This window comes from Neofelis nebulosa, chromosome 14 (assembly GCF_028018385.1).
Source record: "Neofelis nebulosa isolate mNeoNeb1 chromosome 14, mNeoNeb1.pri, whole genome shotgun sequence".
Lineage (NCBI taxonomy): Eukaryota > Metazoa > Chordata > Mammalia > Carnivora > Felidae > Neofelis > Neofelis nebulosa.
In genome coordinates, this window is record NC_080795.1 from 46,344,363 (window position 1) to 46,416,451 (window position 72,089).

The window sequence follows — 72,089 nt, forward strand, 5'->3', positions numbered from 1 at the left end:
GTTTTCAACATATTTACCCTTTGGTGGTCAAAGTTTACATTTAACTAGACAATATGCTGTGGAAAGTCTTACATATTTACAAATTAACTCAATTTGCGGTGAAAATAATAGTGATGGACTGTGTAAATTTACCATACAAGCAGATTCAGTGCTCTGAGGCTGGGAATTTGTATATTTAAGAGAATCCCATTAAACTGGTGGTCTACATAACCAACAGTAGAGTAATGCCATTATAATCTTTGTATTCTTCTCTCTCACTACTCTGTGACTTTTCCCCTGTAGGCCTTAAAAAAAGCAAACTACAAACGGTCTTACAAAGATTTTGGTGAGTTAAGGCCTGCTTGAACCCTGGAGTATTCTCGTGTTCTCAGAGTTGAGCTCTAGGGGAATTTGGCTTGGTCCTAAATTAATCCAAGTGTGAAGGATCCGTGGGAGATGAAGGAACTTCTGAAACCAGTGGAAAGGTTTAGACCATTTTTTTCAAGTGAGACTGGGGCAGTACTTGTTGAGGGCACACCCAGAAGTGGAGTGAGGTACACTGAATGCACCGACCTCCTCTGTGGCACCACTTTTGCCGTATTCCTCCAAAACTCGTTTCACTTTCCATTTAATCTTCGGTCTTTTACAGAAATGTCAAGAAGGTGGGCAACATATGCATACATATTAGTTTCATTATTAACTATGTAACAGGAAATTTAAACAATTACCAATGCATTTTTTAGAGGCTACGAGGATGGAAAGCATTTGATTACAATTACTAGCTTAAATTTAAATGGCTCTAGTTTCATGGTCTTATGTGGCCAGAGAAAATCTTAGAATAGTCTTTTAAGATCTTTTTACTTTTCTGTTAAGATGAGGATTTATAATACGTATCTTTTCACATTTAATGATAGATCCCAATTCACTTTAAAAAATAAAATATGTTGATGAATAAAGCAGCTTCTTTCTAGAGGAAAGGCAAGTATCAGACATGAAGAAAGGACAGTTTCTAACATTGTTTGTTGAGAATTTCAGCAGATGCTTCCTTTTGGGCTGAGACTAGGATACAGAATCATCTCAATAGCTTGCAAGATCTATAAATACCTGCCATATAGCAAATAAGTATTCTTGTTCTTATAAAAACACTTGCAAACGAACCATAAGGCAGCAATACATTAGTATTTACATTTATTTAATGTATGCAGTTTACACACTCACTGTTGAACAAAATTGGAATGCAAACAAATATACAAATACCATAATAAGCATTATCAAATAAAATAACTGGCACTAGTGTTATAAGCATATTAATGGACCTGGTGAGAACAAGTGATGGAAGAAGACTGCAGCCCAGGGCATTTTTCTTTTTATCAAAAGAAAACGCTCAGTAGCACCATAATGGTAATACTTAACAGAAACACTTAAGATGGAACATTTCAACTGCTATCATTGAGGTTAACCTGTTTTATATAACAGTATAGGCAGTATTTTGGCCAACTTCTGTTTATGTCAGCTGACCACCCTCCATAAACAAAAGCAAAAGAAAGTAAAGCCAGCCATACACGGATCCCCTCCTCAGTACTTGGTACAAACTCTGCACCGTGCTTTGAGCTCATGATCAGAGAAGATACGCATGTGTTAAAAACTGAGGTTATGTAATCACTGAAGCCTGAGTGTGTCTTTGGTAGGCTAATACTTTTTCAGCGTTGTTATTATTAATCATGTTTATCTATCTTTTATTTGTCTACATAATCCAAAGTGGCTAGAGAGGACACTATGGAAAACAATATAGCAAAATCTTCAAACAACTAGGCCCTTAAAATCCAGTCTATTCCAAAGGCACCAAGAATCAATGGGGTGCAAATGTCCCCTTGGTAGAAGGTGACTTTTTTGTAATACTTATAAACTAATGGAATTGTGTTTTGTAGTTTTACAGACCTTATTTGGTGCTGTCAGTATACTTAATTACCTACTTTTACACTTTGCTTCTAAGATGGCAACAGCAAGATGCAAGATATAGAGAGAGTACCAGGTATTTCTATTTCAAAGTTGTGCAAAAACTGCCACAATCTTGCTCAAAGTGTCTAAGTATCCAAATGGTAGCAAATGGGCTGCATTAAGCTTTATATATCCACATTGCATATGAAGAAAAAAAATGAAATTTATACCCAGTTATGAACAGAAATGTTACAAAGAGGATCATATACTGAGAGTAACCTGGAAAGTTCTTTAAACAGTATCCTTTAGTGGTTTCAATAAAATGTCACTAACCACTTATCCCTAAGCCTCAAGTTTTCTTCATAAGAATGTTTCTAATTGCATTAGTACTTTATACTGATTATAAATTAAGCCAAATTTCTATCTAAATACACAGTATGTGCTTCAAGCATTGTTTTGTGGTGAACACACAAAACATACTTCTCTTAAGAATTATTGTCCTTACAATAATGCACTTTTTAAAGCCTTCATTTCATAGTTTGGTAATTAAGAGCCACATGAAACACAACGCTTTGCTGAACACAGAAAATGTATCTGCATTAGATTATGCAACCTGGCATTTGCTGGTAACTTGAAACTTAAAGTAGTCACATGTAGTTCAACCAGCTCCAAATAAGGTTGTTCAGTGGTAATTAATTTGCAGCATTTATAGGCCTAAATTTCAGTCTGAATTGCAACTTTTAATTCCATTGTCTGATGTGAGTGGTTATTATTTGTTTCTTTTAGTGCATCACCAAAATATAAATCAACATTGGGTTTTATTCCATTGTTACCATGTTCTTCAGCAATATGATTCAACTGTGGAACTTCTGAACACGAAGCAGTTTTGGTAAGCACAGAGATGCTACACTGATGTGGAGAATTTTCCAGACGGTCATTTTCGACCTCAGGAAGAATGTTAACAGTAGCAAAGCGGGCATGATAATCATTGGAACCATGACTACAAGAAGTTTTCATGCTTTCTAGGTCAGAACAACTAAATTCAGAAAAATGACTAGAGTGCGAATCCGCTACAGATGGCATACTGTCACTCAGGGATGGAGCCTCAAATTCACTTGAGTTCGTGCTTTGCTGCTCTAACAACTGTGCATCCATGTCCTCTCTGGTCTCGTTTATCTTCATGGTACTCTTTTTCCTCAATTTACCACTTTTTGCTTTCTTTCCTGCTGTTGCTTCTTTGGACCACTTGGTGGCACCGGATTTACCTTCAGGCAAACCACTGGATGAACCACCCGGATGACTCCGAGCGGCGCTGCCGTCCTCCACGCTACTACTTCCGCTGTTGTGCCTGAATTTAGATGGCTTTGATTCAATATCTACTTGCACCTCCAGACTGTTGCCTTCTCTGGAACACAAGAGTAACAAATATAAACAAATTTCTAACTTCCTTTTATTTTTATTCAGGTTAGCAGCAAAGGGGGAGGGATTCTGTGTGAAAAATTCAAAGACTACATAAAAGCTGTCAGAACAAATTCATGTAGGACAAGTTCTATTCAACAATTACTTGAGGGGCTCCTGGGTGGCTCAGTCGGTTAGGCATCCGACTTTGGCTCAGGTCACGATCTCATGGTCTGTGACGTCAAGCCCCGTGTCGGGCTCTGTGCTGACAGCTCAGAGCCTGGAGCCTGTTTCCGATTCTGTGTCTCCCTCTCTCTCTGATCCTCCCCCGTTCATGCTCTGTCTCTCTCTCAAAAATAAATTAAAAAAACATTAAAAAAAATAAAAAAAAATTACTTGAAATAATAGGACTATATTTACAATAATGCTTTAATCAAAAAAAAAAAACCAGAAATAGCTACATTTATTGCTTATGCTGGTCCAGGTACTTTTACGTTCTCCATTTTTTTTCAGAAGAGCTTTATTGAGATGTAATTTACATAACACAAAATTCCCTTGTTTAAAGCACACAATTCAATGTTCTCTAGTGTATTCACAGAGTTGTGCAACCATCACACCACCACCTAACTTCACAACACTTTCATCATTCCCACAAGCAACTCTGTATCCACTTCCACTGCCTGTCTTCCCACCCCGACAACACCTAATATACTTTCTGGCTCTATGGATTTGCCTACTTTGGACATCTCTTCATTTGCTTTTCCCAGAGAACCCAATAGTTGGTAACCATTATTTATGATAGTTTTGCCTAATGATAGGAATAATTCTTTTAAAATTAATTTAAAAAATACTTTAACTTTTGGGGCACCTGGGTGGCTCAAGTCAGTTGAGCATCTGACTTCGGCTCAGGTCATGATTTCATGATCAGGTCATGGGTTCGAGCCCCGTATCAGGCTTTGTGCTGACAGCTCAGAGCCTGCAGCCTGCTTTGGATTCTAGGTCTCCCTCTTTCTCTGCCCCTCCCCCACTTGTGCTCTGTCTCTCTCAAGAATAAACATTAAAAAATTAAAGAAAAAAAATCTTTAACTTTATAACAGTTCTTTCCTTACTTGTCCAACGGGATGTAGGAATTCAGAATAGATCCTGCCATTGCTTTGGTGCTGGCATTATCACTAACTGTTCCCAAGCTGACTGTGCCAGATTCTCCACTTAGACTGTACCGTTCTTTCTGTACATCTGCTTGTACTTCCAACCTTAAAAAGCAGGGAGGAGATAAAAAAAATTACATATAATATCAGACTACTATAATACATATCTTCAAATAATTGCATTAAGAATCGCTAGGAATTAAGAAACTATTTTAGAAACAACTACCAGCATTTTTTTTAGCCTCCTTTTATTTGATTATTTAAATTCTACTGCAGCACACGGAACAGTACCAGCCATCCAAATAAAATAGGAAAAATTAGCTGTCTGCCAAGTAAGATACTAACAGAATAACACAAAAAGGACATAAAGGATTTTAATTAAATATGCTGGCCATGTTTGAGTGTGAAACAAAATCTGAATACACTAAAAACCATTCTACTTGACAGAACAGTGAATCAAAAAATCATGAGGATCTATATATTAAAAATGATCCTATAAATTTAACCTGATTCTTTAAAAAAGACATAATAATAAACACCACTATAACTTAAGAGTTTGTATTTAAAAGCAACCTACCTAAAAATTAAGATAAATACAACCAATTTGACTTTTGGGGTGCCTGGGTGGCTCAGTTAACTATCTGACTCTTGATTCTGGCTCAGGTCATGATCCCACAGTTCACGAGCTCGAGCCCCGCATCGAGCTCTACGTTAATGGTGCAGAGCCTGCTGGGGATTCTCTCTCCCTCCCTCTCTGCCCCTCCCCCACTTGCTAGCTCTCTCTCAAAATAAATAAACTAAAAAAAAAAAGATCCTGGGGCACCTGGGTGGCTCAGTTGGTTAAGCATCTGACTTCAGCTCAGGTCATCATCTCATGGTTCATGAGTTTGGGCCCCACATCAAGCTCTCTGCTATCAGCATGGAGCCCACTTTGGATCCTCTGTGCCCTTCTCTCTCTGCCCCTCCCCTGCTAGTTTTCACTCTCTTGCACACAAAATAAATAAATAAGCTTTAAAAACATTTTTTAAAAAGATCCTATAAAATATCTGATTCTTTAAAAATGACATAATAATATAACTTAAGAATTGTGTTCAAAAGCAAGCTACCTAAAAATAAGATAAATATGACCAATTTATCTTTTAATTCATGTATACTTTCTTACATTAAAAAAGCTAATAAACAGAAGTAAAGAATACTGAATTAGAAAAGAAACAAAGGAAGATAAAAATGCTTTACATTTCTCCTACTTATCTGTATGGCTGTTGGTAAAAGACTTGGTGAGAATGAAATAAACATAAATATACAAAAGGATTCAGGTGGACTAGACTACCCTGGCCTCAGTTTACACACTCCCACATATCCTGATTCCTCCTGCTCCCCTAGGCCTTAACCCAATGTCTCTTTTTCTAACATCCAGCTGCTGCTGTCTTGAGAGGTAAGGTCCAGGCTTAAGTATTTCCTTTACTGTGCCTACCAAAGCAGCTCTAGCACGGATTCATAACATCAGATGTGACAAGTGCAGTGAAAAAACTGGCAGAATGTTATGCCATAGAGTTGGCTTTTACCATACCATGGGTATATACTATTATGACAGAAAATTCAAACAAGTAAAAACCTCCTGTTCACCACTAAGATTCATTTTTAATATTACCATTTTCAACTCTGACACAGCCCGGTTATATGTAATCATCATAATGATTACATAATGACATAATCATTCAAAATTCTTATTTAATGAATAATTTGTAGTTAACAGAAGGCAAACAGAAAACAAAGCACATTTCTCTTACCTGTTAAAACAGTTTACCATGGCACTTCCTGACAGACTCCCTGTTATACTGGCTCCAGCCAGAGCCATGGTACTGGCCGTTTCACTCAAGTTGTCTCGAATGGCTCCTATGCGATCCATGTGGCTTCCACTCGCGCTCAAACTGCCAGTCAGACCACCAACACTTCCCTCCCCTATGCTAGGGTTGTGTCTTGCTTCTGCTACTGAGGTTGTGTCTAAATGCAAATATTTCAAAGAAATTAAATAAGTGTGATTATTAGTTTTCCTCTTCTTAAATTCCTCTATGATTTCAGATAGGACGTTTTATTATAAAACATACACAGGAACAGAAAAGACATCTGGACTCAGGAACAAGTAACTATAGGGTAAAGGGAAAGAGAAGTATCTCAGAGTTTAAAAACAGATTAAGGACTAACTCTCAGTATTAAACTGTCACCACTTTTTGCCATAATAGAACTGTATGGGAACAGACGGTCGCTACACTTGTGGTGAGCATAGTATAATGCAGAAACTTGTTGAATCACCATGTTGCACACTTGAAATTAGTGTATTACTGTGTGTCAACTATACTCAAGAAAGAAAAAAAAAGAAATGAGGAATGAGAAGAAATGGGAGAGGAGAAACTGGTTTTCTCCTTTTTTTTTTTTTTTTTAGGATTAAAAACACTAGGATTTTTGTATGCTAATGGAAACAAATAAATATGGTGAAAGCAAGTACCTACTATGTTCTGGGTGCTAAAAATACAGTAACAAAGAAGACATATATAGCCCTCATCCTTAAGAAACCAAGTAAACAAAAAAGTTATTACAAATTGTGATAAGTGCTTTTAAGGAATCAAATTTTTCCCTTTAAGGCAAAATTGGCTTAAAATCCCACCCCTTCCCAAAAAAGTGGTCAGCACTTTTTAGAAAATCCAGATGGGGGCGCCTGGGTGGCACAGTCGGTTAAGCGTCCGACTTCAGCCAGGTCACGATCTCGCGGTCCGTGAGTTCGAGCCCCGCATCAGGCTCTGGGCTGATGGCTCGGAGCCTGGAGCCTGGAGCCTGTTTCCGATTCTGTGTCTCCCTCTCTCTCTGCCCCTCCCCCATTCATGCTCTGTCTCTCTCTGTCCCAAAAATAAATAAAAAACATTGAAAAAAAAATTAAAAAAAAAAAAAAAAAAGAAAATCCAGATGATTTAGGAATTCTGTAAAAAATGTGACGGTTGAAAAAGTTAGCTGACTTTGGAGGCAAATATGTGAGTTTCCAACAAGGTTCCATTTAAACCACTTATTATTCTCCAGGTCAAGAAAATGGGCCAGAAGCTGATTTCTAGATATGTCCTACAGATCCAACTGTCTGTAAGCTATTATAAGATCTGATACCAGGGGAGAAAACTATTCCAGGCAGAGAGAACTGCAAGTTTAAAAGTCTACAAGTAAAGGTGTACTTGGCATCCTCAAAAACACGAAGGAGGGATGGTATAAGATAGGAGAGTGACAAGAAAGAAGTTCAGAGATGCAGCCTAGGACAGATCATGTGGAGTGGAGCTGTACAGGCCACGGTAGGGATTGTGGATTTTTCCTCCAGCACAGTTGGAAGCACTAGCGGAGTTCTGAGCACAAGAAAGACATGATCTGATTTATGTTTCACAAGTTATCACTATGGCTACGCTGTGGAATAGTGAGTGGAAGATAAGATGATGGATGAGCTAAAGAAGCTATTACAATAGACCAAGAAGAGGATAGTAGCTTGGACTAATGGAATAGTGGTGGTGAGGGTAAGAAATGGTTGGATTATAGCTAAATATTGAAGGAAGCACCAGAATCTGCTGATGGATCTGATGTAGGGTAAGAAGGGAAAAGGAGGAGTCACTGTAAGTGAAGGTTTTTGGCCCAAGCAACAGCAAGAATGGAGAGGCTACTTAATGAGGTGAGGATGATGACTGAGAGAACACGTCTTAGAGTGAAGAGTTTGGTTGCAGACAAGTTAACCTTGAAATTCTTGTTAGATATTCAAGTGTAGATTAAAGAGGAGAGTTAGATGTACAAATGTGAAGTTCAAAGGAGAGTTCCAGCCTAGACACAAATTTATGAGTCGTCAGTCTACATATTATTTAATAGAGGAGATTATACATGCAGCGGGCGTAGATGAAGACTGACAAGAAGTAGCCAGGAGACATGATGAGATGAGAAAAGGTTTCCCGGAAGACAAGTGAAGAAAATATTTCAAGAAGGAGGGCATGGTCTACCATGTCAGGTGTACTGGTATATTAAGATAAAACCCAAAAGGTGACCATTATATCTGGTAACATGGAGGTCACTCATGACTCTGCTTTAGTGGAGTGGTAGAGATAAAACCCTAGAGTGGAAGGCTCCAAATACATTTGGAGTGAGTTCAAGACAGAATGGGAGGGAAGAAAGTGCATATTATCTTTGTACTTCTGCCTAATTATTTCCTGAAGACAAATTTCTATAAGAAGAATTGCTGGAATATAGAACATGCACATTTTTTAAGGTTTTACTCCTACTGGTAGTCTATGAGGGCCTTTTCATTCTCTAGTTAATTCATATTTCTTTGAATAACAGTGGGTTGAAGATATTCTCTATTCACTGGCCATCTGCATTTCTTCTTTTATGAACTACCTTTCTCTTCATATCCTATCTTTACTGACTTGTAATATTTTAAGCAAAATTGAAGACTGAAGTCTAGAACTTCTAAGACATTACATTTCCAGTGTAGGTTAGGTACCCAGAATCCTTCCACCTGTTTTCATCCATTCACCTTTCCTAGGCAGTATTTCAATGATATACTTCTGGATGAATGCTATTAGGCCTCTGGAAAAGAAGGCAATGGAAATTCTAATTTGCATGTTATCTATCCCCTAACAAACTATTAATAAGTACATTTTCTTCCTTTGCTTAAAGGACTTACCTACAGCTGTATTAGTTCCACCAACATTTATATCATTTTCATCATCAAATTCAATCCTGACTCCTTTTCCATTGCCTGCTGAGACTCCACAACCTCCGCTTCGACAGAGAGAAATTGGAACAACACCATAGACATAGGCTAACATAATAGGAACACCAATACCTAAAGAGGAATTAAATTAGTCATTAGAAGGCAAAAAATAAATCATAGAAACATGACTTTTTAGAAAGCCTTTTCAAGAGAAAATATACAGGAGAAAAGTGCTGTTGCTCTCCAACTCTTGCCCAAAGTGGATTTACCCAGCTGATAAGGGGAACAAACAAATTCAAAGCTCCGAATCTTTCAGCTGACACTCGTGAGGTGAAAAAAGATGTCAACCTTTTAAGTGCCAAGTCTTCAAACTGTATGGGGTGAAGGAGGGAATGAGCCACTAAGAATTTACCAATTATCCTAATGCTAGGCTCTTGAGTCTATAATACTTTTAACCAATACAACTACTCAATGAGAGGTTTTCTGTAGGCTCAGTTTAAATTGTCCTTAAATACAAAAGTAATTATCGTTGGGATTAGCACTGGGTGTTGTATGGAAACCAATTTGACAGTAAATTATATTTAAAAAAAATACAATGCTTTCAATCCTTCCACAAAACTTAAAACTTGAGATTATTGTATTTTTAAGCATTTTCTTACCTACAGTTACTGCAGCTACAACTGGAGATACTATTACAGACAATGTTACACCACCTGTTATGGCCAAATTCCGTTTGTGCTTTGAAACGTCCTTGCCTTCGTATCGGTTGTGAATCTTGAATTAAAAATAAAAACGAGGTGAAGATTTAAAAACACATTACATATTTAATTTAAATGAAAGTCCAGACATACATTTGATAGTAATTTAAAGTGATTTCTTTTATAACTTCATTCACTTAAGTGTCCTAATTGAAGACAAATGTTTTAATGTTCTTAAACCACATTCTTAGACAGTTTACTCCTTATTAATAATTTGCTTCAAAAAGACAGTGATTTAATAGATTTTACTTTGTGTTTACTTTTAAATAGTCTTGAGTAAATGTATAATCTTATTCAAGAATAGTTAAAATCATGTTTTGAGCAAAGAAGAAATTAAGAATATTATTTTCAACACAGTTATGAATTGGGTATTTACTAATAGGATTACTCCTAAGAAATTTAGCATTTCACAGGTTTCTAAATAAACATCCCTAAATGGTAAAAGTTGGCTTCTAGGGGAGATTTCTACAACTTTTTTTTTTTTAATGTTTATTTATTTTGAGAGAGAGAGAGAGAGAGAGAGAGAGAATGAACGTGAGCCGAGGAGGGACACAGAGACAGACAGAATCCAAAGCAGGCTCCAGGCTCTGAGGTGTCAGCACATAGCCCGATGCGGGGCTCAAACCCATGAACCGTGAGATCATGACCTGAGCCGATGTCAGACGCTTAACCGACTGAGCCAGCCAGGCAGCTCCCCCTGCCCCATTTTTTAAAAAAATTAACCTTTAACAAGCAGTACTAATAAGCAAACACCACTAAATAAGTCACTTAGATTCCTTTTTATAAAGAAAAATATTATCGGGGCGCCTGGGCGGCTCAGTCGGTTAAGCGTCTGACTTCAGCTCAGGTCACGATATCACAGTCCGTGAGTTTGAGCCCCGCGTCGGGCTCTGGGCTGATGGCTCAGAGCCTGGAGCCTGCTTCCAATTCTGTGTCTCCCTCTCTCTCTGCCCCTCCCCCGTTCATGCTCTCTCTCTGTCTCAAAAATAAATAAAAAAAATTAAAAAAAAAAAAAAAAAAGAAAAATATTATCAAATGACTCAGAATCCTGGGGTCCCATTTATAGCTCAAAGTAAAAAGGTGAAAGAGGGAAAAAAGAGAATGCTGCTGCCAGGGGACAGAAGTTAGATCTACTTAGCATCTTTGTATACAATATAAGTAGTAATAAATAGAATTTAATATCACATTGAAAGTGGCTTGGGAGATATATGAACTTCAAGAAACAGCTCAGTATCTGGGACACATGAGTGGCTCAGTTGGTTAAGTGTCCGACCTCAGCTCCGGTCATGATCTCACAGTTTGTGAGTTCAAGCCCCATGTGGGGTTCTGAGCTTACAGCTCAGAGCCTGGAGCCTGCTTCTGATTCTGTGTCTCCCTCTCTCTGCCACTCCCCTGCTCATGCTGTGTGTGTGTCTCTCTCAAAAACGAATAAACATTAAAAAACAAAACAAAAAACAGCTCAGTATCTTTGGTCTCGTGATTTGCAAGGGCTAAAGCTAATAAGTACATTTCTCCTGTTTCAATAGAGATTCACAACAGCCTTCAAAAGTGTGCAAGTAGTCTCTAACATAAGATACTTGACTTATGAACAATATTACAAGTGAGGTTTAATAAAATAACCTATTATTATTATATGGTTATTTTGAAGGCTATAAAGTACAATGAGTCTTGTGAAATATATTAAACAGTGAGAAAGCTGGGGTGGGGAGGTGGGAGAAGCATGCGTGGGACAAGAAATATTCCTATTTCCTAGTCAGAATCTTGTTTCCCAGCATTGACTATATGTTCCTACGGAATGGGCCTCTATAATTGCCTCAACAGTCCCTGCAGGTAGCGATGGCAGCCCCTCCCAAGGTATCTTTCATTATCCTTCAGTACTGCAGCTAATTCTTGCTCCTCTCCCAACTACCATTCCTGAAAAACAGCACTGAAGCAGAATAAAGCCAAAACTAAAAACTGACAGAGTAAACTGGAACCCTCCAGAAAACTTTTCATCCTTAAGCACTAATGTTTAATTACAGTGATCATATCGTACTACTTCTGGTTCAACTTAATTTTTTCTATTTTACTATTTTGTGCCACATTTTCTATTTGTTATTGCAAATAAAGACTAAACTTTTAGGTACTTTATCAACTTAATAGGTTTGCCTGGGCTGGTTTGTATCCCCAAATACCGCAGAGAAAATTGTTTCAATGGAAAACTAATTCATCAACTTGTAGATGTTTGAAAAAAGGAGACTGGTAACTGCACCTACGACTTGAACAATGAGGTAAATAATCCCTCCTCTATAAATTATTTGTAAGTGTGTGCAGTACAACAGTCTCTATTTACCTTCTACTTCTATTTCTAAGTATCTGAATAAACAGTTTTGTTTTTAGCAAAGGCTTGCTTTGGATAATTACATGAAAAATTATTATAATCAGCTATTATGTATGGGACACTTTAAACAAGCTTAGTTACTTAAAACCTTCCATAATAAACATTTGGCTCATAAGTATCTATGTTTATCCTTGGTCCCAAAGCTAATTTTTTAAAAAAATAGTATGTATTGTTATTTTTCTGATTATAAAAGTAATATATGTTGAATATTTAAAAATGTGCCTGTTATACGGAAAAGGATCAGCTTTGTCTTAAGTTTGGCCCCAAAAGTCTTAACTGGAATTTAATGAAACAATTCAAAGGGAAACAGATTCTGACTCAACATAACAATTACAGATAACAGGCAACAGAATGGGCTGCTTCAGGAGTTGGTGTCTCCCCCATTACTGAAGTGCCCAAATGGCTAGAGGAATTTATCAGGATTCTTACATAAAGAATGTATCTGTGTTTACATCCTAGCTCTGCTTCTTTTTGTGTAACTCAAACTTTCCTAAACCTCAATATTCTAACACATAAATTTCTGTGAGTTTAAAAGGAGTCAAAGTACATAAAACACCCAGCACACAGTAAGGGCTATATGCCTCTGCTCTATTCTGCAATTAGATACCTTCTATAGTTACTTCTCAATTCTGATTTTCTATTAGCCACTAAGTGACTTCTTAGCCACTTCACAAATTATCCCTTTAACTTTTCAAAAAAGAATTATTGAATAGCTAATGAAATATAATTCATCATTCACAGGCCACTCACTGGTAATTATTGGTGTTTGGACCTTCAAAAGATTGTTATAATCTACAAAACAGCATATTTAGTAATAGCAGTAATCTAAGAAAATAAAAGCTTTGAACTAAAGTTCAAAATAATTTAGGAACTGGCTAATTATTCTTTGCCTTGAGGGCATGTGTTTTTTAGCCATTAACTTTTTCTAGACCTGACTTTACAAGGATATACATCCATGCGAAAAATATCAGGTGTGTCCTTCAATACTTTACACTTAAAGTTAGAAAGGTTTATAATACAAATGTACTCAAGTTTTCAGATTCAGGTAATTTTAAAGCAAGTCTACTTTTACAAAAAATTTTTTAAATCTTCATTTATTTTTGAGAGAGAGAGAGACAGAGTGTGAGCAGAGGAGGAACAGAGAGGGAGACACAGAATCCAAAGCAGGCTCCAGGCTCTGGCTCGAACTCATGAACTGCAAGTTCACGACCTAGCTGAAGTCAGATGTTCAACTGACTGAGCCGCCCAGCTGCCCCAAAGCAAGTCTACTTTCTATGCACTCGTATGAGTTTGCTGAATGCTGAAAATTATTTTATGAAAAATAAAGTAGTTTTATACTGAAAATACTAAAAATGATCTTTCAAAACAAATAAAAGGCAAAACAAAAATCATCAACCTTAAATCTAAAGATTTAGAATAAGATATTAAACTAATAAGGAATCAAGCATTTTACCTTACGGCCCACATAGACAGGAATGCCAATAATCATTGCAGGGATAGCAATGCCAGCTATTAAAGCAATTCCTACAGGAGCACCAACAAGTGTCCCCAGCTGCCACAATATCTTCTTCTTTCGGCTCCAGGGTTTCTTCCCCCAAAAAGTACAACCTGATGGACTAATGAAAAAAATTATAACTGTAACCGCTGTAAAACATAATAATGACTACAGTACATTAAAGAAATGACTCTAAAAGAATTTTCATACTTAGGAATGAGGTTTTTTCCCTTTCTTTGAATTCTAGGTTCATTAAAACCAAAAAAAAAAAAAAAATCAGTGTAAGAATCACCATAAATTATTTTAAAAGGATACTGATAGGGGCACCTGAGTGGCTCAGTCAGTTAAGCGTCAGACTTTGGCTCAGATCATGATCTCACGGTTCTGTGCTGACAGCTTGGAGCCTGGAGCTTGCTTCAGATTCTGTCTCCCCACTCTCTGCCCCTACCCTGCTCACACTCTGTGTGTCTCTCTCTAGCTCTCAAAAATAAACATTAAAAAAAATTTTTTTTAAAGAATACTGATAACTAGAATTCAGGTTAAATATTTATCCCTAGTTCTCCATTAGCCGGAAAATGTTAGTGTTTGAAGAGTAAATTAATGCAAACATGCTTATTTCTATCCCTGTTTTAGGCATACAATTATCTGATTATATTAAGCTCACTTTGTGGAATAAATGAGGAAATTTATATATGAGAAAATTAACTGGAATTATTTATGACCTAGCATAATTACATGGGGGTATAAAATACTAGCTTTCTAGTTTAAAAAAAAAAACAAAACAAACACAAAAAAAGAAGAAATCTAGGTTTCCTATTTTTGACTAATCCCAAATGACAAGCACAATAATTTGGTTCCTTTTAAATTTATGTAACTGAAATAAAACACATCCCTCTAAGAATCTTATAAGTACCAAGTTTAAAAATGCTTAGAATACAGTTTCAAATTATTTTACAATATAAAATTATATTTAGATATAAATAGCTCCTTTTCCCTTCCCACCCAAGTACTAACCAGGCCTGATCCTGCTTAGCTTCCCATATCGGACACGATTGGGCATATTCAGGGTGGTATGGCCACAGACTAAATAGCTAGCTCCTACTATAAACTTACCTTAAATAATGTAAATCTGAGATTTCTTTCATACATAACCAACAAAACTCACAACCACAGACAGCACATGTCATGTGATTACAGCTCCCATCATTCATCTTTATTATATAAGCAGCACATCGTGGACATGGCTTTATATCATCAGCTATCAGGAAAACAGAGAGACCTGTTTAGTACATAAAACTGGTCTAAAAATAACAATTTTAGTAGATAATCAACTGCAGCAATGCCAAAAATAATCTTAACATATCAGATTGTTAACTGAAGAAAGGAACATACTTTATATTAAATTTTTAAACTGTAAACATTTTCAAACACAGTAGAACAATGAGAACAAACAGTAACAAAATAATAAAAAGAGAAAGGAGAACCGAGGACAGCCCTGGGCAAACTGCAAACTACATAAACTTTGTCTTTGTTCCTACCTCATAGCTGTCTTCTCTGAGTGGCACTTGATATTCTAAAACTTTTCTAACCATCTCTACTTTATTAAAATGTAGATATTCTTTATACTACAGAATAGTTATCTTTGTCCTTTTTTTATTCATTTATTCAAATGCTGTTTCTGGATAATGCACAGTAATATGGTTACAATGCACACAGGTGCTAAGTTAAAATCAAATGGTACATAACATTTGGAATCACTAACATAGAATACAAGTTATCTCAAATTACACAACTATTTTGAACTTTGGCATCTATTTAACAGCAACCAGTAAATTATTTTCTATTATTAGTAGTGAGGTATATTTTCTAACTATACACAGTTAAGAAAAGATATGCATGGTACTAGCCATTGAATTCAAGTATTTGTTCCATTTTCTTACAGGATAAGCATTAAGCTATATTCTAGTTTCCTTTCTAAAAGTTTCATGGTCATATTTTACTTGTGCTTTATCAGTGAATTCAGCTTTCCTTACTGCTTCTTTAAGAGCTAAAGCTGGTTTGTTTTTTTTTAATTTTTTTTTTTTTTTTTTTTAACATTTATTTATTTTTGAGACAGAGAGAGACAGAGCATGAACGGGGGAGGGTCAGAGAGAGGGAGACACAGAATCTGAAACAGGCTCCGGGCTCTGAGCTGTCAGCACAGAGCCCGACGCGGGGCTTGAACTCACGGATCGCGAGATCATGACCTGAGCCGAAGTTGGCCGCTTAACGGACTGAGCCACCCAGGCGCCCCCTAAAGCTGGTTTTTAACTTAAGAACTGATCAAGGCTCACAATTAGTATTTTAACAATTCAAACAATTTTGAGCAAACTGGTAACTCTATGCAGCCAGATCAAGAATATAAAAATTAAAAATATCCGTAAGTCATGATTTCAATGATCCAAAGGACATAAAGTCTGCCTTAAAATACTTTTAACACTGGAGCATAAATTTTAAAAAGCTAGCTTTTATAGGTGATATAATGTCTAGTACATCAAATTAAAGAAATGCTAATACTATCTGCTTAACTGGCATATTAATTGATAAACTTCCTCATTCCAGAGTATACTCAAGTAGTAAATATCTCAATTAGAGGTGGGAGTAAAGACACTCGACTTTGGCTCTGATACATTCAGAACAAATTGAAAGGGGACATCCTCATTCATTCTTATGTTCTAAAAACACAAAACAGCCTTTTAATACGCTTAGATTACATGTTAGAGAATGAACACCATAAGGGATTTTTTTTGAGGTCTCCTTATACATGTGAATGTTTTCACTGTGTACTTATCTACAAAAGGCTGTTTTGTCTTTGTCTCTTTTCTTAAAACAAATTAGAAAAAAAAATTCACTGTGTACATATTTTTCTCTCAAAATGCAAAAATCCTAAATAGAGCTGTTTTACTGATTAGATGGTCAACTGATGCCCCATTCCCTGAGCATCAACTAATCCACAGCTGCTTTATGTTAAAAGTTTCCTGTTTGTATTTAAGGTGGGTTTGACAAAGTTTTGTGGTTTTTTTTTTAAATCATATTTCTATTTGCTGTTAAAATATGGGCTGGCCTACTGTCATATTAAGAAAAAAAAATAACAGGTTACAAAACACTGTACGATTTGTCAAATTCGTCAAATCTCAAAATTTGTTTAAAAATGTTCCCACCCCCACCATATTACCTGTAAGGACTCACAACAAAATGTTAACAGTGGTTATCTCTTGGGGGTGGTAGCATTAGGGAATAGTACACAGGGGACAGTAGTAGATAGGGGAGTGGAAAACCAATTAAATGTATTTTTAATAAAGGGGGGAAATATAGTAACAAAAGTGAAAAATATAGTTATTTAAAATGTGAACTCCAAGTGCATAAACTCCCTAGTAGCTATAAGAAGTGTCTCATGTAGATGCAATACTGTCACAGTTTAAAGACAAATATAATCACAATACAGCACTCTTACTTATCTTCAACTCACTCATAAGAAACAGTCAACTGATTATTATCGTTATGTCAAGCAATCTTTAAAAGTACAGCCAATTTTTCAAAGAATCATGATAATGGGAGACAAAAAATACCAAGATATCTGGAATAATGGGAATTAATAAAACCATTTCAGATGGTAGTTTCCTTTCCTCTTCCCCCCGCCAATGAGCAGCCAAGTTCAAGTTTATAGATTATATCAAAAGAAACTATCACATAAACATTTGTCCTGAGAGTTCTGATTTTTAGAGTACTGAAAGTAAAAAGGCATGTACTTAAATTTTCAGAATTATAAGATTTTTGAAATATGGAAAAATTCCAAATGAACTTTTTAAAATAATCACCTTGGGAGGCTATATTTATTCCAACAATGCTACTATTTGGCTCAAATCATTTGGGAAGTTTTTCTTTCATAATTACTTTCAAAGCAACTTAATATAAAGAAAATCACTCTCGAGGGCACCTGGGTGGCTCAGTCGGTTATGCAACCAATTCTTGATTTTGACTCAGGTCATGTGTCTCATGGCTTGTGACTTCGTGACCCACATTGGGCTCTGCACTAACAGTGCACAGCCTGCTTGAGATTCTCTCTCTCCCTTGAGAGATCCCTGCTTGAGATTCTCTCTGCCCCTCCCTCCCTTGCACTACCTCTCTCTCAAAATAAATAAACTTCAAAAAAAAAAAAATAATTCCCATGATCAGACAGTCACATTTTACTTTGGATATATCCCAAACCGGTGATTCAACTTGGTATGATATTCTAGTGGTTAAACTTAGCTCCAAAGGAACTTCTGGCCATTTCCAAAAATCAAACTGACATTAAGAAGATAGTTTAAGTGGCTGTATTAGGATCTAAAGGTTACGACCAATAAGGTGTTCCAGGGTAGCACTGCTGAAAAAACAACAACATAAAATCCCCCATGGTGAATACTGTAAGATCAACATTTATTTGGATGACTAAATCATGATGTTTATTTTAAAATCAGTAACAAATGCAAATCTCTAGCAGGTGACTGGTTTCTCTAGTTTCTCCACCTCTAACAGCCAGAGCACCTACTATGTGTCAGGAAATGTTTCAACCTTATAGACATAAGTATTATTAATATCTTCATTTTATAGCTGAGACAACTTGTTCAGGGTTGCACAGAGAATTAGTGGAGAAGCTACAATTCATATCCAGAGACACTGATTCCAGGGTCAAGTCTGTTACTCAGTATGTCATGTGTCCTATAACCAATAAACACCTATCCCTACATTTAAAAAAGAGGAGTATCATTTCCAAGTGGACCATTCAATGGCTACAGCTGACTCTACAGGGTACAGTTTACATATATCAGGTCCTCTCTGAATTGCTTCTGGACCCATACCTACAATTCATTATTAATACCTTTGAGTTCTACCCCAAATCTTCAGGAGAGTAAGCAGAAACAAGTCAATCAGCAAACAAGCATGAAAATCTGTGTACATTATATAAAATATTAAATGCTGACTTTCAAGTTTATATCATTTTAAATGTTTAATTTAAAATTCAACTTTACTGAATAAGACTTTTCTCTGATAGCATTAAGTATATGACTATCTCAATAATACACTGCTGGTAGGAATGTAAATTATTTTCTGTACAAATTTCTGTACTTTCCAAGTTTTTCCATTTTATAATTAGTGAGAAAAGTATTTTTCTAAAAAAAACTATTTTTCTAAAAGTATTTTTCCTAAAAATCCCAATAAACAATAAAATTTTGTAAATGGGAAATATTAATTTTTGGAATTTTTACTCAAAGAACATTAAGAGATTCAGAAAAATTTTTTAGGGGCGCCTGGGTGGCTCAGTCCATTAAGCGTCCAACTTCAGCTCAGTTGATGATCTCGTGGTTCGTGAGTTCGAGCCCCACTCAAAACTCTGTGCTGACAGCTCAGAGTGTGGAGCCTGCTTTGGATTCTGTGTCTCCCTCTCTCTCTGCCCCTCCCCCACTCATGCTCTCTCTCTCCCTCAAAAATAAACATTAAAAAAAAAAATTTTTTTTTTTAATTTTTGAGATTTAGAAGATGCATACATTGTTCATGTACATATCCCCAGGTAATTTTTAAATTCTTAGCCAAAGACACAAAATTCTTAGTGTCCTCCCCACTAAGGTATGATTTGAATCCTTGATCACAAAATTAGAAGAGACATCTGTAAATAAAAGATGTAGTATTTCACAAAACATGTAAATGAAAGAATTCAAAAAGTAAATACCATTTTAAACCTGTAACTTTGTGATCTTTACACAATTAGAAATAATCTAAAGGTAATATATCCAAACTTAATATTTTATTAAAAATCTTTGCTAAGCTTTGCATAATATATCTTTATAAATTACAATTTCAGACATCCTTAGCTATCAGTTATGCAAATCATCACGGCACTTCACTTTTTTACAATAAAATCTTTCCAACTTCAGTACCATTTTCTTCCACAGTAAAGATTGAGTGCTTCTGAGACAGAAATGCCAACACATAAAACACTTTCAAAAACTGAAGGGAGAAAAGGTAGTAACAGGAACTGAATGCTGCATTTTTTATTAAAATAACTATAGTGCTCTGTATGTGCAAAGTATCTTATTAGAAAAGTTAGACATAAGTACCTGCTGCTCCAGATTCTTGACTATAACTAATGGATGAAGAACGTATAGTTCTCAGACGTAAACTCTGGGCTCTCTCTTGCCGAGCAGCATCACAGGTCTGATTGGGGTGCCAAATCTGTTTACAGTGGTAGCAAAACTCTGTTCCACAGCCTTCTCGCCCACAAGTTAATTTTGGACAGCTAGCACATCCAAATGCTATCACAGCGTATCTTCAAAGAAGAATAAAAACGATTTAAAATGTGACATAAAAGAAGAAATATTAAGTAAAACAATTAGCCAACTTCAATGTTATTCCTGTTTTCTATTTATGCATGACCAAATAGTCATAAACTCTATCTCATCAATATAAAGGGGGGGGGGAAAGTGAACAATTCATAAATGAAGACATACAAATGGTTCAAAACATTTTTAAAGTTCCATCGTTAACTAAGATGGCAAACTATACAGTCAACTTAATCCCAATTTTATAAAAATTCTATTAAATTAGTATAATGTGCACACAGAAAACACTAGAAGGAAATACACCAAAAATCTTGACAGCCGTTTTGCTGGTTATTAGAGTTCTAACTTTCTGTTTTATATATTTATACATTTCTGACTTAAAAAAATTTTTTAATGTTTATTTTTATGCGGGGCAGGGGCAGAGAGAGAGGGAGACACAGAATCCAAAGCAGGCTTCACACTCTGAGCTGTCAGCACAGAGCCCCATGTGGGGCTCAAACTCACGACTTGTGAGATCATGACCTGAGCTAAAGTTGGACACTTAACCGACTAAGCCCTATCGGCACCCCTATACATTTCTGATTTTTATAATTACTTGTTACTTTGAAAATCAGAAAGACAAAAATATAACCTATTTAAAATATAATGACTGTGAATGAGCTATAATGACCTGAGCTAAAGTTGGACACTTAACCGACTAAGCCCTATCGGCACCCCTATACATTTCTGATTTTTATAATTACTTGTTACTTTGAAAATCAGAAAGACAAAAATATAACCTATTTAAAATATAATGACTGTGAATGAGCTATACCTATAAGTGAATGGCAAACTGCCAATTCATAAGTTTTGTGATTATCTAGTATTTATGCCTCAATTCTCATATTAATGTTTCTAAGGCACATGCTGAAAGTGCTCTTTGGTGCCGATGTCCTACCAAAAAGTACATAAACTTGAATTCTCAAGCAGAAAAAATTTTTTTTCCACTTAAAAGACTGAGAACAGTAGATTCATGACTTGCCCCAATACCTATTCTCTAAGTTAATATTTTTGTCACTTTCATGTTTATTTTTGAGAGAGAGAGAGACGGACAGAGCGAGTGTGCACGTGAGCAGGGGAGGGCTGAGAAGGAGATATAGAATCCAAAGCAGGCTCCAGGCTCTGAGCTGTCAGCACAGGGCCTGACACGGGGCTTGAACCCACGAGCTGTGAGATCATGACCTGAGCCGAAGTCAGATGCTTAACCGACTGAGCACCCCCCAATATTTTTGGCACTTTAATAATTTCTTATTTAAAATAAATTCTGAGCACTCTTGGACATTTATCCCAGAAAAATGAAAACTTATGTTCAAACAAGTACACAAATGTCTATAGCAGCTTTATTTGTAACAGCCAAAAACCAGAAACAGTTTAGATGTCATTCTTCAACAAGTCAATCAATGGTTAAACAAACTGGGGTGCATATATACCATAGACTACTACTGGAGAACAAAAAGAAACTACTGATACACTTAACAACTCTGATAAATCTCTGGGGAATTATGCTGAATGAAAAAAGTCCGTCTCAAAGTTATATATACTGTATTATTCCATTTATACATTTTTGAAATGACAACGTTTTAGAAATGGAAAACTGACTAGAGGTGGCCACAGGTTAAGGGATGGGGTAGAGGAGCCAACAGGGTGTGATACAGGTGGATGTATTTATAAAAGAACAACAGGTATATGACTAAATATACATACACACACCAGTAAGTACAAGTAAAACTGGGGGAATTTAAGATTGGTAGATTATATATCAATGCCAATATCCTGGTTGTGATGTTGTCTTATAGCTTTGTAAAATGGTACCACTGGGGCAAACTGTGAAGGATACACAGGATTTCTCTATTATTTCTTATAATTACACATGAATCTATAATTATCTCAATAAAAGTTTACAATAAAAAAATGTTTAGGGGATTCTGGTTCTCTTTGAAAGAGACACAAACAAGTCTCATTTATATATAAGAAGCTTTCGGGGCGCCTGGGTGGCTCAGTCGGTAGGGCGTCCGACTTCGGCTCAGGTCATGATCTCGCGGTCCGTGGGTTCAAGCCCCGCGTCGGGCTCTGGGCTGACAGCTCAGAGCCTGGAGCCTGTTTCAGATTCCGTGTCTCTTTCTTTCTTTCTCTGATCCTCCCCTGTTCATGCTCTCTCTCTGTCTCAAAAATAAATAAATGTTAAAAAAAAATTAAAAAAAAAATATATAAGAAGCTTTGTAAATATCAAACATTTCCTTTTGCCTGGAACCTTGGGAGTTTCCAGGGTTCCTTTTGTTATGGGCAATAAAATTTAAACAGTAACTGTCACTGAGATTTTTATTAAATTTCAAAATAATCTACAAAATTGTAAAGTTTTAATAGTCAAGAAGTTCCTCCACTTTTGGACCCTTTGCTTCCTTAATATCTTATATCTTACCCTTTAAACTTAAATTTTACATCTTAAATTCCATTTTATTTTTGATAGACCAATTCTGCAATTACCACTATCTATCATAAATATGTCCAAGCATGACTAACTCAAAGGTAATTTATGTATCAGCGTCAGGTAATTTAGCAAAGTTTAATTTTCCTGAGGGCTTATTCATTGCATTCTCGATAAAAAGAAAAAAGTCCTCAAAGACTCTACACTTTCTCTTCTACAAATTATAATCCTAAGCAGTCTTTAAGGTAGTAATTTCACTGAAAAGGAAATGACCTTCTCTTCTAAAACTCTTTTCTAACCTAGCTTTTCTTGAAGGAAGGAAGGAAGAAAAGGGACACAGGGAAATCTCTGTGTGTATGCAGGGGACAATGATACTAAGACCGACTGTTTTTTAAGGCCAGTCACAATTATAAAGGCAGAAGAAAAATTTAGGTTACCTGGTCCAAATTCCACTTCTACCCCCTATTACTGAATAGTTTCATGTAAATTACATCATCTCCCTACAGCTAAGTTTTCCCAAAAATATAACAGGGACTCAAGAAGTTTGGCTTAGGCTCAGTAGTCCCCCAAAATCAACTTCAGCTTTAGCCTTGATCTTTAGAATGCCAAATAAGCAATTCACCATTTCAGTGACATTTCTAGTATCTCTGCACCTGTGTTTGATTAATGACCATGTGATCATACAAGTTACTATCCTTTCTACAGCAATATAAATAATGTATGCCATTCTGGATTATTAGTATCTGAATATTCATTGTAAAATAACCATTAGTAGGCATTCTAGACAGAATAAAAATCTTATGGCTTTATATGGTGAAATTTTACTGGACAACTTAAGTATAAATGTACATAATGTTGGAAAAATAAAATGCAATAATTATTAGTGATGACTGTGAAAGCCAAATTTAGATACAAACTAAAGAACTTTCAAACAATTAAATAGGGAATCAGATTTACAGTTAATATGAACATTGAGAGTGCTATAACAGAATTTAGGAAGAATATAGCCTTTCTGAGTAAATAAGTATTTATAAAAAATATATGAGGTAGATGAACAGAAAATAGGTTATATCAGGGCGCCTGGGTGGCTCACTCGGTTAAGGATCTGACTCTTGATTTCAGCATAGGTCATTATCTCACAGTTGTGGGATCAAGCCTGGTGTTGGACTCCACACTGAACATAGAGCCTGCTTAAGATTCACTCTCCTTCTCTCTCCTTCTGCCCCCTCCCCTGCTTGCACTCTAAAATAAATAAAATTAAATTTAAAAAAGAAATTAGGTTATATTGTAATTCTAACCTCAGTTGAAGGTTGTTCAGTATACTACTATATCACTAAATAAAACTTTTAAGAATTGACATACTTTTTAATTAATGATTTAAGCTATGAATCTTTTAAGAAAAAGTCCTTATTAGAGAATTCTTCACATTTTGACAAGAAGAATGAAAAACAGAATGTCAATTTTGCCATTTTAAAATTTCATGACAAGATGCAGTGTATGGGTGGCTCAGCCAGTTTAGCAACCAACTTTGGCTCAGCTGGTGATCTCACCGTTCATGAGTTCAAGCTCCACATCAGGCTTTTGCTGTCAGCACAGAGCCTGCTTCGGATCCTTTGTCCCCTACCCTGTCTTCTCTGCCCTTCCCCTAATTTCACATGTGCTGTCTCTCAAAAATAAACATTTAAAAAATAAAGTAAAATAAAATTTCATGACATGAGAATTTCCAAAATCTGATACAACATCCATGAAAACACAAAAGGGTATGGCAAGAAAACTGAGATCTCAAAACGCATTTTATTCTCAATAATCAAACTTCAAACAGTTCATAAACTGCTTTAAGATGAAAATTCCTTACAGTTTTGAGTCTAAAGACTTAAGCTTGTTGAAAATAACTGCTTATAAGTATTGAATATCTCTACTTAGAATTTTTTAAATACACAGTATAATTATCAGGAGCAAACTAAACAGCTGACATGTAGACTAGTATTCTACAGTATGTCAGACACTTAACATTTGATTATTTTTTAAATTATTTTTTTAAATAAAATTTTATATTGGGGCACCTGGGTGGCTCAGTTAGCTGAACATCCGACTTTGGTCATGATCCCACAGCTCGTGAGTTCAAGGCCCGAGTTGGGCTCTGTGCTGACAGCTCAGAGCCTGGAACCTGCTTCAGATTCTGTCTTCCTCTCTCTCTGCCCCTCTCCCATTTGTGCCATGTCTCTCTCAAAAATAAACACTAAAAAAAATTTTTTAAGGACACCTGGGTGGCTCAGTCGGTTGAGTGCCTGACTTAGGCTCAGGTCGTGATCTCACAGTTCATGGGTTCAAGCCTGCATCAGGCTCTGTGCTGACAGCTCAGAGCCTGGAGCCTGCTTCGGATTCTGTGTCTCCCTCCCTCTCTGCTTCTCTCCTGCTCACGCTCGCTCTCTCTCTCGAAAATAAACATTACAAAATTTTTAAAAATTTTTAAATATAAAATTTTATATTTACTTTTGTATCCTCTAAGTTCATCACACCATAATTAGTGATATTTGACTTTGGCCTTGGAGCAATATTAATTTGACATCTGGTCATTTGGCATTTGTTGAAAATGTAGGTTAGATGCATCTCAAAAATTAGGATATAATACTAAAAAGAGTTGTGATACATAAATAAAACTGTGTGTGTGGTTATACAGGAAGAGCGAGAGAGAGAGGAGAGAAAGAGGTGGGGAGAAAGGAGGGAGATGGGGGGAAAAGAATTTGTTCATAGCACGTATGTACTCAAATATTAGAGATAAAGTAATAAGAAAAAGTGTATCAAACTTGTTTTATGCTACTTCTCAGTATTTTTTTTAAAGGAAAAGCTAAGAAATCCAATCCCAGAACTAAACATTCACGTCCCATTCAATCTGTTCAAATCACAAAGAAAAATAGGTTTATCTTTCCTAATTCTGTTTTCATGAATGTATATTTTGATTACAAGTTAAGGCAGTCTACCAGTTTTTTCTTATGTTAACAGTTATTGAGTACTTACTACATAAGTGTTCGTGTTCATACATATTCAGTCCTAATAATAACTTTGTTAGGCACATTCTATAATACAGCAAGAATTAAATGTACCTAGCATCCACACGTTTTTGAAAGCAAAATGTTAGGCCTTTTGAAGATGATTTTCACTGTGTGCGAGCTGAACTTTTTTTCCATTGGAAAACAGCTCTCAAATTATAGTGGAAGCCAATGGTAAAACTAAATATAAAATGCTTCCTTTAAAGAAAAATTTCAGGAGTCTCTCTGCTCTGACGCATTAAGTGTTATGTGGGAAAAGTACACCCTCAGATGTCAGAGATAAGTGAATAATACTAGTTAACTAAACATCTTTGGCTTGAACAGTATTCACATCTTGGTTTAAAAGATACCCCATTTCCTTCTACAATCCATTATTTAACTCAAGTCTTACTTTCCATCTCTATTCTTTCTACTTAAAATGTTTTTTTTTAAGTTTATTCACCCATTTTGAGAGAGCAAGCATGCAAGCAGGGGAAAGGGGGAGACGGGCAGAGAGAGAGAGAGAGAGAGAGAGAGAGAATATCCCAAGCAGGATCTGCACTGTAAGTGCAGAGCTGAATGTGGGACTTGAACTCACAAACCCAGGGGATCATGACGAGCTGAAATCAACCACCCAGGCACCCCCCCTACTTAAAATGTTTAAGCCTCCCTATTTAGCAGGAGTGAAGGGATAGGAAGAAACGGGAAAGATGCAAAGGGATTCGAATAGGGCAGTCTTTCCAGAAATATTTTCTGTTCACTGAATTGCTAACAGGAGGTCTATACTAACAAGTACTCAATGGTCAAGTTAGGAAAATGCTAAGCAGAATTACTTTTTCATTTTTTTTCTTTGTTAATCCTAGGATTTTCTTAAAAAAAATTTTTTTAACATATCAATGATCAGTAGACAGTGATTTCCAGAATTTATTTCACCATGATGTCTATTTCCTGGTAGAGTTTCGCAGTACTAGAGTTCTACAAATTACACTAATGATCACACTTAGGAAGTAGGGATACCAGCTAGGATAGTATAGTCTGTCTATAGCAAATTCCTCATGAAGGAACAAGTAAAAAGAACAATAGATATATTTCATATGAAATGTAATCCTAAGAAAGATATAATAGTCCCCAATAAAAATATTTAAAAGTGAGAAAAAAGAAGAACGATTATCTAGGAATCAAAGATACATTTTTTGCCCCAAAGGTAAAATTTAACACAACCTTTAGAGAACAAAGAAAACATAATCACAAATACCCAAACTATTTGATCCAGATAAGGGGAAAAGTAAAATTTTGTATCAAAATCAACAGGCTCATGTTTCCACTTGCTAAAAGTTACTATTATTCTATGGAAAAGGAGTAACTTGCTTAATATATTTGGAAAAGTGTCTAGGTAATGTGAGGCTCATCTCCTGGTTCCCTCTTTCAGAAGCTGCTTACTTCCTACAGAGGACGAATTCTGTTGTGCTTTCCACTACATGCTCCAGGGGAGGCTTACAGTTGTTAAGAACTGCCCAGACTATTTGGAGAAGTCAGTCTTATTTAGGAGTGGAGTGTAAGCAAGCTATTCTGGCTGCACATCTAAAGCCACATTCTTTAGTTAACTAATTAGTAGAGAGAGCTGACATGTCTCCTGTCATATCAACTTGGTTCTGAATGAAGGTTTGAGGGAACATTTTTATTGATTCCCTTAAAACTCCATCAAAAATCTTAGTATCATAACAATGTCTGGTATAGCAGAAGTTTATACTGAATCACATAGCATTAAAATCTATCTAGATCAATTTTATGGTTAGGAAGAATAATTTAAAAAAGAGCAAACTCTCAGCCCAAGGTACTTTCAAACTCCCAGAATACTTTTATGAATGTCTATTCTAACAGATACAACTTACCGCTAGTTATGAATTACAACTTCCACTGAAACATGGTTTACTCATGATGGTTCCCTATACACAAAACCTGCTGTTTTCTAAGTCACATGTACTTGTTTCCTCTGGAGAAAATAAAAGTTGGATCTGTTCTCTGTATAAAATTTCTAAAAGGTCAGCCTACAAAAGCATTTCCAGCATGTCAAAAGATGGTCAAGTTATTTTTTATTTTTTTAATGTTTATTTATTCACTTTTGAGAGACAGAGAGAAAGCACAAGCGGGGGAGGGACACAGAGACAGGGAGACACAGAATCCAAAGCAGGCTCCAGGCTCTGAGTTGTTAGCACAGAGCCTGATGCGGGGCTTGAACCCATGGACCGTGAGATGATGACCTGAGCTGAAGTTGGATACTTAATGACTGAGCCACCCAGGTGCCCCAAAAGATGACCAAGTTATGGCTAAAACCTTTTTGGAGGATGGAAATAAGAGTTATATAGATATTAACTAAATTTAAAATATTTAAATATTAAAATTTGAGTTTAAAATATTGTTTAGTTGCTATAGCTCCATTTAAGTTTATGAACAGTATCCTCCACCACGATAATTATATAGAATAATTTAAATATCGGCCAGTTTGGGGCGCCTGGGTGGCGTAGTCGGTTAAGCGTCCGACTTCAGCCAGGTCACCATCTCGCGGTCCGTGAGTTCGAGCCCCGCGTCAGACTCTGGGCTGATGGCTCGGAGCCTGGAGCCTGTTTCCGATTCTGTGTCTCCCTCTCTCTCTGCCCCTCCCCCGTTCATGCTCTGTCTCTCTCTGTCCCAAAAATAAAAAAAAATAATAATAAATAAATAAATAAATATCGGCCAGTTTGACACTACACAAACCTGATTATAGCTGATCACATTGCTTTAAAGTGTTTTATTGATGGTTCTTAAGATAGATGATTTATGTTTGTGGCATATAGTAAGACTGGTTCATTCAACAACTCTTTGTTGAGCATGGGGTTAACCAATGGTTACAAAGAAAAATCAAATATATATATACACACACACACACACACATATATATTTTTGCCCTTGAGGGGCTCACAGACATTAAATCATTAATTATATTCTTCTATAATAAGTGTTCCTATGTATTCAAAGCTCCCCATCAAAGTCAGAAGCACTCACCTGAGATAACAGGGATAATTTGTGCTGGTAGAAGGGTGGCATTGAAACAAGTGATGACCAAAACTGATACGCTAACTTTTTGCTATGTGCCTACAATGTATAAACCAGGCCTCCTGGGCAGAAGGTAATCAGATATTTTTACTCAACACAGGTTTTATGCTTTCCTTCCTAAGTGCCCCTCACCCCAACACTTCTTAGCCATGGCCAGATTTTTCTCTGAACCTATACAGACTGCATGTTCTCGAAGCAGTCTGGCTAACTTCATCCTGGTTAAATCACAGCACACAGGTTTGGCTCCTTCTCAAGAGGAGTTTTTAGAAATACTATCTTTTAAACAAGCTTCATCTGTCCTGGCCCTCAGAAGAGTGGAAAGAATATTAGGTCAGAAACCCTGAGAGATCTCAAATAGAAACCAGGTCAAGTTTTCTTTATACTCTGAGCTCAGGGCAGTATTTCTCAAAGTGTGTTAAACTACATGTTTAAGTAAAATTAACATTCGGGGCGCCTGGGTGGCGCAGTCGGTTAAGCGTCCGACTTCAGCCAGGTCACGATCTCGCGGTCCGTGAGTTCGAGCCCCGCGTCAGGCTCTGGGCTGACGGCTCGGAGCCTGGAGCCTGTTTCCGATTCTGTGTCTCCCTCTCTCTCTGCCCCTCCCCCGTTCATGCTCTGTCTCTCTCTGTCCCAAAAATAAAAATAAAAAACGTTGAAAAAAAAAATTAAGTAAAATTAACATTAGACACACAAAAGGGTTATATTGATAAAAGGGTCAAATGCAAAAGAAAAAATTCATAACTTCACAAACAGCATTTCTAGAAAAAAGCCTTTCAAGTGTGTTGTACAATGAAAGGTATTAAATACTATATATGTGCCAATGGTCCTAGTTGCCTAAATATTTCTATGACTTACTGACAATCAGATATTTACCAGTATTCTTAATGCCAGATTTAAATAATAAATGGATTTTAAGTTAAAAAATGTCCTGGGGCACCTGATGGCTCAGTCGGTTAAGCAACCGACTCTTGATTTCAGCTCAGGTCATGATCTCGCAGTTTGTGAGTTTGAGCCCTGCATCGAGCTCTGTGCTGACAGTACAGAGTCTGCTGGGGACTCTGTCTCCCTCTCTCTCTACGCATCCCCTGCTCTTGTGTGTGCACTCTCTCTCAAAAATAAATAAAACATTAAAAAAAAAAAAAAAGTCCTTCTGTGGATCCAAAGATTTTAGTAAGTTCTGAGAGGGCAGGGATTTTTGGGTTTTGTTCATTATTAAATCTCTACTACCTGGCACACAGATGCATTAAATATTCGAGTGGCTGTCTGACTTAAAAAAATTTACAGCAAAACTTAAGAAATGGACACGAGGAATGATAAATAAGACCTATAAAATAGTTGTTGTGCGCTAGGAATTATGCTAATAAAATTAAAGATCTATCCCAATTCTTTTTTTTTTTTTTTTTTTTTTTAATTTTATTTATTTATTTTTGGGACAGAGAGAGACAGAGCACGAACGGGGGAGGGGCAGAGAGAGAGAGGGAGACACAGAATCGGAAACAGGCTCCAGGCTCCGAGCCATCAGCCCAGAGCCTGACGCGGGGCTCGAACTCACGGACCGCGAGATCGTGACCTGGCTGAAGTCGGACGCTTAACCGACTGCGCCACCCAGGCGCCCCAGATCTATCCCAATTCTTAACACAATAGGACAGAGATTCAAAATCAGATCTGTATATGCTCATGCTAAGTAAAAATGAAACTTTCAATGAGAGTTTATGTAGTATTCTATGTTTTCAAGTGTTTTTATGTTTATCTACTTTTGAGAGAGAGCGAGCGTGTGCACCCGCACGCGCGAGCAGGGGAGGGGCAGAGAAAGAGGGAAACACAGAATCTGATGCAGGCTCTAGGCTCTGAGCTGTCAGTACAGAGGCAGATGTGGGACTCAAACTCACGAACCCACGAGATCATGATCTGAGCTGAAGTCAGACACTTAACCAACTGAGCCACCCAAGTGCCCCTCTATGTTTTCAAAGTATACATATACATTTTAGGTTACTGGATGACATTTTCTACATAATGCAACCATAAAAGCCTACAGTGTAATCAAGTATATAAAATATGCTCTTAATCTTGAGAGACAGCATAAATCAAATGTAAATGAAAATACATAAATAAAAGTTATGTTGACATGTTTTCTTTGTCCTTTGTGGGTAAAATACTAACAACCACCAACCCAAAGTTAACTTATAGTCAATTTAATCAAGGCCAATTCTTTGTTAAACTTATATAACAATCAAGTGGTTGTTTTCCTAATAACAGAATCTATTAAAGTAGTTGTTTCTATTATTTTATGATATTTATACTTGAGTTAACATTTAATTTCTCCAAAATATTTAGAATATTAAGCCATTTTACTTTTTTAACAATGAAGTCTCAATGAGAAGAAAATGGGCAAAAATAACCCAAAGTATGAAATATTTTTAAATTTTACTGAAAAATGTCACACATACAAAAAGGACTTATAAATGAATACCCCTGTATCTATCACACAAACTAAGAAAAGTATCAGTATAGTGATCATATAATTAACAACCTAAACTGGAACATGTGAGAGCGGTAATGCTATTAAAAATTACACCAGTACAGTAAGTGTAAACTGAAACCACTGAGGGAAATCAGAACCCAAGGTTACCTCAGTTATCAGTGGCTTTAGAAGCCCCTTGATTGCCCCTTCAAATTCACATCCTCCTTTTCAATTGGTAACCATGAAACTCAATATAATTCATCCATTTTGCTTTTAATGAACAATTTTTTTCTCGTTTGCTATTATGAACCTTCTTAAACATGTCTCCTAACAAAATGTCTCCTGGTCCACAAGAGTTTTTTCAAGGTATTTCACTAGGAGTGGATCTTTTAAGTTACAGGGTAAATGTGTATTCAATTTTCATAATAGTAATAATAATAATAATGGCAGTAGGTGAGCTACTCTTAGACATATGTTTTCTTTTGGTTCAATTTTTTCCTTTTATTTATAAAACTTTCCTTTGTAACCTGTTTTGATTTTGTTTTGGTGTTATTACATGTGATGACGATCTATTTTTTTCCCCTCAAAGAGCTAATTTTCACAATTCTGTATGTTGAAAAATCAATCCTTTCCCAGTTTATGTTTCCCCTAAAATCAAGTTCTTATATAAACAAGAATCTGTGTCAGCCCTTCTATTGTGTTCTATTAGGTTGATACAATTGATATCTATTTGGACCACATGATCAGTCAACCCAGCACCAGAGAATATACCTATTTACTGACCAGAAAGTTTGTGCCCAGGATTTATGGTCTCAATCTCTTAGGGCCACAGATTCTGACACATAAGCCTTTCAACTTATTCTATCACTTTCAGACTTTTTCTTTTAAATCTATTAAATGCTTGAAGGAACTTGTGAAGCACTTCTTACCCTGAGGTTCCATGAAAGATAAAAAACCATATTCTTTCTCCAGACAAAACACAATATATAGGCATATTCCTCACTATTTGAAGTCTTGCTATAGAAGATTTGCTATAATGATGTGTAAAAATGTTTTTATAACCTAACATTTGCTGTCCAACTTAAGTTCTAATGAATGTGCACACCTGCACCGTGAAACTTTGCACAGGAGTCCAGGGGACCAAGTGATACAACTGTATCCAAGCTGTTCTTCTCACAGGATAAAGCCTCCTGTTCAAGTTATTTAAAGGTATTGTTCATTATCCCTATTTTCTTCCCATCTTTTTCTTGAGAGTTTAATTCTTCATGGATCTCAGAGTTTGCTTCTGTCATATACCTGGAAGCACAGCCAACCTTGGCCCGGTTTAGATAGTTATCTTTAACATAACATTTTATTATTTATATTCTAGTACAAGCTCCCTGCAGTAGAGGGGAGCATAGTTCAAATCTGATAATAGTATTTCTGAGTCCTTCACACAACTAATAAGTTCATAAAATGTTCAATAATTAGGTAATATTTTTAATGCTTTGTATTACACTGAAATCCTTGGTAGACAGTTAAATGCTAGTTATAACTGGGAAAACTGGCTGTGATTTGCACAGGCTGGCAACATATCATTACTTTTCTCATTTAAAATTATGGAATGCAATTGACTGATGGATAAAGAAGATGTGGTATACATATACAATGAAATTTTACTCAAAGATCAAAAAGAATGAAATCTTGCCATTTGCAACAACATTCATGGAACAAGAACATATTATGCTAAGTGAAGTCAGTCAGAGAAGACAAATATATGATTTTGCACATATGTGGAATTTAAGAAACAAAACAGATGAACAGGGGAAGGGATGGAAAATTAAGACAAAAACACAGAGGAAGGCAAACCATAAGAGACTTAAATACAGAGAACAAACTGAGGGTTGCTGGAGAGGTGTGGGGTGGGAGGATGGGCTAAAATGGGTGATGGGCATTAAGGAGGGCACTTGTTGGGATGAGCCCTGGGTGTTATATATAAGTGATAAATCACTAAATTCTACTCCTGAAACCATTAGTACACTATAGGTTAACTAACTTGGATTTAAATAAAATTTAAAAAATAAAAAAATTTATGGAATATAGGCTAAATGCAATCTGAAAATTTGCTACTCAACAAGCTTTCAATAATAGATTCGATTCAGACAGTAAATCCTGAAACTTCATCTGAGAAATTAAACTCACATTCCACCCTAGTCTCTGATTATACCCAGATAATCTTGGAATTTCTGGGTTTTCCCCAACTCTTAACTTACAATCTCTGGTTTACTAATGGTATGCTAAATAACATCCGGTATTTACAGCTTTTGTTCTTCTTAAAAAACATATGACTGCTTAATCCTAGTTATAGCAACTGTACACAGTAAATGCTCTATAAAAAGAAAATGCTGTTAAACATAATGAAATACTGAAGCAAAATTATTATAAACGTTGAGAAAGTGGTACTTGTAATTAAAAACTTGAGGCAACTGAAGTATTATATAACCTCTAGATCTTGAGACTAGCAATACTTACGTAATACCAACATGTACACATGACACTATGGCACACGTTAAGGTATCATGTGCATGTTTCAAAAGGATCAGTTGAGTTTATACACCCGAAATCCACCCCCCGCCCCCACATGAAAGCAAACAAAATCCCTGATCATTTCATCTGTTCTAACAAAATAACCGTTTTTCCAAATGAATGGGGAAAATCAACTTTGCCCACAACTAGATCCTAGTACTCTATCATCTTATCCTTTTCTTCTGAAAATGCTCTTAAGTGAATATGTGAAGAGATACAATATAAAAATGAGTAAGAGAAGATTCTTGCCATTAGCATCAAAACAGTGTGTCTGGCACATGGCATGTACTCAAATGCATGTTTGTCTTACTGAATGAATGAATTACCTAACACGTTAGGATTTTTGAGTAATAGCTAATTCTTGTTTTTATCCACAGAAAAAATATTAAAGAAAAAACAAACAAAATCTTACCCACAATCTGGAGCCGGACACCACCTACAATCAGGATCTGCAACAAGCCACCGTCTAAGCATAAATTCTTCGTATTTTTCCATTAAGACATCATCACTTAATATCAAGCGAATATCATGGGGATTAAACCGTTCAGTACATTCTGGGCAACTGATATTAACTCTACTTTCAGATATTTCTATCCTTAGATATTGTCGTAAGCAATCCACACAAGATCTATGATGACAAGTCATTATCTCAGGAAATCTGTCCTTAGAATGCCGCAGAAGGCACAAAGGGCACTCTATAAAGTCTCCAATTTGTTTGCTGAGAGAAGTTAATCCATTGTCAGAGGAGGTATTTGTAGAGAAAATGGAGTTCTTATCAGTACACATTTCAGAATGTATACTTTCAATGCTTGCAATTCCATCCACCCCGCCATTTAGCTCCCTTGATTTACGTTTGTTATCCTTTTTTCTCCGAAACAGAGAGCCTATTGAAATTCTTCTCTTTTTGGGTGCCTTTTTCACTGAAGGCAAGCTCACAGATGAGGCAGAAGACTGAAGATCACGATCTGAACCCATTTGCCGATGTAAACTCATGTCTAAAATGCTCATTAGAATTGAGTCAGGGTCTGTGTTTACACACAGCCCTTCATTATATTTAGAGATAAAACCTATTTCTTGTTCTTGCATTCAGATTAAGTCATGATGTAAGAAAATCCTACTTGGTTCCTTCGGTGAATTCTTGAAACAGCTGGACTTACAGAAGACGGTAATCATAGATGTTCTGAAAAACAAAACACAACACCAATATCATTTTATTGTATTCTTAGTCTGCATGTTTTTCTTAATAAACTTACAACTTTACTATAAAACTTCAAGCCAGTATGTTATTTAATCATTACATTGTTTTTTTAATAAGGCCAATTTAGTGAGAAGTCTACACAAGAATGTAATATAGAATGAATGTTAAAACAAGTATATTCTTTAATCTTGATTAAAAACCTAGATTTTAGCTGACCTTGTCATTTTTGAAATCTGATAAAAAAATTTTCATCAGTTTCACTCAGACCTCATGATTCCCCAATGCTTTTCAGAGTTTTTGTGAACTGACAATAACATATTCACACAAAGGATTAAGTATAGCTTATACACTCTTGAAGAGCAAAGTGTGTGTGTGCGTGCGCGCGCACGCTCTTACCCTGCCAGATGTAATTACTTTTAAAGTTACAGTAACTAAGACGACATAGTGGTACATCACACAAGGCTGGATACAAAGACCAACAGCAGACAGTCCAGAAAAAAAGTCCCAGGTATATGTGGATATATACATGTGGTTACATTATTGAGCACTAAGGATGGCCTTTTCAAAAACAAAACATAGTACTGTTTTACTGGTTACCATCTGAGAAAAGGAACTTGACCTATAGCTTACCTCATGCATAAAAATCAATTCCACTTGGTTCACACATCTAAGCATGAAAAGTAAAATTGCAAAGTTTCTAGAAGTCAATAGAAGACAATATTTCAGTGAAAAGATTTCTTCAACAGAAAAGTACTAACCATAAAAGAAAAGACTGACAAACTGTGCAGTGTAATAAACTCAAAAGGTAGTATTAAGGGAGTGGGACTACACATTTGCCACATATAATAAAGGATCAGTACCCAGAATATGGAAAGAACACTTACAAATCAGTAAGTCGAAACAGACAATTAAGAAGAAAAATGGAGAATGTGTGCCTGGGTAGCTCATTTGGTTAAGGCTCTGACTTGATTTTGGCTCAGGTCATAATCTCATGGTTCATGAGTTGGAGCTCCATATCAGGCTCCATGCTGACAGTGAGGAGCCTGCTTGGGAGTCTCTCTCTCTCCTCTCTCTGCCCCTCCCCTGCTGGTGTGCATATGCATGCTCTCTCTCAAAATAAAATTATAAAAAAGAAAAATGGGCAAGGGACTTAACAGAAACTTCACAGAAGGATATGAACAGTGTCAACATCATTTGTCATCAAGGAGGTGAATATTAAAGCCATGTTGAGATACACACCCAGTAGGATGGCTAAAATTCAGACTGACATTTCCAAGTATTAGCAAAAGGGTGCCTGGGTGGCTCAGTCAGCTAAGCATCCGACTCTTGATTTCAGCTCAGGTCATAATCTCATGGGTTCATGGGTTCTAGCCCCATAATGGGCTCTGCATTGATGGCGCAAAGCCCGTTTGGAATTCTCTGTCTCCCCCTCTCTCTGCCTCTTTCTCTCAAAATAAATAAATAAATAAACAAACAAACAAACAAACAAACAAACATTAAAATAAAAAAAAATTATTAGCAAAGATGTGGATTGCTGGTGGGAGTGTAAAATGGCACAACTACTTTGGAAAACTGTTTAACGGTATCTAGCAAATTTGAACATATAGATAACTCTATCACTCAATTATGCTACTAGAAATAACTGCACAAAAAAATGAATGCATACACACATCAAAAGATATACATAACAATACTAATAGCAGCATTAGCTATAGTAAACCAAAATACTAGATGTAAACCACACTTCCAACAGTAGAATAAGTTGTGATATATTCACATTCTAGTATATTAGAAATCAATGAAAATGAACAAAATACAGCTTCACGCTAAACAAGAATAAATCTCACACAAAAGAAGGCATACTGTATGTATAATTCTGTTTAAATAAACTTCAAAAACAAGAAGAGCTAATATGATGATAGAAGTCAGGATTATAGCTACCCTTTGTGGGGAGGCACAAAGTGAACGTTGACATATGTAGTGGTTACAAATATATGCTCTCTTTGTGATAAATCACTGACCTACAAATCATGTTTAATATACTTTATTGAATGACTGTAAAAAAATAAAAAAGCTTCCTGAGATGATATCTACACATGTCCTTGAGAAAGTCACACTGATTTCCCAACATAAAATATAGAAAAACATTTCACTCAGATGAACTTTATTCTTATCCATCAATTTTTATTTTCCCATTATTTGCAGCATTCTCTGCTAATTCTGAGGAAAATACAGGGTTTAAGAGTAGGTTTTACCAAAATTTTCTGCATATTTTCTTCTTTGTATGTTATTTTATCTTGCATCTGAAAATGCCTTCTGTAGTCCACAGTGCAATATATTTATCATAGAACAGTACAGAGGGAATCTATCTTGGGGAACATATCCTAAGAATTTATCATTTAAAACAGTAAACCAATGGTACTTAATGAGGATCACCTGGGAAATTTTTCAAAATATATACTTTAAGAATTTGATAGCCATATAATTTTTTATCCAAAAGAGAATTTTGTAAGAGTGAATAGAAGCACTCTTAATATCTAAACTAGGATAACAGGGGCAAACTGGAACATGTGTTCATCATATTTAGGAAATCCTAAAATATTGTGAAATACACAAATATGCCTCAAAGAGAAAATAATCTGAATACTAAACCTTTAATATTTCTATATGGTAAAAAATACTATGAAGTAGAAAGACAATATATTAGAAAAACATACATAACAATGAACAAATTTCCCCACTACACAAACAGCTTTTACACTTAAGAAAAATACATATTCTGATAGCAAAATGAGCAAAGATACAAGGAGGATGTTTAGAGAAAAATACAAAAATTAGAGAGATAGGATACAATTTTTAACAATAATCACAACTAAAGAAACGAAAATTAAACATTAGATACCCTCTTTATGCACATTAGATTGACAGATTGTAACGGGTTGGTAAGTGTGTACCGAAAGAAGCATCTATGTTAGGAGGAGTGCAAGCAAATCAGCACAATTCTAGGGAACCAATTGGCATTTTCTATTAAACTTCAAAACGGAAATATTCTTAGGCCAACAATCCTGCATGTAAAACTTACCCTTCAGAAAATAAAAGGACACAGGCATGCAAAGACAGTGTGCAAGGAAATTCACTGCAGCCTCGTTGATAGAAGCAAACAAAACAAGACGAAAAAACCCACACAAAATCTGAAAATAACTTAAATGTCTAACAGGGGACATATAAACATAAATGAACCAACCACAATTTATGTGCAATGATATGGAAAGCTCTCTATATATAATGCTGAGTGCATAACTGCAAAACAGTGTGTATAATGTGAACACATTTGTGGAAAAAATACTCACACAGGCTTACATACACATACATAATTTCTGGAAAAATGTTAAGAAATCATTAACAATGGTTACCTTGTAGAGTACAATCTAGTATTGACTTTCTGCCTTCTGCAGAGCTTAAAACTGTATCATGAGCATCTACTACTTAGAGTTAAGAAACCGAACCCCACAAAAAACAACAAAAAAACATATTTGCCCTAAAGCTAACCAGTCAAAAATAGGATGGGGTCCAGAGTTCACCTGTTTTATATTTAGTCAGTAATTCAGTGGCATACTCTGATGAAGAACCACTAATAGTAAGGAGACTTACTTAAAACACTCTCACTTAAAAACAAAACTCCATAGGCCTAAGCCTTCTAAACAAGGCTTCTTATGTTTCATTATTTTAGGTACAAAAAAACCCCAAAAGTTCCATTAAAAACAACAGCTTAGTTTATTAGTCATTGTCAGCCTATGGGGTTATAGTGAGGTACCCCTTATCCTATGGTATAGAGATGACAAGAAAGACTTACTTAAAAACCTACATAATTTAATGACTATCTTTCTGGAGAAACAATCCACAGAAGTATCTATAAGCATGTGACTGAAGAGTATTAGGAATGCCTCAGTCAAGGGAACTTTGGCTAACTTGGGATTTCTAAGACTGCACCCTAAACCACTAAAAGAAGAAAAGAAAGTACTACAGAAATTCTGCCAATTTGGACAGATGACAAAATGTGTGAAATTAAAAAAAAATTTTTTCAGGGACTCAGGAACTTATTTTTAGAAAAAGTCAACTTCACTCTCCAGTGAAAAATAAAAACCTATTATTTGCATCATTTAATATAGTACTATTCTTTTTGAACTCAACTTTTTATTTATTTTTTTGATGTTTAATTTTTTGAGAGAGAGTGCAAGCCGGGAAGGGGCAGAGAGAGAGGGAGACACAGAACCCAAAGCAGGCTCCAGGCTCTGTCAGCACAGAGCCTAACGTGGGGCCAGAACTCACCAGCCATGAGATCACGACCTGAGGCGAAGTTGGATGCTTAACTGACTGAGCCACCCAGGCACACCATGAACTCAACTTTTTAAAGAAAACTATTGGGGGCACCTGTGTGGCTCAGTCCACTGAGCACTGGACTCTTGATTTTGTATCAGGTCATGATCCCAAAGTCGTGGGTTGAGCCCAGCATGTGCCTCTGTGCTGAGCATGGTGCCTGCTTAAGATTCATATTCTCTCTCTCTCTCTCTCTCTCTCTCTCTCTCTCTCTCTCTCACACACACACACACACACACACACACACACACACACTCTTTACAATAAAATAAAAAAGGTGCCTGGATGGCTGTCAGTTGAGTGCTGGGCTCTTGATTTTGGCTCAAGTCATGATCTCACAGTGCATCAAGCTCTGTCCTGACAGTGTGGTCAGCTTGAGATTCTCTCTGTCCCTCCCCTCCTCGTACTCTCTCTCAAAATAAATAAACTTAAAAATAAAAGATTTACAAAAAGAAATAAACTATCAACTATAGGAATCTGCATTATGTTCTGCCTCATAAATGCACATTCCATTAAAAAAAATTACTGAGTTTTTAAAACAAATGGTTGGGTTGCTGGTAGGAAAAAGAAGGAAAAAATATGTTGTATACCATAATACCACTACAAGGATGCCTGGGTGGCTCAGTCGGTTAAGCATTCGACTTCGGCTCAGGTCATGATCTCACAGCTCGTGAGTTTGAGCCCCGCATCAGGCTCTGTGCTGACAGCTCAGAGCCTGGAGTCTGCTTCAGATTCTGTGTCTCCCTTTCTCTGCCCCTCCCCCAATCACGCTCTGTCTCTGTCTCTCAAAAATAAAGATGTTAAAAAAAAATTTTTTTTAAATACCACTACACATTAGAGTTTAAAAGTGCTTTTTATTTGTGTCTTGAGTCAAACCTCACTACCCTATAGAATAGGTATTATTAACCTTATTTGATAGACAGGAAAACTGAAGTTCAGACAAAGTAAATATTGCAAGGTTAGTAAATGATAGGGTTAGGGGTTAAATTCAGGTCTTCTGACATCTCAGCCTCAGTACCATCATCAGCCTACAGTTGCCTTCATGAAACTTCTCCAGGCGCTATCAGGATATACAAAATTATCTCAGAAAATGAAAGACAATTACATCTTGCATATCATCCAGGGCCAGTCTTAACTATCATCCTTCAACTCCATGTCTCATTCAAGCCATTCTCCCTTTCTGAAATGCCACTCCCTTTTCTCTCCTCCTAATCAAACTGTACTCCAGTTTTATAACTCAGATGAAACTTTACTTTGTTCACTTTTTCTTTCCTGATTATCTTTAACTTTTTAATAAGGTTTTTAATAAAAAATTTTTAATGTTTATTTCTGAGAGAGAGAGAGAGAGAGAGAGAGAGAGAGATCGAGACCATGAGTGGGGTGTGGGGGCAGAGAGAGAGGGAGACATAGAATCCAAAGCAGGCTCCAGGCTCTGAGCTGTCAGCATAGAGCCCAATGTGGGGCTCGAAACTCACAAACCATGAGATCATGACCTGAGCTGAAGTTGGATGCTTAACAAACGGAGCCACCCAGGCACCCCTAATACGGTTTTTAAGGCAGAACTTGAGTATTTGTTTTTTTAACACAACAGAGCCAAGATGGTGTCATGAACATAAACATCATGAAGAAACGCCAAATGAGTGTTTCTTAAAATGATACAATGTCACAAGTAATATTATTCCAGAACTACAAGAAAATATGAGTCTTCCCCCACCCCCAATTGTTATTCCTAGGCACGTGTGTCTTCTACTTTTTTTTTTTTTTTTTTTTTTTTTTAAGTCCAATTAGTTCAGGCACCTGGGTTGCTCAGCAGGTTAAGTGGCTGACTCTTGATTTCAGCTCAGGTCACGGTCTCACAGTTTCTGGTATTGAGTCCCGCATTGGGCTCTGTACTGACAGCAGGGAGCCTGCTTGGGATTCTCCTTCTCCCTCTCTCTACCCCTCCCCTGCTCATACTCTATCTTTCTCAAAATAAGTAAAATAAAAGAAAAAGTTCAATTAGTTCATATTAGGTCTACAAAGAGAAATATCAGGTCTACTGGATTAAATACATAATAATTTATACATAAAAGCCGAGATGTTTACATGGTACAACACCATTTCAGAGCAGGAACAGAAGATGAATGACAGTAAATGTACTAATGATATAATCTGAAATATACCCAACTCCTAATAATCCCCAATATTGGAAGCTCTTTACTATTTATCACAGGATTTGTCAAGTTGTAATGCACTGATGATATAAAGCAGAGAGGGGGAAAAGATAACTGAGGTGGGGCTCCATAATAGTACAGTAATTGGTTTAGTAGGAATATCCAAAATAAAAGTAGGGATCTGTAATTAAAAATGCTAGAAGAGGTTAGCTACTGAAACAGAAAACAACAATAAAATACAGGTAGACCCTAAATTATGTATTTTCACTTAAGTATCTATAATCATAATCAGTCACACCAATGGCACAAGGAATTCCTGTCACCTGTTAATTAAGCTATGAGAAATGTCTCTTCTTTCCCTCTTTTTCAGTCTAGCATAACTGACAAGTAACCAAGATTGCCAGTTGCTGCTGCATACTCATGCCCCTGAAGAAAATGGTTGGAGAACTAGTTTTATCGCTGGCAAACGAGCCCCACTCTTAACCTTTTAATGCACTTCAGTGGAAGAGTATCACCCAAGACTGGTATTGGGAAGGACAAAGATCTGCGCTTGCTTATCTAACCTTCCCTAGTCCAGTGTTTATATCCCTGTAAAGTCAACACCATTTGATTCTTACTTTTTTCTACCTCTTGGGAATACGTGAGGAATTATGAAATAGGAATGACCCAAAACAAAGATATTTCTACCAACATGTGTCAAAGCTTTGTAGACTAAAGATTTAGTAAAAGTGCTGATAACTTTGTACTGACTCATAAAATACATCTAATTTGGTACCACACTATTTTTTTTATACTTTGTAAAAAGTACAGAAATTAAGCATTCCAGATGAAGTTCCTAATCAATAATTATAATACCATTTTATTTTATTTAAAAAAAAAATTTTTTTTTAAACGTTTATTTATTTTTGAGACAGAGAGAGACAGAGCATGAACGGGGGAGGGTCAGAGAGAGAGGGAGACACAGAATCTGAAACAGGCTCCAGGCTCTGAGCAGTCAGCACAGAGCCCGACGCAGGGCTCGAACTCACATACCGCAAGATCATGAGCCGAAGTCGGATGCTTAATCGACTGAGCCACCCAGGCACCCCTATAATACCATTTTAAATGAAAATATGTACCATATATATTTTTTAATGTTTTATTTATTCTTGAGAGAGAGAGAGAGAGAGCGAGCACGCACATGAATGAGCAGGGAAGGAGCAGAGCAAGAGAGGGACACAGAATCTGAAACAGTCTCCAGGCTCTGAGCTGTCAGTACAAAGCCCCACGCGGAGCTCGAACTCACAAGCTGTGAGATCATGACCTGAGCCAAAGTCAGTTGCTGAGCCACCCAGGCGCCCCTACCATATTTTAAACACTCAATTTATAAACACAGGATAGATAAGAACAATCAGAAGGCTCAAATTCATACAAATAGTAGTCCATGGTTTAAGAAAAGCTGTATGTATCAGTCAGGGTCCTGGCAAAAACAAAGCATTCTCAAGGAAGTATCTGAAATTCACATTTTAACAAGTGTGGGCAGGGTTAAAGGAACCAAAAAGGGATGGAAACTATTCAGGAACCCACTGCCACCCTTTGGAATGAAGGGGCAGAAGGAAGCAATTACCGAAGAGCTGTGCAACAGCAACGGAAAGAATAATATCCAGCTTCTCTCTCTGGCTTTCCAACATCCTGCCAATGCCTCACATTGGCTAAGTCCAACAAAGGAGTCTAAACAAGGTAGTCCTTAGAAGAACTCCCTCTGGGGCACAGAGCAAGGCAGAGAAGGGTTAAGAGCGGATCTGGAGGGGCAAACAAACAAACAAACAAACCCAGTACTGGATATATAAAGAAGAGAATTTTGGAGTCAAGACCTGGTTAACTGCGTTTAGTCATAAAATCCCTGTATAAGGTATATTACTGAGTCTGTGATCTCCACTACAAATAGATGTTAGGAGAATAAAGTAGACATGTGCTAAAAGTACCTAACAAAACCTGGCAGTATACTAAATGTTAGTATACTAAATGAAGTGAAATGAGAGACAACTTTGTATTCCTAGTGCCTAACACAATGTGTAACTTATAGCAGATGTCTAATAAACTTTGACTAAATTACGATGCAGAGTACACATAAGAAATGAGGAACTGAGGATTCTGTTTGTATCTTTTCCTTTGATTTGCTATCACTGTATGATCCGTATATTAAGGGATACAGCTTTTTATATACAGCTTTTTATAATGAAAAAGACAAGAATCTTTACCCCATGAGTGCTATAAGAGAAATAAAACAAGTATCTTAACACTATATAACTTCAAGAATTACAAATTTAAGATTTCCCCCAATAAACATCTCTTAACCATAAATACTTCAATAGCACCTAAATAGCCACCCACATGCTAAATGATTTAAAACTAGTAAGAGGGTATTCTGGAAATGTAGAAACCTGGGCAAAAAAAGTTTACAGACAATAAATCACTTCCAAGAGAAAATTCCTTTATACTCCTGATCTGGTTTTGCCTGTTATTTAGCTAAAATTACGCCTCTTCTGTTACTTCTCAGAAAGGTTAAAATAGAGCCAAAATCCAATAATTTTGTGTCTAAATACTAAGTATAAGAGCAAAAGTACCTTACAACTGTTAATTTCAGGTTTTGTTTTTTTTTTTTTAGATGTCTGACATCTAAATGTTTAGCATGTCTAAAAACTTGCATGTAATGAAAGCACGGAATATTTACTAGCACTGTTGAAGAGAACAGCTAAGTCTTTTTTTTTTTTTTGCTGATTTAAATGTTTTTTAAAAAAATTTTATTTAAATCCAAGTTAGTTAACATGCGGTGTAATAATGGTTTCAGAAGCAGAATTTAGTGATTCATCACTTCCATAGAACATCCAGTGCTCATTCCAACAATTTAGCCCTATTTAGCCCATCCCCCCACCCTCTACCCCTCCAGTAACGTTCAGTTTGTTCTCTGTATTTAACAGTCTCTTATGGTTTGCCTCCCTGTTTTTATTTCTGTGTTTAAATGAGGAGGAAGTAGGTACAGAGATCCCCACCAGAGTTTCTATTGCTCACTAATTTTGGTTACTAGTGAAGCCTGAGCTATTTTATATTCAAGTGAAAGAGTCAAGAAAGAAGATAAACAAGATTTTCTATTTTAGATATTGTATTCTATATTGAAAAACATAAAAGGCTACTAAACTTCTTCAGTAATATACACTTATGTTGTAAAGGTGGGAAAAGAGGAGGAATAAAAAAGGCTTTTAAGTTTCAATGGCTATATACTTGAAAGATACTTTTAATATTTTTCACATGTTTACAAGTCACTTACATTTCATTTCCTATGACCTAACCACATGCTCATATCCCACTGTTGGGACTTTTCCTTACTGATGTATAAAACCCATGTATATAGAAAGAACAATTGCTTTTACATGTCAAATACATTTTTAAAAATTTGTACTTGATGGCACAGCAATTTTCCAGTGTACTTATTTCAAATTTTCTTAATGTGTTCCAATACCATCTCTTACTCTTTATGACTTTTGGGTTCTACACTTGTCTTGAAAGACTCTTGTTCACTCCAAGATTATATTTCTAAAATCCTTTCATGTTTCCTTCTGGTACTTCTATAGTTTATCTTTCTGCTTAAATCTCTCATCCATTTCAATTTAATGTTAAGAATAAGCACATATCAAAATTTATGTTTTCTAAATGGCTAGTCAGTTACCTCAACACCAGCTGTTGAATAATCTCTTTTTCATTCACTCCTCCCACCTATTTAATAAGCTACACCTAGTATGTGAATTCATGCTATCTAGGTGGTATGGACTTTTAAAATAAGCTCTTGAAATAAACTACTAAACTCTCTTGTTCCAATTTGTAATCCCACCAGTCAGAAAGGTGCTTATTTCCCTGAATTCTTACCAACATCCTATGCTATTTCAATAGCTTTTTCTGAGTCACAAAAAAAAGTACTTCAATTTCCATTTATCTGATTACTAAACAAATCAAATGTTTGTTCACATTCACTGTCCTATTTCTTTAATGATTTATCTGTTGATATGTTTTTGTCCGTTTTTACACTGGAATATTGATGCTCCTTTTTTATTTTAAGCTTTCAATATTTACTTTCTAGCATTTGTCCTTTAATTTTGTGACGTTTTGAAGACATGTAAAATTTTTATTGAGTTACATATACAAAGCTCTTCTGTAAATTCTTTGTTTTATATGCTCATAAAATCTGTTCAGAGGATAAAATCTATTTATCGATATATATACCATTTTTGGTATTCATTCCTTCTTGAGGATACAAGTTTCATCAGCGGTCATTTCCCTCCAGCCTGAGGAGCATTCTATAGTATTTCTGGTGTGCAGGTCTCCTTACAATGAATTCTCTCAACTTTTGTTTATCTGAAAAACGTCCTAATTTTCACCTTCATGTTTTATGGATATTTTTGCTGAATTCAGAATTCCAGGTTGACAGCTTTATCCTTTTGAACTTTATTTAAAAAAATTTTTTTTAATGTTTATTCAATTTTGAGAGACTGAGTGTGATGGGGGGGGGTGCGGAGGGAGGGAGAGGGAGAGGGAGAGGGAGAGGGAGAGGGAGGGAGAGGGAGAGGGAGAGGTACAGAGAGGGGGAGAGGGGGAAAGGGAAAAAGGGGGAAAGGGGGAAAGGGAAAAGGGGGGAAAGGGGGACAGAGGGAGAGGGAGAGGGAGAGGGAGAGAGAGGGAGGGAGGGAGGGAGAGAGAGGGAGAGAGAGAGGGGGGGGGAGGGAGGGGGAGGGAGTGAGACACAGAATCCAAAGCAGGCTTCAAGCTCTGAGCTGTCAGCACAGAGCCCGACATGGGGCTCAAACCCACAGACCACGAGATCCTGACCTGAGCTGAAGGCGGACACTTAACCAACTGAGCCACCCAGGCACCCCTGGGAGTCCCATAATCTAAACAAATACTTATCAAAATCCATTTTAAAGCTTTCTTTCTAAAAGACAATATATACTATTCACAGCAACTCTATTTTTCATAGTAACAATGGTTTTCCTGATACCATAAATAGCTGACAATTTAAGTTATACAAAAAGGAATCACTGGTTATCTGACCAAATGATCTAGTATACAGAACATTCATTTAGGTCACAGGGCATAACTTCAGGAACCAATACTGATAAATAAACAGTGGGGGAAAACCTATGTTTCCGCACTATCTCCTATGTAGAGAGTAGCTAGGTACAATTTAATGTAGCAACTGACTACCAAAAAAAAAAAAAAAAAACAAGAATTATCATAAGCCACCCCTGGATCAGACCACACTAGAAGTGATGTACTAGAAATGATGTGTCCACACATAAGCTAATTTCAGCCCAAAGTAAATAGAGCTTTTGTAAATCAGAACCATCTCATTAAGAGAAGCTTGAGGCATTAATGTTTCTGGATTTTCATATATGCCTTTCCCTAAACAAATATAAACCACTTAAGTTTATTACAATAAACCTTGTTGTTACTCAAAAGATTTAAATGTTTAAAGTTTTTAAGTTATGCCATTCATTTTACCAACTTTAAATTTGGAAAATCCCTATTTTCCTCTAATAAATCTATCCCCCAATATACCTGCCAAATTCAGCTGGAGCAGCAGTGCAGGCTCCAAGCATAAGTCTTGCTCTCCAAATAATATTAAGAGGACACACTCTTTTATAAAAACTGTCAATTATTAAACATCTCCTTATACAATCTGGTAAAAATATAATAGGCACAACAACAAATTTTTGGAGGAGGATAAAAATGCTTAAAAATAACAGCTAATACATGGACAGGCTTCAAAGAAATCCATGAAATCTCTAGAACAGTATACTAAATCATGAATATATGTATATTCTAGGGACATAAGCCACAGCTCTCAAGAAATTCTCCAAGAAGCCTAAAGTATAACAAAAGTTAACAGCTACTGCTGGGATGCTGGAATTTCTGTAAAAGTTATTTTCAGCATCTGTAAATTTTCCGCTCTCAGTAATTTATATTAGTATGATATTCGTATCTGTACTAATTATTACCTCAGTTAGAACATACTTGTATTCCATTAAGATTTGAAGTTGCAGTTCTTTCCAAAAGAGTTAAGTTTTGGGGAAGGTTAAAAAACAACTTTCATTCCTAAAACAAATGTCTCAGGTTCACAATGCAAGAATAAACGTGAGGTATGTAGATGGCCTAGAATAATTTATCAAACATTTAGGAAACAAAATTCTACAAATAAAGGCTAATCAATATTGTATATTCAAAAGACAATTGAGGGGCGCCTGGGTGGCTCAGTCGGTTGAATGACCGACTTCGGCTCAGGTCATCATCTCACAGTTTGTGAGTTCAAGCCCCATGTGGGGTTCTGAGCTGACAGCACAGAGCCTGGAGCCTGCTTCCCATTCTGTGTCTCCCTCTCTCTCTGCCCCTCCCCCACTCATGCTCTGTCTCAGAAATAAACACTAAAAAAAGATTTAAAAAAAAAAACAAAAGACAATTGATTATAAATAGGCATATAAAGAGATTTTAATGCTATTATGTCATCTTCACTTAAAATGGCAATTACCACTGGAAGATGTTAAGTTTGTCATTCTTCATAGAGTCAATAGCAGTATCTCTATTTAAAACATAACAGACACAAAGAGGTAAAATATTTGATGTCCAATGAGAAAGAATCAACAATGATGCTAGAAATACAGTCTAAATGCCTTTCAATTTTTGAATGTCTCCTCAGAAACGTGAGCATATTGTATGCAGCTCTAAGGAAATCTGGGTTCTATTTATTGCTACCAAGTGGTTTTGTGGCTTTGGTTTAGTAACAACTTCTCTGTATCATTTGTACAACAGGGAAAACACAACTGTGGCAGAGATATTATATACTCACCTGTTTCATTTTCCTCCTGAGCACATATGAGGACCACATTTTCCATTCCATTTGTAGCTAGATGCAGTCATGTGTCTAGTCCTGACCAATGTGAGTTCAATGATGTAAGCTCCTTCCAGAACTGGTCCCTAAATCAGCCCTTCAAACATCCTCTGAGGTCTCACTAGTAACTCTGGGGGGGACTCCAAGCAGGCCATAGGGGCAGCTGAGTCACAAGATGGAAGGAATCTGAATATCTGAGTCATCCACATGGTTTTTTGTGTGATGAGAAATAAACTCTTTCATTGTGCTCCACCATGAGATTTGGGGGTTATCTATTTCAGACACAATAATCTTACCTACCTTAGTGGGGGGAAGATAAAATGAGGTAAAAAATTTAAAGTAGAAGATAAAATGAGGAAGGGATTTTTAAATTCTATACAAATGTGGGGTAATGATAGCAACTGTTTTTTTATATATACTTTAATGTTTATTTATTTTTGAGAGAGAGAGAGAGAGAGAGACAGAGCACAAGCAGGGGAGGAGCAGAGAAAGACACACACACACAAAGAATCTGAAGCAGGCTCCAGGCTCTGAGCTGTCAGCACAGATAGGGGTTCAAACTCATAGACCACGAGATCATGACCTGTGCCCAAGTCAGACTCTTAACCAACTGAGCCACCCAGGCACCCCCCACAACTACTTTTTTAAATGTTTGTTTTTGAGAGAGGGAGAGACAGAGCGTGAGTGGGGGGAGGGCAGAGAGAGAGGGAGAGACAGAATTGGAGCTCAGGCTCCAGGCTCTGAGCTGTCAGTACAGAGCCAGATGCAGGGCTAAAACCCACGAACCAGGAGATCATGACCTGAGCCAAAGTCAGAGGCTTAACTGACTAAGCCACCCAGGCACCCCATGATAGAAACTTTTTATCCAGAAAGTAAAGCATGAACTTTGGAGTCACTACATCTGGGTTCAAGTTCAGCCTCTGACACATATTAGCTAGGTGTGTGACACTGTGTTAAATTACTAAAAGACAGTTTCTTCAACTATAAAATAAGAACAATAATACCTACAGACCACCAGATTATTATTAGGATTAAGTGAAATAACATATACAAAGGATCCAGCAGAGGGTATGGCACATATTAACCACTTAAATATTATCCAAACTATTACAAATATCTGAGAGGATGGCACAAACCACATACTGGATAAAACTGTTGGAAGGATTGTAACACTTAAGGCTAGAAATAAAATGAAACAAATTCTTGGCTCCAAAAGGGCTTTTCTAATGTAATCAGAAAAGTTAGCCTTTTGGTAGTTTAGAACACATCAGTATAATACATTAAATTCTCTAAGGTAAATATAAATAATTATTTTAGTCTTAAGTTTATATAGCTACAAACCTACCTCAAGTGATCGTTCTAATATTACAAGTGGGATAATTTCAGTTCAACTACTTATAAATGGGTGAAGTGGGGGTAACTGAAACAGATGATTAGCATAGGCACTATCAGTTTCCAGCAAAGTTCTTTAGAAAGACTCAAATACACTACCATGAGCTCTGTCCTTAAAATAGTTTCTACAATTTCACAGAAAAAGAAACTAAAAGTTCAGAGTAAATGATTCCCATATACCCCAAAGCTTCTCCAAAGAAGCAGTCCTTAAACAGCTTCACAAACATACACCTGCTACATTTATCTCTTAAAGCCTGTTAGTGATTGGGAGGTAGAACAGAATGGTACTTTGTGGTTTTGGTAATATTCATTACAAATAATACTCATTACTTAATCCATTACAAAAAGCAAGCTACTGCAGAAAGAAAAGGCATTATTCATTCCATTTTTCCAATTAAAAAAAAGATTAAAAACATTTTGGCTGGCTCATTCCAGACCCTCTTTGTTCAGAAAGGGAAACAATACACCAGTAGGGAAATAGCTGGGAAAGCATAATGCAAAATGCTGGGCATGACAGAGTGCCCAGAAACATTCAAAAGTTTTAAAATAGGTTTTAAAAAAGATACCTAGGTGTCAAACTATTTTGAACTGGTTAAAATACTCATTGCTACAGATCAACAGAAGGGAAATACTAACCTAGTCTGAAATCTTAGTCTATCTACTGTTTTGAATTTCAATGTCCTTATTTGAAAATTGAAGTGATTGGACCAGATAATGTCTAAAAGACTATGATTCTAACATACAAATGTGTAGAGTTTTAATATACAGCATATTCCAGAGTGAAAAGTGGATAATTTAGACTGTGAGATAAAGAATTTTTGGTTTTGTTTTAAGAATGTCTCCAAATCCTCGGGCACCTGGGTGGCTCAGTTGGTTAAGCATTTGACTCTTGATTTCAGCTCATGATCCTGTAGTTCATGCATGGGTTTGGGCCCAGCGTCAGGCTCTGTGCTGGCAGTGTGGAGCCTACTTGGGATTCTGTCTCTCTCTCTCTCTCTCTCTGCCCTTTACCCACTCATGATCTCTCTCTGTCTCTCTCAAAAATAAACAAACAATAATAAATAATAAGTTATCTCCAAATTCTCTCAAATGTTAGTATACTCTTCTGCTTTAGTAAATCCAGTTGAATGAGTATAATCTTTGCCTTTCTGATAATCTTTTTCTAACCGATTAACGTATTTTTTGAGACCAAATACAGAAGCACATAGGACACTGAACTGGAATTACTAAGTTGAACTGAAAGTCAGGATATAAAACTTCTCTTGGTTTCACAACTCTCTCAATATGACTATGCTTCACTCTCTTATCCTGTCTATAAACAAGGGAAAATGTGCTATCATCTATTTCACTGGATTAATATTAAAGTATGTCTTTGAAACACTTTGAACCACTCAGACAAGACTGTTACAGAAGAGATTTTTTTTCATTATTAGTAACTTATCATACCAAGTCTAAGTATAAAAACAAAAGAAAGAAGTTCCCATGAGACTACTGCATATGGGAAGTCCTCTTACCTCCTACATTGGAATCAGTTACAATTAATAAATCAATATAAGATGTTCTTATAATACACAGAATCTGGAAAGGTGACTAGGCCCATTGCAGCACCAGATTTTAAATCTCTGATCTACATAAAAACCGCCTGAACTAATCTATCCTTCAGTTTTTGTTTATATGAATAACCAACATTTCTTAAATAGGCATTCTTAAAATCATGAAATAAGGAAGGTCCTTTGGAAAGAGGGGTAGGGACAGATAAATAGGTGTGAATGGCGAAAATAAAACCATTCAGAAAAGATAGATTATGTACAGCACAAGATGTATTATGTATATATAGCACAATGACTATTTTGTCCAAATCAAGGGTGGCAGTGGTTCCCTAGTAAGAAGTTATTCACAAATATAGCTAAATCAAATAGATGCTTCCTTACAGCTAGCAAAATTTAAAAAAAAAAAAAAAAAAAACTTAGGGTGGGAGGGAGGGGAGGGTGGGTGATGGGTATTGAGGAGGGCACCTTTTGGGATGAGCACTGGATGTTGTATGGAAACCAATTTGACAATAAATTTCATATACTGAAAAAAAAACTTAAACTATTATTATGGATGAATACCCTTTGCCTTTTTGCATAAACATAATACACTTTACTAATGTCCTTAATAAAAATTTCTGGAATCACGTAGTAAGTTGAACGGTGGCCTTCAAAAGAGATGTTCCCATCCTAGCTTGGAACCTGTTAATAATATCTCATTTGGAAAAAAATTTTATAATCACTGACCTACAATGATTGTGGAGATAAGATACGAGTCAGGCCTTGAAAGAAGAGAAGGACCTTAGATAAGCAGAGAAGATGAAAAAGAGTATTCCAGACAGACAAATGCATAGGAAAAGTCATGGAGGTGAAAACTATCCACATTTTGTTAACATATTTACCAAATAGATCAATTGGCTGCAGTGTGGGTTTTTTGGTAGTAGAATGGTGAGAGACTTAGGTTAGACTGTGGAAAGCTTTGAATACCATGAAAAATCTGAAATTTATCTGTGGGAAGCAAATGATTTGTAAACAAAAAGACTAACATAATCATTCAGAAACCAGATGATTAATGAAATTTCAGTCTGGGAAAATAGAAGGTGGTCTGAGCTTTTGGCTCTACCACATTGTCCAACAGCACTTTCTGAAATGATGGAAGTATTCTAGACCTGCACTGTCCAATATGGTGGCCAGTAGCCACCTACAGCTATGGAGCATTTGAAATGGGAGTGGTGCAACTGGGGAACTGAAATTTTAATTTTTTAAAATGTTAACTAATTTAAACTTAAATAGCCCCATGTGGCTAGTGATGATATACTGAACAGCTCTAGAGTTTTCTCACTTATAAAATGCAAAGTGCAATGAGAACACTAGTGTCCCTAGGCTAAGTTCCACAGCCAAATAAAGATGGTGCAGCATTCTGATAAAAGCAAACAGGTATTCAAGCAGATGCACCTGAGCATGACTAAAACAGTTCCAGGTTTGTAACCTTTTCATTTCACTCTTTGTATCTCCTTGATTTATTTAAGAGACCCACTCTGTCTCTTGATTTTTTCAAATTGGTCTTTAGGTTGATGTTTCCCAGGAGTCTATAGTTAAATAGGTAAGGCATCTAATTTAATAGAATTTCTGTGGAAAGGAACAAACATTTCATACAAAAATGTCCCTAGAGCTATGCTGCCCAGTGTGAACACATACTGGAAAAAAGACAGTATGAATAAAAGAATGTAAAGGCACTCATTCATACATGTTGAAATGATAATATTTTGGATACACGGAGTTAAATAAAATATATTATGAAAATTAATACACCTGTTTCTCTTTAATTTAGCCAATAGAAAATCTTAAATTACATTTATGACTCACATTAAATTTCTCTTAGACAGCCCTGCTGTAGAGAAAGTTATGACATAGATACCTTACAATATACATACTTTATTCAGTTAGTACATACTTACTCAGCATCTATTATTGTCAAGCTTTATGCAATGTTCTGAGACTTTAACAGTGAAGAAAGAGAATGGTCCCTGCCATCAAAGAGCTTAAATTATCTCCTACACTTCTGCACATTTTACATATATTATCTCATTTGTGATAATGCATAAAGATAATTTAATTTTAGAATACTTTACCATTTGGGGGGAGCAACGGTCAATATATAACTGAGAAATTACAAAGATTCACACTAATGACTATTTTTGTGATACAATAGTTATATTACTATGCTATATAATATGTATCTGGAAGCCTAATACTATCACATTACCAGTAGCTTCTCCTGGTTTCTTGATCCCTCCCTCTAACTAGTTTGCTCCCTCTTTATGGCTCACCTCTCTCAGACTGTCTCTTCGACTGGCAACCTGCCTGCTATTCACATTACAGCAGGGTTATTTATACTTCCAGGGGTCTCCAAAGAAGGAAAGAGGTTGAAAATGTAAGTGTACATAATTTCAAGCAGCCAACTTCAGTTTTTTGAACCCAAGACTGAGTTTTGAAGTTTCTTTTCAGCTTAAACTAGGTAATTTCTGTAGGATTTTGCTTTATAATTCAATGCACAAACTTATTTGAGGGCTGAAACAACTCATTAGTTTTGTTCTACTGAAGCTTTCACATAACAAAACTCTCCCAAATAGGGTTTCTGAAACAAATTAACAAGTAGTATTTCTCTAGCAAATGATTTTTAAAATAAAATACTAGGTAACATCAATAGGTCAAGAATATATAGGATTTTAAGGCTAATGGTACAACTTTCAGGAAAATGTTACTAATAAACTAAATGTTCAGGTTTGACAGCTACAAAGAGAGCAAATACAAACAAAACTACTTTATCAAAAGGTGGCAATTTTTCCTAATTTAATAAAGTATTACTAATATATGATAGTTATTGAGAAACAAAATGAAGTACCCAAGTTTTAACTACCCAAAATGATTTCACTGCCTTTTTTGGTTGAAGTCTACCAGCATCTGAAATACAGATGTGTTTAGGAAAGGAATACTATTCCTTGGTCTTTAGCTGTGTGCAGGTGTGGCTATATACATAGTTGCTTCAATGTTACACATCTGCTGCCAGCAAACAGAAAACTTACTTTATGATATTAAAAAAAAAAAAAAAAAAAAAAACAACTGAAGAAAAATAATAATTACTCCCAATTGGGGGGAAAAAAAAATCGCCTAAGGAAAATGTAGCTATTCTCCTTAAGTAACTGGATTAGCCTTTTGCTAAAAAGGAGTCAAACCAAATTTAAGCTAACATACTTCATATATGATCATGGGCCCTCTCAATCATTAACTATTAGTGCTACCATGCCATCAAATATACAATGCAATCAAATATAAGTTTAGAAATTCAACTTCTGTTTGCTCTCCAGTCCAAAATGGCCTATCTTTTATACGGGCCCCAAACAATAAAAGAGCATAAAGTTTAGTGCAAAATCAGCCTGCCTTTGACAATCAACTGTCACTTGTTAGTAGCAACAGAAAAACAAGTAACGATTCCTGAGATTTCCTTTATAACTTCAAGATAGAATGAGTATAAGAAGGCAATTCAGATGTAAATGTAACAAAATTTATCCCCAGCTCACTCTTACTCTGTGCCCAGAACTAGCTTAGGGACTTTTACATGTTATCACAAATATTTGTCCTCCTCTTCCCCTTTGATAAATTCAGAAAATTACATTGTTCAGTCCTCAGTGCCCTCCAGATTGAAAAAAAAAAAAAAACAAAACAAAAAATAAAGGAAGAAGAAAAGCAGGAGGGTGGGAGATGGTTACAAACCAAAGAACTTCTGTGATAAGTCTAAATTAAGTGTTAAGATAAAATCAGAACGCTCTGTAATATATGAGATTCTTTCAAATGTAAAAAAAGTTTGCTTCAAATTAACTATATTTAATTCTAACAACCTCATTAGAATAGTATCTTTCAATCTGATCCCATTAAAGAGAGGTGGCCCCAAGGTGTCTTACATTCAAACTGCAAAAAAATTACGACTTTCCCTACTTCAAATTTATGAGGTGCATTTATTTTCCGTAAAATGAAGGATCTTTAAAAACAGATACTGATCTCAGTATCTTTCATACATTAGGTGGAAAAAAATATGGTTTCATTTAGTCAAGTAGAAAAGCACCCCAAATTCTGCAAATCACCACCAAAATTTTAAAAAGACATTAAAACAGTGGTTAGATGACAGTAAATTGGGACTGCTCTTTATATAAACTCCAATCTTCAACTGAGGCCTTCCCCAAATAAAACAACAGTATTTTAAGTAGCTACTATCTGAAGACTTGGGTTGTGTTTCAATTCCTGAAACAAGCTGCAGTTTTAAAAGTTAATCTTACTAGAATCCTCCTGGAAGTCAAAGATACTGAAAAAAATACTTTAACATTAGATGCCAAAGTAGAATTATTGTTCCCTCAGCAAGACACCTAGCGGTGACATTAATAGTTTCCATGGAGGCATGAAATTTAAACTTCAGTTATACTGTATACAGTCATTTTAAAGGAGAATATTAAACAAAGAAAAAGGTTTTGTTGTTGTCGCATAATTTGATTAAGCCCCAAGACTGAATTCCAAATCTTTACCATGGAATTGCAACTGGCAAGGAAAGAACATTTGAAAATAAGAGTTAACAATAGATCATCGCCATTTTCTACACAGAGAGAAGTATTTACATTTTAATTCAGTTCAGGCAGCTGGGTGCTAAGGACGCATAAAAAGGCAAATATGTAATAGCTTCAATTATAAACAGACGTGGAGAGCTGCCTATTAAGATGGTTAATGGCAAAACTGAAAATGAAAACAAGGCATACCGTCATACTTCCCATAACCAAGAGTCAAGGCAATCTAGGTTAAAATAATAAAAAATGAATAAGCCATATTCTCACAAAAAGAAAAAGAGAGAAGTGGGACTGAAAGAAAAGATCACGATCATTTTAAGGCAGCCAGTCAGGGGGAAAGACTGCTTGATGCCTCCACTGTTTACTAATATTTAAAACTAGCATTTCCAGTCAACACCTGGGTTTGAAAATCGCAGCAGCACGGAAAGGCTGGGTCCTTTCCGACGTAAACCCAACAGAACATTCGGCAACGTTTTGCATAGTAAATATTACCCAGAATAAAGCATTGTTCGCGTATTTCCACCTTTAAAGACCAAAGAGAAGAGAAAAAACAACAACAACAACAACAACAACAACAACGAAGACCCTTCTTCCTCCCATAAATAATAGCTTTCACCTCTCTCTCCCTTCTTTTACTTATCGCCCTTGCCGCGGGGTTAATGAACCCTAAACTTCTTTTTCTTCTTCCCATTAATGGAAACCGGGGGAAAGAGCAACGAGAGAGGGGAAGGAACTCAGATGACAGGAAAAACTGGAAATCAAAAACAGTGGCGTTTCTTCCTGGGCGAAGGCTAGGAATTCCCTGAAGGTTTCGCGTGACGGAGACAAGCCTGGAAGACCCCTATTAAACCCCTGTTAACGTATCTTTTGAGCCCACGGCGACACCATTTTTCGTCTCATTTCTGCTTCTGAAGGGGGTGGCAGTTCCCCCGGATGAACCTTCACGGGCGCACGCCTCCCCTTCCCTAAAGCCCCCGCAGCAGGGGTTGGGGGGCTGTGGCCCCCGCTCCGAATTTACAGCGAGGCCCGGAAATCCGTCCCGTTAGAGCCGATTTCACCCATCAGGAATGCGCTCCACCCCCGCTGCCTCCCCGCGGCGGCCGCCCTCGGTGTCGGCTGCTTCAGGGGCCCGGGAAGTGCTGCAGGGGAGCGCCGCTCTGCCCGTCGCAACACTGCTGGGTCGGCCGCCGACTCCACAGACTGGCCGGGCCGGGAGAGCAGAGCTCGGGCGGAGCCCGAGCAGCCGAGGGGGCGCCAGAGCCGGGCGGGGGGCGCGGAACCAGCCCCAGGCCTGACCCCCAGGTCCAGGACCGGCCCCGGCCTCGGCCCCGGGCTGAGCCCGAGAGGCGGCGCCTTTCCCGTGGGATTTCTGAATCCATTTCCGTCCCGGGAAGGGGCGCGAGGGCAGCGGCCGTGCCGGAGCGCCTCGGGTCGGAAACGGGAGCCGCCCCTGCCCTCCTTTACCCGGGCGCAACCTCTTCCCGTGCCCGCCCGTACCTTCAACTCCTCGGAGCGGCGGTGGGCGCCGGAGTGCGGGTGAACAGGCCCATCTCTCGGCGGCAGCGGCAGAAGCCGAAGGAAGTACGGAGGTTTCCTCAGACCCGCCGAGACGCCTCTCAGCTGGGGCGGAGGGAACGCAGAGGAGGGGTCCCGAGGGCCGCTTTCCCGAACTCCTCCTCCGCAGTTCTGTCTTGACGGCTGTTCCCGGGAACCAGCGCCACAACTGCCATTCTCCCCCTCCTACAGCCCCCGCTGTCTCCGCCTCCTCCTCCCACTCCTTCCTCCCGCCCCCGGCCCACCCAGCCCCGCCCCGCTCCGCTCCGGCGCGCTGCCCGCGTGCCCTGCGTCATGGCGTCACGCCCACCGGGCCCGCCGCGGGCGGCTCTGGGACGCTGTCGTTAGCTCCGGCGCGTTGGCCGCGGCTGGTCTCGGCGCGCCCCGCCGGCGACCGGGTGGCCGGGAGGGCAGCCCCTCGCTTGTCCTCTACGCGGGCCAGTCAGCCGTCCTTTCTGCCCCTCGGCCCGCAGCACTTCGCCCTTAGCGGGGCAGGTGTCTCCTAAGAGAATGGGTGGGGTGGCCGGATCTGCCCCCTAGGTGATGGGGGATGCTGGACTCGAGGACCCTGGCTTTTTGGTGTTTCGCACGCCATAAATTATTCGTTTCTTTGTGTTCTCACGGTTCACCTGCTAGATTGGCGACCCCAGGGAAAGCAAGGCCGGGATGTTGCTGCAAGTTTCTGCCGCTCCCCCAGTGAAATGTTTTCCCCTCCTGTGGCTGCGCCCCCACCCACTCGTTCTTACAGTTTTAAGCAAGGGCTGCTAGCAACAGCGCTTAGCTCAATGTGAGGGTGCAGAGAATATCTGCCACCCTCCTCTTCCCTTCCCCCCATCACTTAATTTCACAAAGTCGCTTAAGTATTCAGAATTCATACTTCAGTACTTACTGATACATTCTGAATTACTTTAATCCAGCTTTATCTGTTCCATCCCCTCTTATCCTTTAAGCCAGTCATGCCCCCTTTAAATTTTTTAACCTGCACATGATTTAATATCAGTTCTTTTTAGTTGAATAAACATTCATTGCAGACCTGGTCCATTCCCTCATAGTTGATTTCTCTACAAGATTCCTTGGCATATTGAGAAATGGAATGTTGTGGATGCTGGACAGAACGTCCATTTGCCATCTGTTACTTAACAAAATATATCACCCTATCTATTCTTGTTTTAGTGTGTCTGTCCAATTTAAATTAGAAACAAACCAAGGAGCCATGGTGTTTCAGACGGTACTTGGTAGCTTTGGTAACCCAGTAAATGTTTACCAATTAGAAAACTAAACAAGCAAGGCAGTTAAGCCCAAGTATTTTTTTTTTTTACCACAAATCTTAAAAGAAGTAATGATGAATATGTTTATTTTCATTTATTGGAAGTTTTAAAGCTGTTTTATACTCCTTGAAGGCTGCCTACCATTTAATCAATAGGATACTTTGTACAAGTAGTACCAGAATAGTAGGTTAAATGGATTTATGGAACAGTATTCATACATAATATAATCCTTGAGAATGTATCAACATGTTGAACATTTAAGAACAGATAGGGCAATGGCTTGAAAGGAGGTTTTGAGTAAAAAGGCTGTGCAAAGTGGAAATGGTCTTGTACTCTGTACATTGTCATATTTTCCAGAGGTGCCTTTTCCTGCTTGTCTTCTTGAAAGCTGGAGGGATTTCCTACTCTTCACTAAGGCAACATAGATATATTAAAAAACAAATATTTATTGAACATCTCCACTTGAATCCCCATGGGTACCTCAAACTCAGCCTGTCCAAGACAAAATTTCTCTTTTCCTCTAAACTTGTGTCTCTCATTCACCCAGGCCCAAGCCAGAAATCGAGGATTCTTACCAAGCACCCTCCTTTCAGTCACTTCCAATTCATAATTAACCATCCCTGTTAAACATTCCTGCACTCTCCCTTCTATACTCTCCTTCGGCCTTTAGGGCAGTGATTTCTACTTTGCACATCAGAATCCCCTGAGGAGCTTTAAAAAAATCCTGATGCCCAGGCTGCCTCTGCCAATTAAGTTAGTATCTCTGAGGATGGCACTCAAGCATCAGGATATTTTTTTTTAACTCTCCAGGTGATTCTAGTGGTTGAAAACTATTGCTAGAGCCTCATCATTATTCACCAGATTACTGCAAAGGCATAATAATTGGCCCTAGGTGCCTTGAATTTTGGCGGCATTGTCCCTTCTTTCCCTACTGTCTTCTAATTCATTCAAAATCAATTCAATCAATATTTATTGAGTGCCTAGTATGGGGGGGGGTCCCAATATAGCAATGAAAAAGATAGCCCTTGTATCTGGTCTCATAGTCTGGGGGGAGTGGGGTGGCACAGTTGGGGGGAGGAAGAAAAAAAAAACAAAGAAATAAAGGAAAGGAAATAAATTTACCCGTGTACCATATAGAAACCAGGAAGGCTGTTACCTTAGTTTGGTGTCTCCAACTAAAGTCTACTCCTCTGACATTTGAGCTGGGTTCTACAAGACAAGAGGAGGCAAACAAGTTAAGGGATGGGAAAGGTAGAGGAAACAGTAGGTGCAAAGGTCCTAGCCAAAGTCGCCAAGTTTAAGGCAGCTAGAGACTGAAGCATAATCAGGATGAGGGAGTAGAACATGGAGTTAAAGAGGCAGGAGGAAGCCAATTATGTAAGACATTTTGAGGTCATCATAAGGAGAATTCTAAATGGTTGGTATGATATATGATTAGACACAATAGATTTTCAAGTGGAGAAACACCTGATTTACCTCTGAAAAGGATCATTCTGGTTGCTCTGGGGACCACATTGTGGCAGAGCAAGACTGGAAGCAGGGAGACCAATTAGGAGGCTACTTCAAGAATCTAGGAAAGAAATCATAGTTCTTTGAACCAAGGTGGAGACGAAAGAGAATGGTTCCAGTATTTGTTTAGAGGCAGAATTGGTAAGACTTGCTTAGAATGGAGTGAAAGCAGGGATGAGAGGAAGAGAACAGGGTTACAATAACAGCTGCTTTTTACTGAATACATGTTACCTGACAGGCATTGTTCTAAGTGGTTTATAAGTATTCAGCCATTTAATAATCATAAGAGTCCCAAAAGATAGGTGCTATTCTTTTTTTAAAAAATTTTGTAATGTTTATTTATATTTGAGAGACAGAGAGAACAGGGGAGGGGCACAGAGAGACAGAGACAGAATCTGAAGCAGGCTCCAGGCTCTGAGCTGTCAGCACAGAGCCTGACACAGGGCTCAAACTCACCAGCCAGGAGACAGTGACTTGAGCTGAAGTCAGATGCTTAATGGACTGAGCCACCCAGGCACCCCAAAAGATAGGTGCTATTCTTATCCCATTAACAAATTAGTATCTGAGGCTTGAGGGTAAGTAATTTGCTCAAAGTTACATAGCTGGTAAGCAGCAGAACTGGGATTTGGACCATGCAGGCAAGTTAGTCTGACTCTAGAATTCATATTCTTTTTCTACCCCAACCATAGCCCCCTCCATTGGTGTCACAGTCAAAGTGAAATTTTCATCCACATTAAACTACTTAGGGTACCATAAATCCTTTCTCCTTCCTCCACTTCTCTCCTCCTTCTTCTTTCCTCCCTCTCTGTTACACATGAGCATTTACTTTTCTTTGCACGTGCTGTCTACTATACCTAGAATGCCCTCTCCCCTCTCCTTCCCTTCCTGGCTCAATGTAGCAACTTTTGCTGGTCCTTACAGGCTACGTCAGGCCCACCTTTATGGCTCCATAGCAACCCTGTGCTTACCTCCATAATTTTCTATGTAAAGTGCTTCATCCTGGGCGCCTGGGTGGCGCAGTCGGTTAAGCGGCCGACTTCAGCCAGGTCACGATCTCGCGTCTGTGAGTTCGAGCCCCGCGTCGGGCTCTGTGCTGACAGCTCGGAGCCTGGAGCCTGTTTCCAATTCTGTGTCTCCCTCTCTCTCTGCCCCTCCCCCGTTCATGCTCTGTCTCTCTCTGTCCCAAAAATAAATAAAAAAAAAAAAAAAACATTGAAAAAAAAAAAAAAAATAAAGTGCTTCATCCTTATTTGTAGGTCTTTCCCACTAAACTTTGAAGGCAGGTAACTTTAATGCCCAATACATAAGACAGAGAGCAAGGAGGTTTTCTCTGGTCATTGGGAGACACAAATGTGGTAATGCATTGTCCTTGCCTTCAAGAAGCTTGTAAACTTGACAAGGAAACAGACACATAGAAAATCACTCTAATACAAGGACCAAAGGTATCATAGAAACATGTTATAGGACAGGACATTGGAGGCAAGAAAGTTGGCTTGAAGGTTCTGCTGGGGGAAAAAAAATGCAACCAGAAACGGAATCTTGGGGGCTTTATTCTCCACCATCATTTAATATGGCTTGGGGAGGCAGCCTCGGGACCTCATCCAGATAGACTTGGGAGATTCTTGGTTGCCACAGTTGATTCACTGGAATGTGCTACTTCCTGACTTCTCACTTTTACCTGTCCCTATGTGAATAAGTGTATTGATCTCCAGTTTGTTCAATTCCCTTTCTGGCAAGGTCAGAAATTTCTTCTTATGCAAGTCCCTCCTTTTTCTCATGTGTGAGGCTTCAGAACTTGGGTTCTAGCTGTGGGACCTTGGAAAAGTTACTGAACTCCTATGACCCACAGTGTTGGGCCCAGTGTATACACTGGGGTGTACCACAAGGGGTGTCACTGACATAGACCACACTGTGGTCATAGATCACACATGGATGCGCTTCATAGTAGCCCTCCTCAACATGTCCCATCATGAAATAGGGGGAAAATAGTACCTACCCCATTGGGTTGTTCTCAGAACTAAATGAGTAAATGTAGATACGGCACTTAAGCTTGGCATGTAGTAAATCATCAGTAAATGTTAGCTGCTATTACAAGGTAAAGGGAAGCCAGCTAGAGTGGGAATTAATCCAGCTAGGATTTTAAAAGTGGGGTCATCTGTGTCCCTGCTTGGGTGGTTCTCTTCATTGTTAGGACCATAGAGGGAATCTGGAGAGGAAAGCACTTTTCTCTTCCAAATTGAGGACCTAGGACCCTCAGGGGAAAAACCCTTCAGGTGGCTGAAAGCTGAGTTGCTCTGATCCACCAATTCCTCCTGCCCCATCTGTCGCTCACCACCTTCCACACGGAAATGGCACCATATACTCCCCAAAGCCAGCCCAAGCCACTCTTTCTTGTGGAAAGATTAGACTCCCTGAAGGGCTATGAATCAGCCTTTAGGGTGGTATTTCTCAAAGTGTAGGCTAGAACCATCATTGCTAGAATCACATGGAGCACCTGTTAAGATAAATTCCTGGGTTCCATCTCAGACTTACAGAATCATTATCTGTGAGATGGTAGTCCTGGAATCTAGTTTTTAACAAGCTCTCCGGGTAATTCATACTACATGTTTGAGAACTACAGCTTAAGTGCTTCAGCCATTATGACAATATCCCAGCTTCAAGCAGTTTTCTTTCACAAGATCTCTCATTAGGCTCCTTAGGAGGGAGGGTATCTCATTCCTCTTCAGGGGACCCATCCAGTTGTCTATAATCTGGTTCATTCTCCCTTCCACCCATTATCAGAAATGGTATCTCCTTTAACCTTCTCTTGGTAGAGACTGGAGCCTCAGGCCACCATTACCCATTGTTTATTCCAGTCTTTCTTAATTACCTTCCCTATTTGACTGATTCATGAGTTACCCTACTCTGAGCTGGTGACCTGGGCTAGAAACCCCCAGAACCCCTTATAACTAGAGCTGGTTAGACTCACTTTATGTTGGACAGGGTACGTTTGGCTGACTAGGTCCAAAGTGATGTGTTGCACTAGAAGCAGGATATCAGTGGGTGATGAGCAAGGACTTAGAATGACCATATGTCCCAGTTTGCTCAGGAGATCCCTGGCTTATACCTGTTTTGGGGGCTTAATTATTAATGGTACCCCTTTCACTCTCAAAGAGTCCTGGGTTAAACAAATTGTCGTCATCCTGATAACGAGCCTCATGTCAAGACCAACAGTTGTAATGCTTTAGCCCTTGGATTGTGCCTAGACCACCCCCTTCCTACTCTCCCAGCCACCAATTCAATGGCATGGTTCCTTCTTCTCAGATTTCCTTAATGAATTTACTTTGGTGTAATACTTTGGACTTACATTAAGGGATTTATAAGAAAGCACCGTGAAAATTGTTGCTATATTTACTCTCTCTGACTGTATCTGAAGAATGGTTTTTTTTTTTGGTTTTAGCACCTGGAATAGCTGTGTTTCCCCTGTTTATTATCCCCATTTGTTTTGTCTTCTGGATACCTAATGGAACTGACAGTATTTCTCTTGGCCATGAGGAAGCTTAGACCTATGTATGTGGCCTCCTTCTGGTCTGTATATGGATTAAACAGAATGCACTTTACAAGCTTAACTTACTCTTTTTTTTTAATTTTTAAAATTTTATTTTAGAGAGAGAGAGCATGAGGGGAGAGGGACAGAGGGAGAGAGAGAGAGAGAGAGAGAAAGAATCTTAAGCAGGCTCCACACTCAGCATGAAGCCTGAGGTGGGGCTCAATCCCATGACCCTGGGATCATGACCTGAACCGAAACCAAGAGTCAGATGCTCAACCAACTGAGCCACCCAGACACCTCATACTTAACTTACTCTTGACTTGAGTCCTCTGTTTCCATTTCTTCACTAACTTGAGATTTAATTTCTCTGGTGCTACATTATATGTATCTGTAACCCATCTTTTATCCTTTTTGAAACAAGGCAGGTATAAATGTTTATGAACACAATCTCACAAACAAACTGGTACTAATTGCTAGTTATATAACTGAAAGAGATTATTTTAAAATGTATACAATGAATAATTTCCTCACTTCAAAACATAGCATTAACAAAATGAATAGCATTTTAAGTAATGCTGGATTTAGCATTATTCAACTGCATTCTTATCTAGCAAGTGAAAGATTCAAACGAAAGCAAATGAACCAAAGATTAGATTAATTTTCAAGCTGAAATATTTTTAGATATGACCCAGAACCTTATACAAATAATGTAATGAGGAACACTCACTACAGAAACCGCATAGCCCAATTAGACTCTATTCAGGGGTGTTTACCTTCGTAATGAAATTCTCTGCTGTTGGACATGAAGAAAGGGAGAGGAAGGGGCAGGTCAGGGAATCAGATTTGAGAATGTACATTCCAGATAATAATGATCCATGAAGAGGAGGCTTTGGCCAGAAGTGTGTGGCCTGTAACAGTCTCCAGACAATTATTCTTACTGCTGGCCTCGATAATATTGCAGGAGTTGGGACAGGGAGCCATATAACATAAAACCACATAAAGAAATTCACCTTAATGAAATTACTGAGAAATACATTTTTTCCAACTAGTTTATTTGGGAGATTGTGCTGAATTTACAAGACTTAAAGTTATGTGGATAGTATGGATAGTACACTGTATTATTTTGTGGATAAATTAGGCATCTAGTTAAATGTGCTTCAAAAAAATTTCGCCCCAAGTTTATGGAAAGCGTGCTAAATATAGTGGTTTCTGCCCCTTATCAGCATAAATATACCTATTTATCTTTCTTTAATTACAAAAATTTGCAGAGAATATGGGAACCTGTGTAACTCCTAAAAGAACAAATGTTAACATTTTCTCATATTTGTATTCCTTTTCAAAGCAAAAGAAATGAAACATTATAGCATTGAAGCCTCCTTTGTTACTCCTCCCAGCGCCCCCCCCCCCCCCTCCATTTCTCTCCTCCCAAGGTAACTGTTATCCTAAAAGTTTTACCCTTCTGGCTCACATTGTTATCCTTTTATGATATAAGTGCATATTCACAAATAACATATTCTGTTGTTTTATGTTCTAAATATAGTTTTTGCTAAACAACATTTTTACGTAAATGATATTGTACCAAACGTATCATTCTACCTGCCTTCTTTTTTTTTTTTCCTAATCAACATTGTTTTCAAGATCTACCCATGTTGATACATGGAAATCTATCTTATTCATTTTAGCTGCTTAAGAAATGAGTTTTCTTATACATGTCTCTTTTTGCACATATGGGAGACTTTCTCTAGAGTATATACCTAGAAGCAAAATTACTGAAGACACTCTTTTGAAACTTGAAAAATACTAGATACTGTCTTGTGGCTGTCCTCTGCTCTGATTATACCTGTAGGTATTAATAGTTAGTGGGTGAAAAAAGTAGGCATGTGTATTTGAATTCTCAGGGCTCTTCCCGTAAAAGTTCTAAAATTATTAATACAGGGAGATGAATGCCCATAAATCAACGTTCCTATATGTCTATTCCCTCATCTTTATAATGAGGGTAATAAAAGTACCTCCTTCTTAGAATTTCTGTGAGAATTAAATGAAGGAATAAGTCTAAAGCATTCAGCACCTGGCACTTAGTAATAGCTCAGTAAATATTAGCAATTATCAATAGTGTTATTTTAAGATGAGTGGATACTGGATTCAGTGGCTTTTATTTGAAGATAGTCTGTCACAGACAGAATTTTAAGGAAGAAAGAAAGTGTTATCCCCCCTGCAATATCATTTTTGAAAGTTTTATCTTTACGTTTTCCTTTTCCTTTCAAATTGTGTTTAGTATTTTTGGCAGAATATAGCACTGAAACAGTAAGAAGATCCAAGACATTTAAGCAGGGAGAAAACAGTAGGAAAGGTGACTAAGTATAAACTAACCCCTGCTGGCCGTGGACAGCCTGTTTTTTGCAGGTGCCATCCTCCCACTTTTTTTGCCTTCCCTTCTGTTCAATGGTATTGTCAGGAAACTCATCAGCAATTAACAAAAGCAATTCTGTTTCTAGGGTGGTTTCAATTTAAAAAATCCCATCTACCTTTGCCAGGGGAATCCCATCAGAAATGTCAGGAGAAGAGGTATTTAAAAGTTAACTTCCTGGCAAATGTGGTCAGAATCCAAAATGACTGATTAAAAGTCTGTGTGATGTCAAAAGGCGGACGAGAAATGACATGTAATACCTTGAATACATCAGCTGATATTTGGGGTTAGAGGGAAGAATTTGTTACCGTACCCAAACGGATACTTGGGAGTTTTCAAAACAACAACAACAAACCCCCCAAAACAAAACTATCACAAGTTTGGAGCTAAAATAACTATGCTGAGCCAACATTCCTATCAGTGATCAAAGAGAAAAAGATTTTAAAATAGTTGAATAACGAAGCAAAGGAGAAATATATCCGAAGCGTCAGGACTAGCAATCTGTATTCAATTTCAAATTGCTTCTGGGAGTTTTATATCCTGTGATAAAATCAAAACTTTTAAATAATATATCACAAGGACATGAGGGGAAAACTGAATAATTACTACAATGCTGTGATTTTGAGATGGTGTTGTTCAAATAAAGATTCCCTCACACTAAAATTGTATTATAATTTATTTTTACCAAGAAGAGGAAGATGCCCACGGGTGTCTGGGTGGCTCAGTCGGTTAAGAGCCTGACTCTTGGGGCGCCTGGGTGGCGCAGTCGGTTAAGCGTCCGACTTCAACCAGGTCACGATCTCGCGGTCCGTGAGTTCGAGCCCCGCGTCAGGCTCTGGGTTGATGGCTCGGAGCCTGGAGCCTGTTTCCGATTCTGTGTCTCCCTCTCTCTCTGCCCCTTCCCCGTTCATGCTCTGTCTCTCTCTGTCCCAAAAATAAATAAAAAACGTTGAAAAAAAAAATTTAAAAAAAAAAAAGAGCCTGACTCTTGATTTTGGCTCAGGTCATGATCTCATGGTTCATGGGATCAAGCCCCGTATTAAGCTCTGTGCTGACAGCACAGAGCCTGCTTGGGATTCTTTATCTCCTCCTCCCTCTGTGCCCCTCTGCCACTGGTGCTCCCCCTTTCTCTCTCAAAATAATTAAACATTAAAAAAAATAACAAGAGGAGGGCTTCCAATCCAGATTTTGTACACTGTTGGTTCCATACATCACAGGAGCTATTTTAAATGATCTTCTCAGTGTTTCAGTGTTGAATAGAAGAGGAAATAATTTCATAGCAAGCATTCGAGGATTTAGAAACAATACTTGAGACATTCTATTTTCAGAAGTACAAATCTGCAACGCAATCAAATTCAAGGAGTGATGACTAACGTAAATGGTCAATTGCAAGGAGGTAATTCTTTTGTTTCCACTTTAATATTTTACTGATTTATAGACCCAATAGGAACACGTGTAGAGTTTTTGTTTTTCTTTCTTTATTTATTTTTTTTTTTAATTTTTTTTTTTCAACATTTTTAATTTATTTTTGGGACAGAGAGAGACAGAGCATGAACGGGGGAGGGGCAGAGAGAGAGGGAGACACAGAATCGGAAACAGGCTCCAGGCTCCGAGCCATCAGCCCAGAGCCTGACGCGGGGCTCGAACTCACGGACCGCGAGATCGTGACCTGGCTGAAGTCGGACGCTTAACCGACTGCGCCACCCAGGCGCCCCTGTTTTTCTTTAAAATGAACAATGGATTCCCCTGAAATATTACATTTAGAAGACGTATGTAGGAAGTCTGGAGGAGAGAGGAAGTTCCTTTCATTTTCTTCTCCTTCCAGTGCCTACGCCAACCTCACTCCCATCTAACAATAAGTACTGTTTTCTCTTAATTAGGCTTCTAATGTAACTTTGCATTAATTTTTCACAAGTGAAAAATTAAGAATTTGCAACCTGAGAAACCTAAGTATATGTGTATATGTATTTGCATAATGTCATAAAAAATTAAAACAAATAAAATAGAACCTTATAATGTGACATTTCAGTAAGAGATGATAAGAAAATTAATTCAAAAGATTCATCTTTCAAAAAGAAAATCCTAGAAAAGAAAATATGTTTGTTGTTAAAGGCAGAGTACTTAAAACTGAAGGGTCTTAGCAGAGGGTTTGATTTTCGGGTCTTCCAAAGAAGCAAACCCGCAGTCATTCTGGATCTTGACTTCCTGTATTGTATCTGCTAATCTGTCCCTCTGTTTGACCTGACCAGTTCCATGGTCTTTGATTCTTGTCAGACTGTCACCTCTAGGCCTTTTCCTCTCAGTGACCTCTGGACAAGATACATGTACCTAGGAATTTCATTCTAGTTTTCTGCCCTCAGCAGCTTCAAATCTCCAGCCTGTCTCCTGGGTCCTTGAGCCCAGTATTTACCAGATCTCTGCTTCATCCTACAGCACAGAATATAGAACATAACTAACTGATAGATTTTCCGATCATTGTTATCAACCCCAATATTGCAGAAAATATCTGCGGATGTTTATGATGGTTTATATCCAAGTATTTACATATGATGATATACAGAGAAAAATTAGGATAGCCCACATGTACTTTTTAAATTTTTTATTTTATTTTTTCTCTGAGCACTCTGGTTTTCCCAAAGAGTCTACCTCCGGATAGGGAGGCTCTGCATCTAAAAATACGTGTTGGGCCTCTTGGCGGTGCAGCATGGCTTGTGCTGGGGACGCAGGACCCAGTGGGGCAGCGGGAACTCGATCTTGGAGTCCCGGAACTGCTGGGCTGAGGGTTGGTGGCACTTGCTGGGTGCGATCTCCTCCACCTTCGTGACCTGGATCGAGTGAGCCCGGCGCGGTGTGGAGCGCCCGCCCGTGTCTCAGTAGCGCTGGGTGACAGCGCCTGCCGCGGTCGGGTCCCGGTACTGCCGGTACAGATTGTGGGCGCCCCTGCGGGAGTCAGAGCACAGCCAGGTGCTGAAGTCCCTCACCCTCAAGGGGGATTTCTCCAACACCTGTCCACAGTGGACGATTTCCCCCAAGACTTCTTCATCTTCTTCAGCTGAGACACAAAACACCAGAAGTGGAACTTAGCGACAACATGATTAGGTGCAAAGATTCATAAGCGATAGAGGGGCGGAGTATGGCATTTGGGGGTGGGCAGGAGGCACCCCACCACCTTGTAGTCTCACAGCGTGCCCCAGGCCTTCAGGGTGCTCTCTTCGCTCGTGCCGCCAAGCAAGAAAAGACTAGGATAGTTCATAATTTTAATGCACATAACACATGTCAACCATGTCTTCAATTTCCTTCCCTCTCTCCTCCTTTAAAAAAATTCTGGGGTGTCTGGGGGGCTCAGCCGGTTAAGCATCTGACTTCGGCTCAGGTCATGATCTCACCATTTGTGGGTTTGAGCCCTGCCTGGGGCTCTGTGCTGACAGCCTAGAGTCTGGAGCCTGCTTTGGATTGTGTCTCCCTCTCTCTGCCTCCCCCACTTGCTCTTTCTCTCAAAAACAAACATTAAAAATTTTTTTTAAAAATGCACTTATTTATTTATTTTGAGAGAGAGAGCATGAGCACAAGTGGGAGATGGGCAGAGAGAGAGAGAGAGAGAGAGAGAATCCCAAACAGGCTTCATGCTGTCAGTGCAGAACCCAATTCAGGGGTCAGTTTCATGAACCATGAGATCATGAGCTGAGCCAAAACCAAGAATCTAACATTCAACCAACTGAGCCACCCAGACTCCCTACATTGGTGTTGTAAAGGGGCTCATTGCTGAAAGAATAAAATCATACCATTTGCAGCAACATGGATGGAACTGGAAGGTATTATGCTGAGTGAAATAAGTCAGTCAGAGAAAAACAGATATCATATGTTTTCACTCATATGTGGATGTTGAGAAACTTAACAGAAGACCGTGGAGGAAGGGAAGGTGAAAAAAATAGTTACAGAGAGGGAGGGAGACAAACCACAAGAGACTCTTAAATACACAGAACAATCTCAGGGTTGATGGTCAGGGTGAGAGGGGAAAATGGGTGATGGGCATTGAGGAGGGCACTTGTTGGGATGAGCACTGGGTGTAGTATGTAAGTGATGAACCACGGGAATCTATCCCAGAAACCAAGAGCACACTTTACACACTGTATGTTAGCCAATTTGACAATAAATTACATTAAAAAAATAAACAAACAAACAATAAATAAAGGGGCTCATTGCCTAAAGCCCTCAGAAGGGCTTGACCTTGACCGTCTATTGCTGCTTTCAGTTGGTCTTCATCTTCAACCCCATGTCCAGCCTGGCTTCCATCACCCTTGCAGGCATACTGGACTCTCTTACCCCTTTTCCATCCCGCTCTCTCAGTCACACCAATTCCAATCTGTCTGCTTTTCTATTTCTTGTTTCTGAACTTCAGAAAAATGCATGCCAGCTAATCTCAAATTAGCAACCCCATTATTCATTTCTTGTTGATTTCGAACAGCTATTCCCAGTATTCCCCATTCTTCTAAGTTCCTAATGTCCACTCTCTTTCCTTCATCTTATTCGACAAATACAAATTGAGAATCAACAATATGCCACGCTTGCTATGCTAGGTGATGGGCATTACCGTAGGGGCCCAAAAAATCCCTGCTTTGACAGATCTTACCATCTAGTGAGGGAAACGAAGGTAACTTTCCACCTTTCTGCTTTGCTAGAAACATCCAGGTCTTTTGGGAAACATCAGCCTCTTCACCCATCCTTTCTCTATGTCATCTCTCTCTGCTTCTTTGTCTCTAGTTCCCCTCCTATCTCAGAGGAAAAGCCAATCTTATTTACTTTCCCATATGAGCTCTTGAATTCATTCCCTTCTCCCCTCCTCCAACACCTTACTTCCTTATGGTTCTTAATACTTTTCATTCTGAAACAAATGATATTATTTTAAACCCTTGAAATAGTCTGTATTAAATACAAAGCTATATTTTTACTTTCTTTGATGAAAGAAATGCTGAGTACATTTGTTAATATCTTCAAATTCAGAACTGGCAGAGTTTCTTTGAATGCTATCTTTTTTTTTTTTTTTCTTTTTGAAATCTTCTTGAAATAATCAGCATAAGAGCCAGTGGATTAGCATTTTTGGATCTGGTCTAAACATTCTAATGAATAGTTCCTCAGCAGATATGTCGGTATCACTTCTTTTAAAATGATTTTATTTGGATTGCCTTCCAGGTACTTTCTATTTTGCTATGAAAAAGTCCCAAATATATAGGCTTGGTTTTCAGTTTTTAATCTTAGATTGGCTAACAGATACCAGAAAAATTATTTTCAATTTCTGATCTGCTAATTTTGGATTGGTAGGGAAGAGTATTTCAGTATCTAGGAAATCTTATAAAAATTTCCCATTAGATTTAGTAATTACTTCTCATACACTATTTACTGCATTGGTTCCTGAAAACCTGTCTCCTATAGGTGATGTCACCTATTACTTTACTGTGACCGGAACCTGGAAAATCCTGAGTGTATGGTCTTTCAATTCCAGTGCCTTATTTTTTAGTAAGAGGGTGTTAGAAATTTCCCCTTGGGAACACATCTGGTTCCTCTTTTTAAAATACTACTTTTTAAACAGGGCATCCCACAACACAAGTTTGGAAAGGTGATGAGAACATCGCTGGTAATTTTGTTTTAGCATTGCTCTTCAAGCCAGCATTTCTTCTTCAGGGAACCAGACTAGGTGAGCAACAAGCACTAATATATTATCTCTCTGTTGCTGTTGACACATTCTGACAATGAGCTATTGTAGAGATCTATGGGAAAACTGAGAAATAAATCCTGCCAAACAGGTAGGCTCTTCAAATATTTGACGTATGAGTCCTGCCCTGTAGTG

At 37.7% G+C, this 72,089-nt stretch overlaps 1 protein-coding gene, 2 long non-coding RNA genes and 1 pseudogene across 4 annotated transcripts; 1 reads left to right on the forward strand and 3 right to left on the reverse strand.

The window, feature by feature from the left end:
- Nucleotides 1–1,150: 1,150 nt before the first annotated feature.
- Nucleotides 1,151–57,614, reverse strand: RNF19A (ring finger protein 19A, RBR E3 ubiquitin protein ligase). Of its 2 annotated transcripts, XM_058698697.1 has the most exons (11): nucleotides 57,475–57,552; nucleotides 36,237–36,444; nucleotides 34,212–34,979; nucleotides 19,966–20,174; nucleotides 14,942–15,086; nucleotides 13,787–13,949; nucleotides 9,855–9,969; nucleotides 9,166–9,327; nucleotides 6,254–6,467; nucleotides 4,425–4,568; nucleotides 1,151–3,322 (listed from the first exon to the last, which is right to left on the reverse strand). In XM_058698697.1, the coding sequence occupies exons 3-11, from the start codon at nucleotides 34,883–34,885 to the stop codon at nucleotides 2,632–2,634; spliced, it is 2,517 nt and encodes an 838-aa protein (XP_058554680.1). In that variant the 5' UTR covers nucleotides 34,886–34,979; nucleotides 36,237–36,444; nucleotides 57,475–57,552; the 3' UTR covers nucleotides 1,151–2,631. The 2 variants fall into 2 exon arrangements, with proteins under 2 accessions (XP_058554680.1, XP_058554681.1); XM_058698698.1 differs by lacking the exon at nucleotides 36,237–36,444 and having other exon boundaries at nucleotides 57,475–57,614.
- Nucleotides 10,468–13,780, reverse strand: LOC131494370 (uncharacterized). The gene is made up of 2 exons (XR_009253347.1): nucleotides 10,994–13,780; nucleotides 10,468–10,760 (listed from the first exon to the last, which is right to left on the reverse strand). It is a non-coding gene; the product is annotated as an uncharacterized LOC131494370 (long non-coding RNA).
- A 2,641-nt stretch (nucleotides 57,615–60,255) lies between the features above and the next one.
- On the forward strand, nucleotides 60,256–63,916 carry LOC131495093 (uncharacterized). The gene is made up of 2 exons (XR_009253752.1): nucleotides 60,256–60,449; nucleotides 63,748–63,916. It is a non-coding gene; the product is annotated as an uncharacterized LOC131495093 (long non-coding RNA).
- Nucleotides 63,917–68,913: 4,997 nt separating this feature from the next.
- LOC131494530 (large ribosomal subunit protein eL20-like) lies at nucleotides 68,914–70,965 on the reverse strand (annotated as a pseudogene).
- Nucleotides 70,966–72,089: the final 1,124 nt, after the last annotated feature.

Excerpts from the sequence above, each read along its gene's own strand:
- RNF19A (XM_058698698.1), bottom strand. The coding sequence starts at position 34,885 with ATGCAAGAACAAGAAATAGGTTTTATCTCTAAATATAATGAAGGGCTG. Across the intron at positions 20,175-34,211 it reads TGTCCGGCTCCAGATTGTGG|ATACGCTGTGATAGCATTTG; the intron begins GTAAGATTTTGT and ends TCTTCTTTGAAG. Across the intron at positions 15,087-19,965 it reads TCAAGAATCTGGAGCAGCAG|CTGATGATATAAAGCCATGT; the intron begins GTACTTATGTCT and ends TTTTCCTGATAG.